General features: G+C 37.9%; 2 protein-coding genes across 2 annotated transcripts in view; one reads left to right on the forward strand and one right to left on the reverse strand.

The window, feature by feature from the left end:
- Window positions 1–25,680: 25,680 nt before the first annotated feature.
- Window positions 25,681–34,886, reverse strand: LOC132635763 (CRC domain-containing protein TSO1-like). The gene is made up of 12 exons (XM_060352274.1): window positions 34,542–34,886; window positions 32,661–32,815; window positions 31,987–32,551; window positions 31,747–31,899; window positions 29,549–30,345; window positions 29,396–29,470; window positions 29,136–29,322; window positions 28,956–29,054; window positions 28,804–28,870; window positions 27,034–27,196; window positions 26,189–26,901; window positions 25,681–26,077 (listed from the first exon to the last, which is right to left on the reverse strand). Exons 1-11 carry the CDS (start codon window positions 34,608–34,610, stop codon window positions 26,217–26,219), a joined length of 3,015 nt encoding a protein of 1,004 aa, XP_060208257.1. The 5' UTR covers window positions 34,611–34,886; the 3' UTR covers window positions 25,681–26,077; window positions 26,189–26,216.
- Window positions 34,887–71,077: 36,191 nt separating this feature from the next.
- Window positions 71,078–72,089, forward strand: part of LOC132634685 (uncharacterized) — a gene marked incomplete at its 5' end in the record, with an annotated part of 2,916 nt that continues 1,904 nt past the window's right edge. Inside the window, one exon of the mRNA XM_060350683.1 lies at window positions 71,078–72,089. This exon is cut by the window's right edge and continues 1,904 nt beyond it. Within this exon, the coding sequence (XP_060206666.1) occupies window positions 71,078–72,089 (1,012 nt within the window).

Consider the following 72,089-nt stretch of genomic DNA (forward strand, 5'->3'; position numbering starts at 1 on the left):
CGTTGAGGGAGTTAGAAGAAAAGATTTACCCTTTTCCAGACTCTGATGTCCCTTCGATTCTTGACAAGTTGCTGACCATTAAGGTCACTGAACTTCCTACATCAAAACGACCTCATGAAATGAATAAAGTTAATAATCCCAAGTACTGCAAATTTCATCGCATCGTGAGTTATCCAATTGAAAAATGTTTTGTCCTGAAAGAGAAGATCATGACATTGGTTAGGGATGAAAATATAATCATTGACGATCAAGACACAGTCGAGGCAAACTATGTGAGTGCATATCTTCACAATAAGAAGTGCCCGATGCCCGCAACTCGAAGATGTAGGCATTTTGTTGCGTCTTCGAAGATTGGACAAGGAAAAATCATGCTGCAATTTGGGAGCTCTGAACCAGTTGAAGTTTTCGCATAAAAGAAAACTCCAAACACTTTCAAGGCGGATGGCTACTCTAACAAAAAGGATTGTGAAACTTGGACATTGGTTTCTCACAAAAGACATAAGCATAAAAAATCTTTGAAGCGTCAAATCACAAAAGCAAAAGCAACCACAAATCATCTGCAAACATGGAGAAGCATAAAGTCCGACGTCAAGAGTTGGTGCAACAATACTTCATCACAAAGGGATCGGAATCCGGTTACACTATTAGAGTTCTTTCTCAAAATGCTCCTCGATGCACGAGCTTAAATTGCGCATCCAATGCTCCTCGGCGTACGAGCCTAAATTTTAAGTTGCAACTCTTCTTTTCGCACAAGCTTAAACTGCACGTTTCAACACTCCATGATGCACAAGTAGAAACTGCATACAAAAAAAAAACTCAAATAAAATACTCTTTCTGAACTACATAATGACTTGATCCTCTTCACCAAGATACGTAGGAAATTTTGAATTTTCTTCTAAATGCAGTCACATAAGAAGAAAAAAAAACTCATCCCTTCAATGCGGAGCCAAAGAAAAGTTGCTTGCACGAAGTTTCCCTTGCTGCTTTTCACACTCTTGGAGAATCTAAAGACAAGCTTCTACAGCTTTGGAGGATGGAGCAATTTTTCTTGACGATCTTCTTACATCAACTTCTTCGTAGTAGATAGATCTTAGTGCATCAATGAGTTTACTCACTCTGTCTGGGGGTGTATCTACTTAGTTTATGTACTTACTCATCATAGATGAAAAAATGAGGTACTTCAAGTGTCTCTTTCACCAAGCTGAAGAGGGAGATGCACCATCAACTTTCTCGCCAAGGTTAGAAAAGACTACTCCAAGTGTCAATCTCACTAAGCCGCAAGGAATGATGAAACACCAAGTGGTTCTTTGCTAAAGTAGAAAACCACAAAGGAAGGATGCGCCAAGAAGTTCCTCGACAGAGCTGGATAGAGTGATGCAACAAGTTTCACTGAAGTCGAACGGACAAACGCTCCAAGTAGTTCCGCGCCAATCAACAATGGATGAACTTTGAAGGCCGTTTTATCCTTGGGTATTTTGCTTGATCTTTACAGCTTTAGGGAATGGTTGTAAAGTTTTGTATATCTTCTCGGTCTGATATCGAGACCGTTCACACCCTCGTGCAAACTTACAAAGAAGAAAGAAAACGGAAAAAATAAAAGAGTCCTTGAATGCTATCCCAAGTGACGAAGTACCAGATTGTGTCAGCAACTTTGAAAATTTATTCCAGCCGATTCTGAAGGCGTTTTGGTTTGATTTTGGATATGTTGCAGCCATCGGTATCTTCTTTCTACAGGATCAAGCTACTCATCATTTGAACAACCAATCTCAAGATATCAAGTTTTTTTTGAGACTGCTCAGTTCTGGAAAAAAAAACGCAGATCTGTAGCTCAACTTCAAAAATTAATTATTGTCAATCCAGAAGGTGTTCAATGTTGATTTTTGGATATGTCGTATATCTACCAGTGCAGAATCTTCATAATCAAGCCTCTTATTATTTGAACGCTCCTACACCAAGATACATACGTTTTGGTGAGACTGCATGAAACTGTCAGAAGAAAATGCAGATCTAGAGCTCAACTTTAAAAATTGATTCCCGTCAATCCGGAAGGAGTTTTGCTTTTATTTTTGGATATGTCATAGCCTCTGAACTCTAGTTTCTACTGGTTCAAGTCACTCGCATTTCTGATACTCCAACATCAAAGGAAAATCCTCCTTGTTAGTGGATATCTATCGTCGTTGGCAACTTCATAGTCATCGATTTGGTTAGCATCCATCTCGAGCTTATCGTGACCAAGTCTGCGTCCGGGTGTCTAGTACACAACACGTGACTTCTTTATAATCATCGATGCGGCTAATGGATCGATCTTAGATGGGTATCCTGCTATGGTTAATCTGCAAAAAGAGGACAAAGAAAGAAAAAATAAGATTTGCATCTCCTTGTCGACCACCAGCGCCGCCGTGTCATCTTCGATGCCTTATTAAATTAGTTGTTCCTAGCGAAATCGATTTGCAGCATTTTGAAGCTTATCTTGATCATGCTCTCGTACTTCATCCGAAAATATTACTCCAAACCAGCAAGCATTCCAACTTTCAAACTCGAAAGTCGTTTTACATCGTTCTTGAATATCTCTAAAAGTTTGGTGCAGTAAATCATGTCCAATTTTATTCTTAAATAGATGTTAACCAAGCTTAAGTTGGAAGGAATTTCTTTTTTCTAAATTTAACTTTGAGTGATTAAAATCTTTTGGGAAAGAAAAGAGAAAAATGGATACTTGATCCATGATCATTGGTGGCAGATATTACATTGTCTATTTAGGAGATTTGAGATCTTTTAAAATCAGTTACTATGGAAACTTGGTGTTGTTGTATCAATGTGAAACCATTTTTATCCAACTAGAAAATAAATTTAAAAGGGCTTTGAAAGTTTACAGCTCAAAGAATAAAAGGAATGTCAATCCTTTTGAATTCATATGCATTAAATTAATTCCTTAGCAAGTTTATATTGGAATGATTATGCCTCTGCATGGAAACTATTGGAAGGATATCTTTACCATATGAAGTTATATTACAACTTTGATATTTGAATATTGATCAAGAAAAATTGATGCAATAAACTCATCCCCAAAATTTAAGGAAGAGAGTTGCGTATCTTTTTTATTGTTCACAAATTCTAGTAACAATAACTTTCAAGCACATTTCAAGGTAACATGTCGAGAACAAGTCTAGGGGAAAATTTGTACGAAGAAAAAACAATGGTCTCCATGGGTACTTCAAGTCTCGTCTAGACTATCAATAAGCCTACACCTCGACAAGTTTTGAAGTAAGGGGCATCTGTAGACATAGAAATTTTAATTTAATTAATCCATACAAAATTTGGATTAAATTCTAAGTTATTGACATGTTAACCAAGTCAATTTTTGTTTAATAAAGTCAGAATTACATGACTTGAATGAAATCCAAATTATATTTGTGTTAATCCATTAAATTAGGTCTCTTCAAAGACGAGCTCAACCCACGTCTTTCTAACCCAAGGTCTGTTAGAACTACTTGGAGAACAAAATACCCTCAAGCTATAGCTCACACCTATATAAAAAGGTCACACATCCCATCTTGAGATCTTGAAAGTGGCATAGCATCTTGACTAGAGGCAAAGGAAAGCAACGACATCCACATTAGTCTTCTCCAAAGGTCTTCAACAAGAAGGGGTGTTCGAGAGACGTCTTCCCTCAAGAACAATCCAAAGTGTTGCTCAAAGTTCCTGCAAGATTCAACTCATCAACAGAAGTTCATCTTTCATTTTGAGAAAGACGCTACATTAGCCCTCGAATCAAGGCAAACAACATGGAGATTAGAATCAAGGGATACATCCAGAGTTATACTCACAAAAATATCAATAAAATGATTTTTTCTCACATTTGTTTTATGATTTCAGTTATTTATTATCTGCTAGCAAAATTTATTGCAAAAAGATACGTGATGGCGGGGAGAGCTAGGCAAGGACTAGCGTTTTCTTTCTCCGGATGTACCAGTCTTCGTTGTTTATTCAGCTTGCTCGATCTCTCTTTTCTTCCCCTAGTACTTGCTTGCGAGACACCGAGGATTCGAATACCGTGTTTGATAATATCTGGTAGAGCTCTCTACAGGTTCTTTGATGTTCGGTCAGGTGCGACTCATTGGGATAAAACCTGGGCCAAGTAAAAGGGTGCAACATGTGTCTTCCATCCTCTGGCACTCAAAAGGGAGAGGGGTAGGCAGCTCCCTACAGGGTGATTCTTGTCGTGGAGAGGAAGCAAGTTAGGATAAAGTAAAGAATGTATATGTGTAATCATACCTGTTATCTTTATCAAAGGTAGTATCGCTTAAGATGCCTGACCAGCTATTCTTCAATTCTTTCCCATGCTCACCCCTTGTCACGACCCGACTAGGGCCGCGACGGGTACCCGGGGCTAACCACCGAGCACCGCTCGTTCTATTACTCGTCATACTCATTTACGCTCTTTCATCAATTATATTCAAATCATAGGAAAATCATTTTTTTTAGAACATATATACTTTTATATACATAAGCCTCTCGGCTATCAAAATGATAATATGCACGTCTATACACATATACAGTAGTGACCTTGTGAGACCATATAACCCACACATACGTATCTACGAGCCTCTACTAGAGTGCTAGACATATGGACGGGACAAGACCCCGTCGTGCCCAAAATACATATACATATATATATATACCCAAAAGTATAAACCCGATCAGCGCCTCCGGAATAATGGAGTGCTCCTGCAAATCTGCTGATAGCTCCTAAAGGTCTGCGCCGTCTCCCTGTCTACCTGTGGGCATGAACATAGCGTCCAAAGAAAACGGACGTCAGTACGAATATTGTATTGAGTATGTAAGGCATGAATAAAATAAACATGATAGAGAAATCCTAAGTCATAAGGTGAAGGCAAAACTTGCGCGACCTTTAAGGATGAATACATTTCTTACATATATTACATATACATAATCGTCGTACATAAATCGTCATAGCGTATACATCATCATGTCATATAATTCATCATCATGATACCGTATCTGCTCATACATATAAAACATTATCCGTATTCGGCCACGTAGGGCTCGACAATATCCGTATTCGGCCACACAGTGGCTCGAAAATATCACATGCACAATATCTGTATTCGGCCACGTAGTGGCTCAACAGTATCCATATTCGGCCACATAGTGGCTCGACCATATCACATACATCTTATAAGCGTATCGCAACCTTTCATTAATGCATACATTTAAATTTAAAGACAATCTATGAAAATCACATTATATTCGTAGCATGGACTTCGTATGAATATCGTAGGGTAGACTTCATAATCTCTAGGATTAAGCTCAACATTACCACTATCGTTTATAGAGCATATCTCTAACCTTTATCTCATATGAAATCCTCTATGAACATAGACTCGCAGCTTTGCAGAACGTTGGTCATAAGACGTGCATTAAGGCTCATGGTCAATCTATAACAATGTCGGGGTGACATAAGGTCGAGAACCCCCGAGTCCATTATGGAGCATTCATAAGCATTATGCCTCACCTTGAAGGAATTAGCATATAAGGTGAGTGTAGTCAATGAACAATATCAATGGATCGTAAGGTGGGTCATTAGCTTGTAGAACCATGATATTATAGGCCTTAGTATCTTTAGACTTAGACTCATCATCATCATTACTACATTCGTAACATACCTCTTATCTTATCCCATATGGCTATTCATGAACATAGACTCTTCGTTTTCCGGAAAGTAGGAAAGTCATGGAGAGGTAAGGAAAATACTATCATAGGAATCATATAAGGATCATTAACTTCGTAGGAATATCATATCGTGAGCTTTATGACTTCTAGACTTGGATTCATCATCAACATCGTCATGCTCGTAACGTGTCTCTTTTCTTTATCTTGTGATGCTCTTTATAATCGTAGACTCATAGTTTTGGATACATAGGAAAATCATGAAGAAGGAAGGAATATCACATCATAGGATTCATGCCTTAGAAAGAAGGGACTAGCCTTGCATACCTTTGTCGTTTAGCTATTCTATTGCTTGCTCGTTCTCCTTCAATGCTCACTGTTGACACCCAATTTTGTCCCGTCTCTCCGCCGAAATACCTATTTACGCTTCTAATATTTTGAAAAAAAAAATTAAAATATATGTTTATGTTTTACTATAATTATTAGCCTTTATTTATACAGACATTTCATTATCCCGTCATTATCTTTACTGCCGTCACCACCACTATTATTATCATTATTAATTATTATCATTATTATTATTATTATTATTATTAATTTATTATTATCATTATTATTATTAATTTATTATTATTATTAATAATTTATTATTATTATTATCATTATTACTATTATTATTTATTACCATTATTATTACTACTACTAATTATTATTATTAGCATTATTATCACCGCTATTCGTTACTTTCATTTTATTATTAGTATTATTATAATGTTTTTACGTTTCAGCATTTTTTTTACCAATTTCTGCATACGTATTGCATTTATTTCGCGCAATTAAATGACAGCGTTTATTTATTGTTAAAATGTTATTGCACGGCTATTATAGCATCATATAATTTTATTACCCGAGTCCTAGTAATTACACATTTTGTATTAGATAATATTTTGTCATACTCAGTATATTACTAATTAATATGGGTCTTTATTTCAAATTTTAGAAGCTGAACCATTTCTTGCACTCAGTCCGTATTTTTGATTTATCGGATTCCAAATCGAAGTCCAATCAACCCATAAATATTTTTGATCAGCCTATATTTTCGACCCAAATTTTTAGACCAGTTCAGGTTTTAATTTATTAGCCCATTCTTTAATACCCAGTCCAAAATGGACCCAGTCCAAAAAAGGACCGGGTCCGGCCCAATCTATTTCAAGATAAGGGAAACCCTAAAGGGTTTCCCCTTTATTTTTTCCTTCATCTCCTTCTTCTCCGCCGCGCACACCCCTCCCCCCTTTCCTCCTTCTTCTCCGCTTCCTCCACTACCCCCTGTTCTCCGCTTCCCCCACCATGCCCTGTTCCCCACCTAGCCTTGTCTTCCCCGCTCCTCTGTTCCCTTCATCACTCTTTCTTTTTCTCAACGAAAACCCTATAAAAGAGGGTTTTGATTAGTTGAAGAGGGGAGTTTTTTTGGGATCGAAAATCTGTTGGATTTTTTAATTCCCCAAGCATTGAGACCCTTTTGAAGGAGGAGAACCCCAAAATCGCCTCACTAAAACGGGTTCTTGAAACCCCAAGAATCTGTTCGGTTCTTTTTTTTGAATCGATGAAATTCCCTAAGAACTAGGTCTTTTTTTTTTTCAGTCGCTGAAAATTCCCAAAAATGTTTTAAACGCTCAGTAGTTGTTGCAGTTTCCGTGGATAAAAATTTGGAGCTCTTAGTGTTTCGAAAGAAATTTGAAGTGTTCGAGACTAGATCGAAACCTTCGCCTCACTTCGCTGCGCCCGAAGAAGGTGCGTTAATTCCCTTCTATTTATTTTCATCTTTCGCATTTTTAGCTTCTTAATTGTTATGTGTTAGCATTAGTTTATGGTTCGCATGATTTAGCATATTATTACGTTAGTTCAGTTTGGAATCTGTGAAGCATGTTGTATGCTGTGGTGACTGGATGAAAGGCCTATGCCCTGATTTTGCTTAGTAGTTAGACCTGTTTTAGTATGATAGGTCAGTTTTAGCATTGTATGTCTTACGTGTCATAGTCTGTTAGGTCGAATATGACCGGGTGCATTGGGTTTGCAGTCGAGTAATTTGAGAATAGCATGAAGATTACTGATTTTTTGGAAGCGAGATATGATGTTTTTTTTATGTCCTATGTTTAAGTTAAGAACTTGTTCAAGAGGTTTGCATGGTCGTCTGTGGCTTACATAATTTCTTGTATATGCTAAGAGGTTAATAATATAGAGACTGATGGATTGAAGAAACCAAGTAGGTTGTGCCAATGATGTTTGTTGTGTTTAACTTTGCGAACATGTAAAGGGATTAAATCAGTACAAAGAGGATAGATTACAATTTCTGGGCTTGCATAAAAAATAGATTATTGACCCTCCCTTGACTGGAACATGGACTAGTGTTGAATTTCTTGTTGAAATCTTAAGTCATGAAAACTAACTTTGTTTAGGTAATGTGATCCTGAGTCTTTTACAACTATCTGTAACTTTGAAAGAAAAAATGGTTTTCCTGCTCTACTTGCCTCGAACTGCCTCGACATACCCTGTTTTACCTGTTTTAATCACTATTGTCCCACTAAGTGTTATCAGAGATCCTATGCCCTCTGCAAACTTAATTTAAATGTTTGAAACTGCCTATGGTCTATTTTTGGACTGCTTAAGTGACAATATGCTTAGTTGCATGCTCTTATGTTGCCCTTTTGCTGAATCTGAGTCTATTCTCCATTCTTGCATATAGTCGTTACCCTTTAAAACCATCACATGAACCTGCCTAATGCATATTTTCTCCAGTATTGTCCTGTCCCTATGCCTATACATGTCTCTCTTTTCTCTCAAACACCTAGATGATGGTCCTAAATGCATTGTATGATACTGAAAGGATGTTATCCTCAGTGAAGGTTATTTAAGGCTTATAAACATGAAACTGGAATCGTTGGGTCTATCACCATTATAGTTAGAGTTATAGCATGCTTTCAATAACCCCAAGATCGCATGTTTGAATTCTTGGAATGGATGGACATGATGTACTAAATAGCTGGTTGTTCGTTGAGCCAAATCTTTGTTTCTTTTTTAGTTCAAAATCTGGTCAAAGAAGGTGTATTAAAATCCAGTTATACCATCTGAACTTCTTCATGAAGTTTGGATTTTAAATGAATTAGTTGCTGATCAAAGGATGGAAAGTTCAGAGAATAATATGTGCTCATTGTTTCGTTAGTAAAAGACGACTCGAATAGGTTTTTTTTTTTTTCTTTGGCCATTCTTTAACAAGATAAAAAATCAGAATAGAGAGCGGATGATATATTTCTCTTAAAGATTCAGCTTCAAATCTGTAATGTCATCTAAACTGGTGCCTGTCTATGTGTTTAAAGACAAAGTATGTCTTCCTTGATGATGATTCTTGATCCCTTTAGTGTACACTTTCAGTTGTCATTTTTTTCGTCGCCTCTTTGTCCGTTGTTGTTGACACTAGTGGTAGTGTCCTAGGGATCCCTTTGATGGAAAATGTTTTTCTTTACAATATGATAATGTTTTTCAGCAATAAAGTCTAGTTATGAATCAAGTTGACGGAGCTGCTGTGTGTTCATGTATATAACATGATGGTCTCTGACAAAGTCAATGAATTTAGTTATTGGAAGATTCCCCTCTTATATATTTTTTTTCTTGTCTGATCTAAGGATCTGTATACCATTGATGTACTAAAATCTTGTCATTGCTGCTCATTTTTTTTTTCTCTTTATTTTTAGTTGTTGTTGCCACATTTACTTCGACACTTTATTCGTATGGTTCTTCTACCTGATTATACGCAATAGGAATAGTTAAGTTTCCTTTATTTCTAGCTTGATGAATTATATTAAGTATTTAAGGTCCCGCTCTTTTCTGTTTTGAATGATCTGTGACCCCTTAGTATGTCTTTGAGAATTACTTTCGTTTCTCTTTCAAAGTGAGCATGATGACTTGTTGTTCAGCGGTAACATTTATCACATTCTTAAAGAAAGAAAAAGGTTAACCATAGGAATTAATTTGTACCCATTTCAGGATAGCTTTTTTTTTCATATTGTGCTAATACATTATATATGTTCAGCCTTATTTATTAATTACATACTAATCCTTTCCTTTCGTTTTTTTTTTACGCATGACTATCGCGTACGAGTCCAAGGGACGCGTCTTCTTCCGCATTCGGTGTTGGGCTAAAAGCCTAACGAAATCTTTTCGAGTCATTCCCTGTCAACCCTGTCCGCAGCAGAAAAAATAGAAAAACAGAATCTATTGGGCTGAAGCCCAATAGCAGGCAGATTTGCAGCAGTCTTTTAAAATGGGCTGAGCCCATTCCAACAGCAGCACGATCAGCAGTCCAAAATGGGCTGAGCCTATTTAATACCTTTTGCTCCCTTATTTTTATTTTTATTCATTTGATTTTTATTTGTGCAACTAATACTTTGCTTTGTTTGTCTCCTTATATAGTATGAACCTTAGCGAGATTAGTGGAGTTTAGTTTTAGTAATGGGTAGTCAACTTAAGGAAAACTAACTATTAATTCCGTAGGTTTTGTGCTTGTTTCTTTTATTTTATTCATCTTTACGTCAAAACTATTTTAATATTTATTTTTAGAATGATTGATTTTTTTTTAAGATAGTATGACTACATAATTTGAGTCGAATTATGCTTTATTTTACCATCTTAAAAAATCTCAAACATCACTAATACGTAAATATTAACCCAAGCATTTTATAAGCACTCTTTAGGTTGATCCGATTATGCATATGTTTTAGCCAAACATAGTTAAATAAAAGAGAAAGAAACTCACGCCCTTTGCATCACATTAAAATACGAGCCTAGGTTTTTTTCTATATCACCATATTCATAAACGTCGCATTTGCTAAGTTTTCTCTCAAGAAGACATTATTCATAGGCAAATTATTTATTTTTCTACAAATTTTTATTTTTTGAATAACATTACTTTTTTAGGCCTTAGTAATATCCTTAAATTCTATTTGGCATTTAAAATCTTCTTTTAGGCAAATTATTATATTTTTCTGTAAGTCTTATTTTATAATAGCAGCACTATTTTCATTCAAAGTTTTAACGGCATTTATAAGTCTCATTTTTAAAAGCATTTCTTTTATGCAAGTTATTATATTTTCCTATAAATTAGTTCAGATAGCATTATTATATTTTACAAGCTATTTTCTTAAAATTTAAACACCATGTATAATCTTAATTAATTGACCTAAGTTTGGCCGGATAACCGTAAGCTAACGGATTCGAAAGGATGCCTAACCCCTTCCCTTTAGGATAATATAGAACTCTTACCTAGAATCACACTGTTTAAACAGACCATTAACAGAGGTTTAGCTTTAGCTTTACCTTAGTTAATATCTAGGTGTCCTAATTCACCGTAAAATCAATTAGGTGGCGACTCCTTAAAACAAAGCAATATAGGAATCTCCAATATGTTGTACTCCGCTTCAACCTGGTTAAAATGGGGTATAACACTCATGTCTCTACCTTCAAGAGAATTCACATGAGCGTTAGCTAATCAAATACAAGAACGTGTTACTATTCCTAGGGTAAATTGAGAAGCACTTCCTTTGTTTATACTACTTTCTTCCCCGTTCTATTTCAACTCCTAAACATTTACAACAACACTCGTGATATTGCAAGCAACAATCCTCATTCGTATACTTTAAGCAAAATCCGTCATTTTTCTCCAATTTCTCCACATTTATGGTTATAGCCCGTTATCGCGTTTTCTCGTATATAATACTTAATTCAGGGTCTAAACATCATTTTCAACGTATTCATAATCATAGCACATCAACATTCATGATCCCATTCAATTACTATTCAATTATGACACTATTCACCCATGCAAGACTCATTTTCTATGTTCTTGTACACTTTAAGTATCTAAGCCTTCCAATACCTTGAATCACATGGTATAGTCATGAAACATACCTTAGATGATGGTTGAGAAAGCCTTGCATGAGAATACCTCTCTAGCACCAAAACCCTAATTCACCTCTTTTGGAATTTCTTGAAGAAAATGACCTCCAACTAGGTTTCATACACTTTGTTGCTTGGATTTGGTGTTGGTGATCTTAGTTTTTCCCTTGATTCTCTTGGATTCTTATGGATGAAGTATTGGGAATGTTCTAGAGGTCTCTTGAGGTGTATGGATGAAAAATGAAGTGGAATGAGGCTTAAGTCCCTTTTAATGATCACAAAATCTGATTTTTAATGAACATTCGTCGGGGTGAACAGTGGTCGTAAACCACAGTTTACGGGGCGTGTAGTGTGGTCGTATTTAAGCATGTCCAAAACAGAGAAGTTGGCTGAAGAACACGGCAGTTTACGATCGAGGTTTACGGGCCGTATACCATGTTGACACCCAATTTTGTCCCTCTTTTATTTAATTTACTCGGGTTTCTAAATTTTCTGACGAGCTAAATACTTTATTTTTCACAATATCCTATTGCCACTACTATTAATATCACTATTTTTTATTTTCAACATTATGAGCATTACTTTATCACAAATTGTAAACGGTTAGTCATCGTTTCATTTTCGGGTTTGGAATCGTTAAATTAATTACAAGACAACACTTTGTAAAAATATTTATCTTTCTACATATTAATTATTTATTGTCCTTACATAGTATATGTTGTATTAGTTATTAAATTAGAAGCCCAAAAATAATTAAATAAAGGAGGAAGGATCAACAATTTTCAGCCAAATCAATGGCCCAAAATACAAATGCAATATTATTTCCCTACCCAAATAAACAACCCACATTTAATACCCAACCCACATTTTTAACCCAACCAAAATACAAAACGGACCAGCCCATTAATTCCTACCCGACCAGCCCATACCCGTCTTTGACCCGGCCCAACCCCTACACTTCAACTTCTAGACCTAATCCCTCACTTCTTCTTCATTCCCTTCTTCTTTCTCCCTCTTACCCGCCGCCTCCCTCGTCTCTCTCTACCCTACCCCCCTTTCTTCACTCTCCTCCCACGCTCCCTCCCACTCACCACTGTCCCATACCTTCTCCCTGCCATCTCCACCTTTCCTTGTTCCCCACGCCCTGTCCCCCACTAGCTACACCCCGCTCCTCTTCCATTTAAAAAAACCCAATCGCAATCCTATAAAAAGGGGGACGACCGAAGACTTTGGGGGATTCAACATTCTTTCGGTATCCCTACTGCTATTCTAAATCGAAGATGTGTTAAAATTCCATTCTGTTTTCGGAATCATTTTCAGACGCCTGAATCCTTTCTAAAATATTCACATTATTTACTATCCCTGGAAATACTCTGAAGGATTAAGTGGATTATTCCTTCTGTTGTTACTTTAAAATTTGAGCGTAGATTCGAGACGTCGACACCCACTTCACTGCGCACGAAAAAGGTAAACTTCGACACGTTCATCGCTTATCGTCTTTAATTTTTGCTCGTTTTAAGAATTTAAGTTATTATGTCGTCTTGAGTAGTTATATATTTTCTTTGTTGTTGTATCGCTTGTTCAATGTTTGGGAGCTGTTAGGATAGGATGTTAATCGCTAAAAGATGAAATTTGAAAGATGTCTGTTGTAGTTGGGGTGATTAGATGGAATTTACAGGACTTAGAACTTATTTAAAGGTCGAATATACATAGGATATACAGTGGGTTATCAAGGTAAGAAGAACGTATACATTCGATATACATCTGATATACACGCTATGGTGTGTATATCTTAGGTATATTATGTATATAATTAAAGCAGATCGGCATTATTCCTCTTTGCTCTATTTGTTGTAAATAACGTATTCGGTCGTGAATGTAATTTATTTGGTTTGAGATTGGACGAAATGATTATACGACATGTCGATATTGGTTGTTGATTTTTCTACAAAGTCGTGGTTGTTTTGTTTAAGCTGATAAGATTAATGTGGAATGGTTAGTTTGAGACTTAGGTTAGCTTACCACGTCATTACTGCATGGTTTAAGTCGAATTCGATTAATGCTAGATGATAGTCGCCTGTCTGTTTAGTTGTGGTTTCCCCAGCTTGCATTATCATGATTGTGTTTGCTAAAAGATAGAATCTGGTTGATGTTAAGAGATAATGATGTGCTTTTATCTGTTCAAATGAGTTGGTGTGATTTTTTTTTTCTTTTTTTTCAGATTATATGGTTTGGCCTTCAAAGGCATAAGTGTTTGGTGTTAATTTAAAACTTGATTGTCGTAGTTATTTGGGTTAACTGTCTGGACACATACTAACTGTTGCATGAATCATTTCAAAGTTCTGTGTGTGAAAAGGACTTATTTAAATGCTACTCTACTCTCAACATGTTTAATCAGTGTGTTTTAAAAAAAAAAACATGTAAACCTTCCATGTTTAAACCAGCCTGCTTGTTTAGTTGGTTTACCCCTCTATCCATGCTTGTCACACTCTGCGATGTGTTAATTTACTTTACTTGATTAGTCTATGCTACCATTGCTTAATTTTAGCCTCTGGTTGCAATGAATTCGTGACCAATGTATGGTTACTAAGGTCCCTACCTATCATTCTTATAGTTATTATGCATAATATGTGAGCCTGGCAGTCTGAATTTTGCATAATAAAGCTATTTGTTTTAGTTTGTGTTGACTGATGCTTGACTGTTTAGTGTGAACCTACCTGGGAGTTTGTTTGCTGCCAAGATTTAAGTATTGATAGGATGCCCTTGTCTTGAACTTATCATAGCCGCAATTTCTGAGTTTGCTTCTTGTTTGTCACTTGTTTTTTTTAGCTCCACTGTGGCCTGCTAAGTGTCTAAGTCCAAGCATGATATTCATGTCCTATTTTTATAGATAATACTACTTGCTTGCTTGCTGTTAATCCTGAGCTTATTTGCTTCTTGAACTTGCCTACACTCTATGCAAAGGTTAAATAACTGCCTTATATTGTCCCCTGCTTGCATGGACCAGATATTGATCTTATGTTGTACATTGTATGTTGTCTCAGTCATGAAATTTGAACTCTTGGGAATATACCTTCTTCTTCTTCTTCTTCTTCTTCTTCTTCTGTTTCACCTCATCTGAACCATTGGAAAGTGCCCCGATTCTATCGCTATGGATTTTTTCTATCGAGTGCCATGTTCGACGTATCTCCAATGACATTGGGCTGCTGTGTTCCATCTGTGATTCAATGCTTGTTTCCTTTTTATACGTTCATGATAAAATGAAAACTGATTGTAAAAAAATGGAACTAAGAGGTGTTGATATTTTAATTCTGGCATTGTAAGACACTGGCAGTGATAATATTTTCCTATAGATCTTAGTGTTATGCCTTGTCAATATGAAGAACGTGGATTAAAAAATGGACCTGAGTACTATGATATCTCTCTTGAACCTAATAGGTGTTCTGTATGTCTCAAATCTGCCATGCTTAGACTCGGGTATGTACTATGTTTGACATTTGAAGAACATGTTACGTCCAAGTCATTCTTGATAATCAGTTTTCCCCTTTAGCACACTGAGATTCGTTATTTATTTTTTCATTAAAAATGCTTAGTTTGGACTTCCAGCATGTTTGTTTTGCTTGTCCAGTATTTTGTTATCTAGCTTTTTGTTGATTTGCCTGAATGAATACTAATTTTTTTCGTTCGTTTTAATGCATGACTATCGAGTAGTCCGCATCCGGTGTTGGGATAAAGGCCCAACGTAACATTCCTCGAGTGAGCCCCATATAGTAGCAGCCAATTCGCAGCCAAACAAGGGAAATAAAATCTGGGCCGAAGCCCAATAAGCGTGACAACAGCAGTAACAAATAAAATTTTTTACTGGGCCGAAGCCCAGCTGCAAACGGATCATAGCAATCCAAATGGGCCGAGCCCATTTATAATATATCTATCTCTCTATTTTCCAGTTTCTGTGTGCATTTAACATGTATTGTATGACTAACATTTATGCTTGTTAATTAAAATAAACTTTAGTAACATTAAGGGTTCTAGTTTAGTTATGGGTAGTTAATTCCACAAAATTACATTCACTTCTATTTTATGTTCTAAACTACTTATATAGTATTTATAACATTTATTTGAGTAATTGATTTTCAAAATAGCATGATTACATCTTTTGGCTTAGGGAATAATAATCTATGCTTACTATTTTAGAAACTTAAAACATCGCAAATCTTACACTAATATTAGCTTACTCTAAGGAACAAAAGGTAACTAATTCAACGAACAACCCTTTCGCTTTTAGTTCTTTTTCAACACTCAGAAATACACATTGAAATACATATTTATCTATAATAATTTTTAAAACTTTATTAAATAACTCTTTTAAATTTTAGTCATTTCCTCCACATATAAACATTACATGTTCCGCTTTCTTTTAGTTTATTTTTAACTAAACTCTTTTATGCAATTGCTATTTTCTACAAGTATTATTTTAAACAACGCTATTATTACTTTCGTCTCAAAACCTTAACAACATTTATAAGTATTTCAAAATAGCATTGAAAGTACCCTTTTATACAAATCATTATTTTCTACAAGTTCTATTTTAAGTAGCATTCTTACATATCTATCTATAACTTTAAGCATACTTACAAAGCTACTTTCTTTTTTCTATAATACTATATTTACACTTAGCCTAATTAATTATAAGTCCGGTCGGTTAACCATTGTTAATGGGTCTTAAAGGATGCCTAATACCTTCTCTTTAGACTAATTGAACCCTTACCTAGAATCTTAAGTTTCGCGGATCTTAAACAGAGTTAACTTTAAACATAACTTTAATGAACTTTAGGTGTCCTAATTCACCATAAATAATTAGGTGGCGACTCCTTAACACAAACAAAGAACAGGAATCTCCAATATGTCGTACTTCTAATTTAACCCGGGTTAAAATGGGGTGTGACATACCAAGTCGTATTTAACCATGTCCACACTTAACAGAAAGTTGAGATTTTTGGCAAGCTGGAGGACGATGGCAGTATACGGTCCGTAAATCACTTTACGCGCCATATACTGATTTTCGAACACTGGCTGTGCTGAAATTCTACAACCTTATTGTTTCCAAAAATTCATGAATCAACACTCCCGGCTTAGTAAAACATTGCACACTCATATCCTTCATTGGTCTATTCGTCGTAGGCTCGCGAAAAATTTCCGAGGTGTAACATCCCTGATCCGGTAAGATCCCTTGCCTGTGATTCCCACGATTTGGTATGACCCTTCTCAATTAGGCCCGAGCTTACCTACATTGACTTCCTGTGTTGCGAGGGTGACCTTACGGAGGACGTAGTCCCCAATTTTGAAATGTCTCAAGTTTGTCTTTCTGTTGAAATATCTTTCATCCTTCTGCTTCTGCGCTACCATTCGTGCAAAAGCCATTTCTCTCCGTTCCTCGAGCAGCTCCAAACCATTGCCTCATTGTTAGATTCTTCCGTAGTTTGGGTGTATTGGATGTTTAGTTTCTCGATCTCCACAGGTATCAGGTCCTCGGCCCCGTATACCAGGGAAAATGGGGTTTCGCCCGTGCTGGTCTTAAGAGTAGTTCTATAAGCCCATAGCACCCCCGGTAACTCCTCCGACCATCTTCCCTTGGCATCTTGCAATTTTTTTTTATATTCTGAATTAGGATATTTTTTAGGACCGTTGTCGCATGCGATTTGTCTTGGCACGCCAAACCTGCATATGATGTGATCCAGATGAAGTTGATCACTTCCTTCTCTCGAATTTTTGCGAAAGCCTTTGCCTCTACCCATTTTGTGAAATAATCTATCAACACCAGTAAGAATCTTACGTTTCCCCCGACCCCTGGTAACGGGCCTACAATGTCCATCCTTCATTTTAAGAAAGGTTATGTGGCCACAACCGAATGAAGCAGTTTTGCGGGTTGATGAATCATTGGAGAATGCCGCTGGTATCTGTCGCATTTTTGAACGAAGGCTTTGGCATCTTTCTCTATCCGGGACCAGTAATATCCGACCCTTATTATTTTTCTGACCAGTGACTCTTAACCAGCATGGCTCTCACAATTACCTTCATGTATTTCTCTTATCACGCACTCTGTCTCTGTGGGCCCAAGGAATTTAGCCTGGGGTCGCAGGTATGACCTGCAATACAAGTCCCCTTCCTACATGCAATATCGTGCAGCTTTAACTCTTAGAGCTCATACAGCTTTACTGTCTTCCGGGAGAGTCCCATTCTGCTGATTATTCATTATTTCGCTCCATCAGTCCCACGTTAGGCTTGTGGCATTTACCTCATACATGGTGGGATTAAGGACGGAGTATAAGAGATGCACTACAAAGTTCGATTTCTCTCCCGTTACGCTGTTCGAGGAGCCGAGGTTTGCCACCGCATCAGCTTCAGTATTCATTTCCACCGTTGGAAATGCGCCAGCAACGTTTTGACCTTGCCCAAGTACTCTCCCATTCGTTCGTTCTTGGCCTCGTATTTCCTAAGGATTTGATTTTTGATCAGTTGGGAATCACTCTTTAGCTTAACCGCTGCAGCTCCGAGTCCCCAAACAAGTTCTAAACCTACAATTGCGGCCTCATACTCGTCCTCATTGTTAGTCAAAGGCAAACATTCTATGGCCTGTCTGATCATGACCTCTAATGGGGTCATCAGGACGATTCCCAATCCCGTACATTTTACGTTGGATGCCCCATCTATATACAAGACCTACTATCCGGAAGCGGCCTCGAATTCTCGGGCCGCCTCCTTCTGAGCACAGGACATCAAACCCGGACTGTAATATTCTAGGAAGTCTGCTAAGGCCTGTGACTTAACAACAATCCGAGGTCGATAAGTGATGTCATAGCTACATATCTCGATTGACCAGCTCGCAAGCCTGTCCGGAAGCTCGGGCTTACACAATATACTTCTTAAAGGAAACGTTGTTACCACGCAAATGGGATGGCATTGAAAATAAGGTTTCAGTTTTCGGGCCGTGACTACGAGAGCTAGAGCCAATTTTTCAAAATACAGGTAACGAACTTCAATCTCAATCAAGGCTTTGCTAATATAATAGACTGGTGATTGCGTACCTTTCATTTCGCGGATCAACACAGCACTTACCGCTGTGTCAGAGACAGCCGAGTAGACCAGCAAGGGCTCACCTTTTTTCGGGTTTACAAGCAATTGTGGGTGCGACAGGTATTTTTTCAGGTCCTTCAACGCCTGCTGACATTCTGGAGTCCATTTAAAATCTTTCTTCTTTATTAACACGCCAAATAACTTCAGGCATCGCTCAGAAGATTGAGATATGAACCTTTCTAATGTTGTTACTCTTCCGACCAGCTATTGCACTTCTTGGGTATTAGTGAGCGAATCGGGGATCTCCTCAATCGCTCAGATATGACTCCGATTAACTTCTATCCCTCTGCTGGTCACGTTGAATCCTAGGAATTTTCCAGAGTTTACTCCGAAAGCACATTTCTTCGGGTTAAATTTCAAATTGTTCTTACGCATAATGTCAAATATTTCCTGCAAATGCTTTATATGTTCCTTTATTCCTAGGGATTTAACGATTATGTCATCTAAATAGACCTGCACACTTTGACCTAGCTGGCGTTCAAACATCCGGCTAGACAATTGATGGAAGGTGGTGCCTGCGTTCTTTAATCCAAATGGCATGACAGTATAACAATAGGTACCGTGCTCCGTTATGAACGAAGTCTTTTCTTAGTCCGCCAGGTCCAACCGGATTTAGTCTAACCCTAAGAAAACATCCAAGAAACTAAGCAATTCATACCTGGACACCGAGTTGAACACTTTGTCAAGACGGGGCATGGAGTACGAGCTTCTAACGCATGCCTTATTCAGGTCTTTTAAATCTAAATACATTGGAAAATTATTAGGAATTTTAGGAAGTACCACCACGTTGGCCAGCCACTCGGGGTATTTCACTTCATGGATTGCCCCCATCTTAATGAGTCGAGCCACCTCCTCCTTGACGAACTGGCTACGCTCTGTCGATACCGGGCGCCTCTTTTGCTTGACGGGCTGACTGTCGGAGTGCATGATCAGTTTGTGAATGGCTAACTCCATCGGGACACCAGCAACATTCACCCTCGACCAAGTGAAGCCACATGAATTACTCGCCAAGAAGTTAAGTATCTCCCCCCAGGACCCAGGATTCAAGCCCGAGCCCAGGTATACCTGTTCCTCGGGGATGTTTAGTTGGCAAGCAATTAGCTCTACTTCCTCTGCCATGGATCTCCCTGTATCTATTTCTTCTGGTGCTACGAACCCTTTTAGTATTCGATCCATTGGATTCTCTGGGGGGATGATGTTTGTCTGTGGCTTACTGAGACTAATCGAGAGTAGGACTCCGAGGTCAGGGTTTTGTAATTACTAGTGACCGCTACCTCCGAGTTCCCCTTCGATGGTGGTCAAGGTCATGTCTCATTGATTGAGCTCTGATTCTCCCTAAACTTCTGCAATCTCCAACGGGGTGGGAAACTTCAGAACCTGATGGTAAGTCGAAGGGACCGCCCTCATGGCATGTAGCCAGGGCCTTCCCAGGACCAAATTGTAAGGCATCCCTCTTTCAACGATGTTGAACAGAGCATTAGATGGGATTTCTCCTACACGAGTGACAAGCTTGATCTTCCCTCGAGTGGTCTCGCTCGACAGGTTGAATTCGGTTAAAAAATTTATTACCGGGATTACCTGATCTGCCGCCTGAATCTCTTTGAGCACTCGAAGCCCGCAGGAGCATTATATTCACGGAGCTACATGGTTCGATAAGCACACATTTAACATTAAAACTCAGAATTTGCAATGATATCTTCTGGGTGATTCCCCCTCCGTTTTCGAGTGGGAGATGAGTCCCATTGTTGCGACTCTTGAGATACCGCTACAACCATTTTTCCTTTAAAGATCACGTTGATCCTTTCCTGGGGTGCTGGCCTATTGTTGGAAGTCCCAGCCCCATTTTTCGTGTCACGCTTGTTCTAGTTGTCTAAGAACTCCTTCAGATGCCCCCCTTCGAAGCAAGTCTGTGCCCTCACAACGGAGATATTTTCAATCCTCAGTTGAATGTTCTGGATAGCGTGATACTCACACCACAAAATTATGTCCCGTCGGTGGGGATCGGATCTTAAAACAGTTGGGAATTTGGCCTCCGTCATGTCTTTCATTCCCATGACCAACTCTCCGACTTCTACGTTGAAATTATAGGAAGCCACCTGAGTCTTTCGACGGTCCATAACGTGGTGCGTCTCTGTTACTTCTGGGCTGGCCCTGATCATACTGTGACCTGTTATTTCTAGCCTCGTTCCTCGAAAGGGGACGAGCTACATACGAATCATACCAATCTCTCGGGTCCCGCTGCTTAAATAGAATAGCAGTTTTAGGTTTTTCCTAGGGCCTTCCTCTTATTTCGATTCGGGATCCCGTTCTGAGATCATTCTCAATCCTCATCTTAGCGGTGTACCGGTTGTTAACTTCATTCCAAGACTTAGTCGGGAATTCCTTCAAGCGCTTCTTTAGTTTTTTCAATGTGTCTGAACCATCGGTGTTTAAGCCATCAGCGAATGCCGCGGCCGCCCAATCCTCGGGAATAGGAGGAAAAGTCGTCCTCTCTGGTTGGAACCTCTCTACGTAACTACGGGGTGATTCATCATTCCTTTTCTTGATAGTGAAGACGTCTTTTTTGTGTATTTCAACTTTTCGTGCCCCCGTATGAGCTTTTACAAAGGCATCTGCAAGAGCAGCAAAAGAATCAATAGAAGTTTTGGGCAAAAAGGTATACTACGAAAGTGCTCCTTTTATGAGCATTTGATTAATTTTTTCAGCATGATTGATTCGATCTCGTGTCAGTTGAGGTCGTGCCCCGCGATCGCTACTTCAAAGGTCGTGATGGGCTTTTTAGGATCCGTGGTCCCATCGTACCTGGGTCTTTTCGATATTTTGAACTTCCTAAGGATGGGCGCAGGGGCCGCGCTTGATTTGTAAGCTAACTTTCCATATTGTCTCGCCCCTACTCCTTTCTAGATAGGGGGAGCCCTCGGTATTTGACTTATCCGATCATGAAGCTCTTTTTATAGCCTGGAAAGCCTTGTCAGGTCGGCATTTTGTTCAGCAAACCCTGACCCTGCTTGCTCCATGCCTTCTGTAGAGGTTTCCGGCGCCTTAGTGTTCACTGGATCGTTCGACAGGTCTCTCCTGGCATTGTGCTAGTCAAAGAGTTTAACATCTTTTCCATACGCTCCATTCTTGCACCGTTGGCCGCCAGGATCATGGTCAGGGCGGCATTAGAGAGGGGTTCCCCTTCTCCATACATCCCTTCTACCACAGGATGAAGGCGTCTCTTCTTTTTGCTGGAATAACGCCCCCTAGGAAGTATCTCCCTGCTTTTTACTGAGTGGTAGGGATGGTCTTCCCATGACAGGGGCTTTACCGTGGTCTTTTAACAAAGGTGGTCTTATTTCCTCTCTTTCTTCCTATTCGTGCGACGTTAGGTCATGCTCCTTCGGCCGTGAGCCCTGCGGGTCTCTTCTTTCGTCTGGCAGGTTGCTTTTTAATGAGCTACTCCCTGAATCAGTCAGGACTGATCATAACGTTATTGTTTAGAGGTTTTGGAATGAGCGTGAGCTTCTTCTTTTTAGAGTTTCTGTTGTAAATCAGGACAACTCTACAACTATTTATCCCCACAGATGGCGCCAAACTGTTTTCCGGTGAAAACGGATAATCAGTTAGAGAATTGTAATTTATGGGTTTAAAGACAAGTAGATCATATCCAATCCCGAAAACTCTCCTTTTCGGGGTCAATGTTTCAGATTATCAAAGTTATATTGAAAGAGTCGAGCTTAATAAACAAAAAAATAATGCAAGACGAACAGATATTTTAAGATCCAATGATATGTCCGGATGTCTATTGCTTAGGAATAGAAATGAGAGATAGGTTACAAGAGTGGAAGTGAACGTGTCCCTAGCTTACATGATAAGCTATCTATATAGAAATCAAACGAGACTTTTCAACCCCAACGATCGATTGATGTGACCCTACTGCACTCCCACGTGCTTCCCTGACTCGGCGCTCTGATCAAGACCTGCTGATGTGACCCGAGTTGGTGGGAGTGGATGCCAGCTACGAGAGCCCTCCCGGCCTATCCGAGCTTTTAACTACGGAGAATAGCCCGGGTGTGGATTTAGCCCAATACAATGTGATACTATTATATATGGTCATATGCTTGGCTAAATTTCTTATTTCTAAGGTTATGTGATCTTGACATGAAGTTGAAATTTGGTATGATTGGGGCGAATTAATTTATCATTCTCAGTTACTCATTCAATATTTGAGAATCAATGATTGCTTTATCACCAATTGAACTTTATTCGTGAGTCTTACTTTGCACTTGAAAAGAGATTCTTGACTGAAATAAGATTGAATAGGGCAAATTCTGGTCCTAGGCATTGAGAAATTTATTTGTCATTAAGGATAGATTCTATTTGTCTTGCTTATCCCATCTCTAATCCGAAAAATAGGATTTAAATTATATAGGTTAGTTGAAATTAAAAGATATTAATGAGTAAAATTAATCTTGTATATTAATAACTCCGATAAATTAAGAATTTGAATAATCTGGACTTTTAACAAGATTGTCAAGTGCATACCATAACTCTACAATCATTTATTCATCATATTTATCATGTTTTCGAGTGTTCAAAAATAGAATTGCTTGTGATTAGATTAACTTATTTATTATTGTTTGTTGCGGTTTTAAGCAATTCAAGAAAGTTGATCTCATTCTTGACTAGATAATTGAAAATAGTTTAATTTAGTGAAAACTTAATTGAAACTCCTTGTGGAAATGGTATTCAACTCATTATTATAATACTTGTCGACTACGTATCCTTGTATGTGTATTGGACCGCATCAATAATTATCATATTGGAGAGTTATTAATATGTTTCAATAGCAAACACTGCAAAATAATTGTTTTTTTTTTCAAATGAAAGATATGAAAAGTTGGTGGAGAAAATGCAACATCAAGGTTATATAGACTCATAATTTATATTATTTTGAATTGTTTGAGGGAAGTATATTGTTTTGTTTTTCTAGTTTTATGTCGATCATATATGATCATTATTCGAAAAAAAAAATGTTTTAAGAAAAGAGCTCTATAAAAACTTTTTCATCGTTGAGAAAAAGTGTCTGACTAGAAATATTATTCTCTAAAAGTTCAAATTTATTTAATTAATCTATTTAAACTTTAATACTATAACGTTCTTTCTATTAACTATAAGAAGTACTATGACTTAAAAGATGGTTAGTTGGCACATTCCTTGTTTTGGTACCCGGACATCAAAAATATTTTTAAACCAAAACAAGATAAAATAACCAACTTATGGCTTAATTTTAAATTATTATCCCGGCTAATTTTACTAGTCCCAAAATATCCCTCCCTCACTAAACCCAAACCTTCTAGTAAAATTACGCTAAAATAGTAACAATGTTAAAGAATGAAAATAATAGAAATAGAGAGATAAGAGAGGAGAACATTTCTTATTTCTTTCAAGTATCAAGTGTGTTTCATATCACATTTCATGTCTCTATTTATACAATTATATAGAGGTAGAATTACAAAAGGGATGTCTTAAAAGACATTAATCATTGACATAATGGGGAAAGATCATGGTTGAAGTTGTGGAGGTGTGGGAGGTTATGGCATTAAAGATTTGAGAACATAGAGGTGGAATATAATGGTGAAAAGAAGAGGGGAACTAGGACATCCACATTAATATATTTCATAACAAACCTTACTCTTTTTTTTTTTTTTAGATCTCTAGTTGCTACTTCCTCTCCGCCATAGTACCCTCTTCGCCATCGGAAGTAATTTTTCCGTCTCTTTGTAATTCTCAATATTATCGTCTATTACGTTAATATTGATAAAGAGCTTATCAGCACTTAAAATGTTGCATCTTAGTCATTTTAAAAGCAAGAAAAAAAGCACTTTTTTTCCAAATATATCAACTCCTTATTTTCGATTTTAACACGTCAATCCAAACATGTAACAATTTATTTATAAATTCAACTCCAACACTTAAAAAGTATTTTTCAAACACTTGATGTTTAAAAGCTACTTACTTAAATTTGACTAATCATAACGGGTTCTAAGTCCAACTATATTTTAATATGTTCTTTCACTACTTGTAGGATCAACAATTAATGAAATAGAACAAGATCCCAATGACCATTATGCTTGTTCATTTTACTGACCCCAGAGGAATGACGTAATTCATGCTTATAATCTGAAGATCAATCCTCCATAACAAGTTAGCCACACAAAAAACAATTTGTGCTTTTTGTAACATTAAAATATAGAAATTATTGTTCCTGTATGTCTACTTATCTATATACTTGAAAAAGGGCAAACTTTCTAAGGTTCATCTTCTTCCTTCTGGAACAACACAATTTGGCCGCTTAGAGTGACCACATCATCCACTTAAAAGAAGATAAAGCCTAAGTAACCTTCTTGTTGAGGAGTAGAGAGAGAACCAAGTTGAGATGCTATTTTGGTTTTGACATATATATGAATGCCTAGGGACATTTTTGGTTTGTAGACTATTAGTAATATTTTATCACAGCAGAGACCAAACCAAGAAAAAGTGAACCAAAGAAAAGATTTGACGGCACAAGAGTGAAAACAAATACAGTAGATTATGTCTTTTATAAAAAGGATAGACAAAAATATTAAAATTACGATTGAGAATTTAGTTCACTAGAGAAATCATTGCATCAAAATCCTAAATTATATTTAGCTAACAGAAATTTCAATTCTTGAAACTTAAAAAAAAATGTAAAAGTACTACTAAAAGGACGGATGGTCATAAAACAATTTAAAAGATCTCCAAAATAACAAAGTTGTCATGTAAACTAGGGGAAGAGCTTTTGATTAACGTTAGCTACCAATGGAGGCCATTGACAAGAGAAGGAAAAGCACGACTACAGAAACTAGTAAAGAGGGGTATGCTGCACATTTGTGAATAAGGGACTTGGCTTTGTAATATTCTTCTTTCATATGAAGTACAATCATCCTAATGCCATCAACTACAACATGAGCCAAGTAAAATAGCAATTATTGTACTTGGCAGAAAATAGGCCAAGCAAAGAATCTGAAATCTAGTACAAAGTAATGCAAGAATCCTTACATGATAAGACGCGGTGAAGAAACTAAAATTTTGTTCATTTTTATCTAAAATATAAAAGAGTTCTCATATGAAAGCAAAGGAACCTACGGATTTCTCTCCCATCTTCGCTGTGTGGACAAATGAAACCAAGCTGCTGCACGCCTTTCCTCTGAAACGACATTATTCATGCAAGGATGTTCATAACTTAAAAAGCTTCTTTTGTTCTTTACCAAACAGACCTAGTTCTCTGTGACGCCTTCAGCTGAGAATTAGGCACAAGTTTCAGTAGGAAACAGAGAAATAACTAACACAGCTCATTAGCTGTCAGGTTCGGTATTGTGCCAAAGTGAGAGAGAAAAGCAACATTTGTCACCTCTTGTAGTGTTAGCTATTTGCTGCTGCTATCCTTTTTCATCGGTACTATGAGCTGCAACATCTTTGGATTCAACACATGGGGTAAGTGGTGGGAAAGAAGGAACAGCTCGCAATATGAATTTACGGCCAGTTTTTAAGCCTCCTCCAGATGAGCTAGAACCAAGCTCATTCCAATGACGATGAGGTGGAGAAATACGCTTCTTATTTGGGGAGTTTACTTTCACACCATTTTGGGGTATAGAAGAGTCCTTTAGTATTTCCGGTGTGTCATCTTCCGTCACATATGGCTTCTTACCAGAGTCTAGTAATTCCTGAGCATTCATTCCACTCCCATCAAACTGGGTCATAGGGGTCATCGGTGAGTTACGCCAGCATAGCGGCCGCGTGTCCTGGAAATGGACAGTTTGAGGAATCAGTTGACCACCTGAATTACTTGCCCAATCTTGTGACTTTGGCAGCGCCAAAAGATCATCCATATTGCCAGTCACATGAAACCCAGGTGAGATTTCATTTGCTAACTTTGCATTGCCATAATTAAAATCCTGACCAAAGGTATCAAGATCCAGAAGAATATCACTAGTAGTTTCCTGGTTTATGTCATGATTCTTAGAACAGGACAGTCCATAAGCTGCTGTATTAGCTTGGCCAGATTCAGGTGAAGAAAGGTATTTTCCAGATTTGAACCAAGATTTTGATGCATTCTTCCCGCGGCTAGAGTTGCATAAAGGTACCAATAGTAAGCGGGAAAATAAGAAAATCGTTTTTCAGAAGTAGAAATGAGAAAATCATATGAAGTACTCATGATAGAAACTGATGGAACAACAGAAATCACAGGGATCTTACTCTGAGCACTGGAATGAAGGTGTCAAGGGAGTTAAGTTGGATTGATTTCTTGGATCACTTTGCAATAACCCACTTGTAGCTGTCACCATTTCCACATTTTCCTCAACTGACCTTTCCAGTCTCTCAGTGATGCAATGTTTGTTCACCAAATCTTTTCCGTATTCTAAACACGAAAAGAAAAAGAAAAAAGAAAAAAAAAAGTTAGAGAACAGAAAGAAAAATAATGGACAGCATAATGCCTAAGAAAAGAAAATGTAAGACAGCTCAAGAGCTAATACTTGATCAAATCACCGAGATATGAAATATTGCCACCATGGAGAATTATGAGGTACTAACACTATTTCAGAAGTACAAGAATTCTTTTTCTCTTGCTTAGTCTGAACAAGGAAAATGTTAGCCCCACACTTTTGAATGCTTAACTACTCATTTTTGGAGTGAAAAGAATAGAAAATTCCCAAAGAATTCTATAGGAGCCCAGCAAGGTAGACCCCTCAATCTTGAGAACCAGGAATATAGAGCAAAAAGTACATGAATGTCTATAACTAATTAGATTGTATGGGAAGAGCCAGCATGTTTTTTCTATAAGCACAGCTCTAAAACAGGATAATGGTTCAGTATTATGTACAAATACATAGCCGGAAACAATAGAAAGAGAAATGAAGAGTGTTGAAGACATAATTCAGAAAACAAAAGTGTGTTATTTACTTCTCTCTAATAGCTTAAGCTTTTAGATGAGTTGGTCACGCAACTTCAACATGATAACAAAGTAGGCAGAGGTCGTTGTTCGAATCTGACCACCACCCATTATCAAAAAGAACTATCACATGCTTGGCCCATGAAAAAGAATCAGGCCAGTACGTGAGAGGGCGTGTTGAGGACACAATTAAGGAAATAAAAGTGTGTTCTCTCTGACAACTTAAACTTTTAGATTAGATAGACACACAACTTAACATAGAGTAATAAAATTCTCTTGTTTAGTTTGAGTAGATTGAGAAGCTATTCTCTCTCCTTGTAGAGGTGAAGAGAAGAGGGGCAGCCTTGCCCCCATCATCCAAATTGGCTCTCAACACTTGTTTTACATGAATATTTTCCTCTTGTTTAGTTAGCATGCTATTCTCACCCTTTTCAAGCCAGGCTCGATACGAAAGGCTAATAAAGCATGTTCATGGTTAGAAAGGATAGATAGAAAAAGATTCTGCCCTTATATAAGTTCTAGTAACAAATAGACCACTGCAGTACCTATCCGTTAATTTTTATTCTATTTTATTTTATGACAAGGGAACCCGCAGCGACTACCCTTGGGGTGCACGCAAGGTAAACCCTGCTCCCTTGCAATAGCCCACAACCTATCTGTTAATTTTTTTTATAATCGCAAAATCCCCGAGGGCCAGTGTCATACGATTCGAAACTTGGTGGATAGTGGCCCGCTACTCCACCCTTCACCACTTAAATACCAGGCTTTTGTCCGCGGCAAGATTTAAAGCTGTGACGTACGTCTAACTCACACATTACATGCTGCACTCTTTACCACTAGCCCAGGAGGCATTACCTATTTTCTACTATTATCCCGAGAAGTATCTCAAAAACAGTCATTTTCATGTACTTAATGGGAAACCCTACACACTGCAATACATACAAAAAACCATCAACAAAAGTATCAGTAGCGAAAGGCAAAAGCATAAGCAAAATAACATTCTGCTTAAGATGGTAGGCTGTTATTTTTTAGTAAAAAAGACATTTAGCTCTGGAAATACAGAAAATTGCTAATACCTTCCTTCCGGCCATAGACATTTTTACATCCTTCACAGCGGCATCCACTGGAACATCCAACATTAGCCTATTAAGACATGAAAAGGACTTACTTAGATAATTCATAAAAATCAGAGAGTATTTACAACGCATGGTATCCGAGAGAAATGTACCTGATAGCACTCACAGTACTTTTTCAAACACATTGACTTCTTGCAGTTGCACCCTCTTTTGTGCCTTGCAGAGGAAGGCGTAGAACTTGATCCATCCTCCTGTAATATTGCAAGTGGCTATGTCAGTTATCAGGTAATTGAGCTTCCTGAATAAAAGAAACTCTCAGAAGAGTTGAATACCCCAAAAATATTTGCAGGGGAACCAGTGGAATGCTGCACAATTTTTGGGGCAAATGCAAGGGGATTCCGAGACTGGATTTGCTGTCGCACATCAAGAACAGTGTCTTCATATTCAGGTCTGTTGAAGCAACCTTGGCAAGAGCAAGAGTCCACACAATATACTCCAGCGGCAAAGCAATCACAATAACTGAATATAAACAAAAAATCAGTAGATATGTAACAAATGTGGAAGACCAATCGTGCAAATATTTCAAACTTACAGTTTCAAGCACTTAGTCTTCTTACAATTGCAGCGTTTGCACCCATCGCCATCATTGCCATCTGAGGGTTTCTTCCTGAATTACACAAACATGCAATTTTTTAAGAAGTATGTAGACAATCCATTTCGAGAGATAAAAAAAAAACACGCTTGCCTTTTCTTTTTGGGGCTTGATTGATTGTAATCCATAGGGCTGTCGGTATGTTCGGAGTTAAACTTCCTTTTGTTACTTGGAGTATGCTCCGTTGGCTTCAAGAGCACAGTCTCATATAAAGGTTTTGCATGCTCCGTTGGCTTCAAGAGCACAGTCTCATATAAAGGTTTTCGTTGCTCTGTTGGCTTCAAGAGCACAGTCTCATATAAAGGTTTTCGTTGCTCCGTTGGCTTCAAGAGCACAGCCTCATAGAAAGGTTTTGCATTATTAAGAGACAAAGAAGCAGCAACACTTTCTGCATTTGACACATGACTTTCATGTTTACTGTCATTGTCACCACTTGTCAAATTGCTTCCAACCACATTTGAAGATATCAAGCAACTCTCCACATTCTCAGAAGAGTGACAGCACATCATGGACAACTTCTTCCCGCGTATGCTCAGGTTACCCCTCTCAGTTGATTTCACGCTTACAGTTGCACCAGAACCAGCTTCCATACCATTAACTATACTATTTAAGTGCAAGCCAATACCAGATGGCTTTGGGACTTTCACAGTAAAGCTTTCAGAATTAACAGAGGAAGATGCCAGTTGGTTCATTGGCCTACTGCTTGCACTTGATGATCTATTTGACGAAACTGGTTCCACGACCTCTAAGATAGCAGAACTGACTGGTGATATTGAGCAGCTCACAATACCTGAAGCATTCTGTGAACCCGAGCTAGCTGGCACTATCTTCTGTTGAGCATCTTCAAATTGGAGACAACGCCTACGTATTCCGCTTTGATGCTGACCAGCCTACATTTTTTTCTAATCATTTAGGCCAGAACTATATGGTGTTCATTTATCGTGATAAAATGCAATAGTGTAATCAAGATTGTTAATTCCTTATACTACTTTTTCCAAAAGTAACTATGATTTTCTGTGCTGGCCTTTTACATATAGTCACCGACTTAAGAAAATTAAACATGGACATTGGCAGCATTTTCAGAAACCTATTGCGTGGGTTCAAACACGTGCTTACGGACAATGAAATGAGGATGCATGTGTTTTTCCTTGTTAGCAGCAAAAACAGTCAAAATTATTCTGTCATGTTGATGGATTATAAACCAACTGAATGGCAGATAAGAAAGGAGAAAATGGAGGCATAAAGGCCCCCATGGCTTTGGTCTAATAAAAGAGTGCAGCGTGTGATGTGTGGGTTAAGCACGCGTCACGAGTTCAAACCATGTCGTCGACAAAAGCCAGGCATTTAAATGGAGAAGAACAAAGAGGCAGGCCCATTATGCACCAAGTAAGAAACCTTGCGCCACTAGCCCTCGGGAGACTTGGCATGAGGTAGCCTTGAGGAACAAAAAGGGAAGGTTTTTCACCAATCTCTTAGCCCAGACATCATACTCATTGTAAATTACTAGTCAACGTTAGGAATCTTGCAAGAATAAAGGCACAAGGATAGATATCAGATTCAGCAATACCAAAATGTTTTAGTTATAGCATGTCGGCATAACTATCGCTTTATGGAGTCAAAACATTCCAGATGGAAGGCCAAAAGTAAGTGTTTCCTCCATTCTCGATCATCTATCGAATTAGAGGGCAAGGGAGAGCTGAAGCTTTACTTCATTTAAATGGAAGTGCATCCAAAGTAGATATAACGAGCCACTAGGAATTTAATTCAGTGGGTAGGGTGCAAGTCACGAGTTCAAATCTTGCCGCTAACTGACGCCTAGTATTTACATGGGAGCAAGGAAAAAGGTGGGCCCATACCCTCTCAAATTTAACGTGTGGACCAACTGAAGTTGGATAAGCTAACTCATGAGGGATTTTCTCGATTATAAAAAATATTAACTTCTTCATGATTTTAAACTCCAAATCATTAGTATAAAAGGCATGTCTTATTTCATCTTCTAAAACAATGATAATAAGCTTATCGAAGTCAAGATTACTCGTAGTGAAATAGACTGAATTGCAAAGCTCAAATAAACAGACCATAAGTTAAAAAGACAAGTTATGCACTGAGGATTTTGGTATGGGCCAATGACCATTAAAAACGTTACACAAGCATGTTGACAGAAGGACATGAGAACATAGTGAGTTGCAAGAGGAAGTATATTACTCATTTTCCTATATCTCACTAAATTTGCAGAATTACCAATTTTGGTTCAATATTGGGCTATAGCTCAAGATATGAACATCGCACACCTTGGTTTGAGAATCATGCTGCACAATGCTTTCATCTGGAATTGACATTTTGTTAATATTATCACTATCACTTCTGCAGTCATGTGCAGTCTCCAATAATTTGATCTGTGTATTAGAAGCCTCGTCCAACATAGTGTGGTCAGCCCTTGAAAGCTGCAATTCCAAAAAAATTGAAATGACATAGATAGCTCATATAACATGAGCTCCTACCAAAATCAAATAGAAAAAGACGGTATTTACCTGAGCCATTCTACGGTCACCATAATGATGATGCAATGACCTATGAGTAGGCAAGTCAGCAACAATCTTTGTGCCTAAATCGGGGGATGGCAGATCAGAATCAGTATTGGTACTGTAAACCCCTATATCTTTCTGATTGGATGAGGACTTTCCCTTATTGTCCTCTTCAGCTTGCTCTACAACAACACTGGCTGCATCTTCTGGAATCTCATCTTTTCTAGCATCTTTACTTGCAATGTTAGCAACAGATTCCTTCAAATCTCCTGCACTATTAGGAGATTGAGGAATAGCATCAGCTACTTTTGGGCTGGTGTTAGTTGAATTTGATGGATTACCAGACTCTGAGTTCGAAACATCAACTAAGAATTCATCCACACATCTTATGGGACTCCCGCTTTGCTCGTGCACAGAGATATTATTATCAGATAATTTCTGAACAGAAGGGCTTAGTTCACTTCTCGATTGAGAAACAGATACTCCAGTGCCATCTGAATCTGTGATAGCATTGTTATAATCCTCATTCTTCCCAGAAAACGCTTCACCGGATAGTTGAGGAAACTTGCTCCTGATATGTTTAAGGTTCTGACATAGTTAGATTTTGCCTGATGGGAATGAATAGCATATTTTTATCAGCACTATAAGTACTAAGACTCTTAAAGACAATTTTATAACACCTTTTCAGGAAGCTCGATCGACTGTGTGCACTAATTCGAGGTGAGGTAAACAGAAGAGGAGGAGAATTCAGCCCTGAGTAACCTTGCACAACTGGAGCGCCCTTGACAGGTTGTATGGGAGAGAGGTTGCTAATATAATTGAAGACAGGTGAGTCCTGAGACCAAAATAAAAAAGTAAGAGAAATACATTGAAGAAGGAAAAAACTCATTCCTTGGAGCAGTCAGCATACACCCTTAATCCAGAAACTGGTTCAAGTTGACAAACATTCAGGGTCCAATGAAGAGCCTCAAAGAAATTGCAAATTAAATCAATGCAAAATTTGGGTGGTTGTAACAAGGGTATGAAAAGTAACTAATAATATACTAATATCAAACCATTGCCTGAAGCAGAAATAGGAAAACGTGAATAGCCAGCAAGATCAAAAATGAATAGAAAAATATCTTTCATTTCCACTAACAGAAGGCTGGGACCAAGCAAAACATCAAACTACAATTTCCAGCTAAATCTCTTAAAGCAGAAGCACATGCAAAAAAAGATGCTCACATGTTCCGTCCTCAATTGAACCATAGACAAACTATGCCTAAAAAAAATCCTGCTACAATGTTATAGCTTCTCATTTAGTTTTTTAGCCAACCCAAAAGATCAGAAAATCACCCTTAAAGGAAAGCAGTAATCAAACCACAGACACCACAATGAATCAAAACTCTAATCATTAGGATTAACCATTCAAGACCCAGACTGTAAATTCAACAAAATTGGACAAAACACACCGTACAAGAACTCAACCTTATGAAATCCTGTTAAACAAGATAATCCAAGAAACCGAAGAATGGTCATTGATCCAAACTTAATAATCAATCAAATCCAATATCCAGACCGTAATCTCTAGCATATACAATCTTTGATTCCTCCACACGACCTAGAACTCAAATACTCAACCCAAGAAAAAACACTGGCCACTTAAAAGTAGTTAGCATCCTACTTCAACTGAACAAAATCTCATCAAACCCTAAACCCCAAAACCTCAGAATTCAACAACTTCTGCAAAAGGCTTCAACCCACTTGAAGGGCAGCCCACTGCACGAAGCATCCCAAGTTAGCAGGCTCTGGGGAAGGGCCACACCCCAAGGGGTGTGATGTAGACAGCTTACTCTAATGCAAACATTAGTGGGCTGCTTCCACAGCTCAAACCAGTGCCCTATAGGTCACACAGAGACAGCTTCACCGTTGCTCCAAGGCTCGAAATAAATTTTCGTTGCCGGGCCTTGGACCTGGGTCTCTTGGGTGAGAGCCGAGTATCGTAACCACATAGACTACAACGGATTTACTTGAAAGTAAACCAAAAAGCAGACAACAATTCAATAAAATTCAGGAAAAACCCCTACAGCTCCGACATTAATTCAACAAATTTCAGTCGAATACCTCAACCCACTTGAAAGTAACTTGCACTTCATCTCAACTTAACAAAAATCCTTAAAACCAAATTATTCTTTAAAAAAAAGTCAATCAGAAAAAAGGCACAAACAAATTGAAACTAAATTGCACCTTAACGAAGACCTATTACACTTGAAAAATAAACGGCGCAATTTATGTGATACAGTTTGGATTTCGAGAGTCAAACTTCTTTATTTTGACTGTGAATTCAGAATTTTTCGAAAATGCCTCAACGCACTTGAAAGTAACTTGCACTTAATCTCAACTTAACAAAAACCCATAAAACCAAACTACCCCTAAACAAATTACAAGTCAACAAAATTTCAGAAAAATCCCCAAACCAATTGAAACTAAATTGCACCCGTTAACTAAATCCAATGAAACAGAAAAAATGTAAAATGTAACACATGCATGCATATATCCGGTTTCAGATATGTGAATTTTACTTGGACATGTGCAGTTTCTGAAGATAAAGTTGTGTTGCTAATGGTTGATATCTTTTCAGGGGAATCCATTATGAACTAGTGTAACCCTAGTTCTCAAGTAGCACCAATAATACTCTTTCTGCATTTCTCTTTCCCCTTGATCTCCTCTAAATTTTGGATTATTATGTGCATATATGAATGATGATAAACAATGTGACCGATTTTTACGGAAAATAGTAGAAATGGTGGCTTGGGCGGGAAAACCATTTTTTAGGGTGAAAACAAAAATATTACGTACTAGCAGGCTGAGTATGTTTAAAGCCCAACAGCAACTTCGGCCCCTCCATACCCACTTTCACAAAATTAATCCTCCATTGGAACAATTCATTTCAACATAAGATATCATTCGTATAAACTAATATTTTAATTGATTGTATAATGAAACATAACACCACACACACCCAGCATAAATATATAGTCTGGTTGGAGGTATAAAATAGTATACGTATTGACTTTGTATTTGTGAAAATGTGATAAAAAAGAGAGTTAAGTAATGCGGACTATGAGTTACCCTCGATTGATCGAGTCACGGTACGAGGGAGCGCGGATTGTTGATAACCAGTGCCGGCTAGACTATGAAGCCACTCAAGCAATGGCTTGGGGCTCCAATTTTTTCTTAAAGATGTATTATATGTATTATTAAAAAATAAAGTTTGTTTTGTTAAATTTGAAGAGAAATTTTTGAGGAGAAAATAAAATATTTTTTTATTTTTAATATGGGGATCATTGTAATAATTAGGGAATGAAATAATTTTTAGGAAATTGTTTCCTTATGTAGGTAATTGGGTACCTACTTTTTTTTTTTTTTTAACTGGTAATTTTGAAATTAGGTACCTACTTTATTGCCTCATTTATATCTTAACAACTAAAATGGACCCACATTATTATTTCTACATTTACCTTTTTCATTCACCGTTTCACTATTTTTATTCTCAATATTCTGAATTCTCAAACGGCTGCAAAATTACTACTGCTTACAAGCTACAAGAGATCAAAATTTGCTTGTTGATGTCTTCTTCAAAAGTTTGAGCATTGCAACAAGCAATCGTTATATTGAAGAAGTGTAACACCATTTCGATATCATTATATCAACTTATCAATTTTTTGAGTCGTCATATTCTATTATTCTAACTTTATTTATATGTTCATTAAAAAATTGTCGTTGTTGATATTCTTACTCCATAAATATTTCAATCTTTCCTTTTTTTAAAAGAAATTCTTTTAGGGCCTCTCTCCGAAGTTTGGCTTTAGGCTCCTAATTTTATTAAGATGGCCCTATTAATAACGTTGAAACACCGAGATTTAAAGGATCGTATTCTACCTATCAAGAGTCCACAATCTCTACGCCAATGGCGGTTAAGCCGTGCATAGAGTTAGGGAAATTGGTTCGCAAAGTCAATCATATATTTAACCCATTATTCCCCATTATTCGTTAATTGTATCTCATCTACTTTTTTACTTAAATACAAAATTACTCTCTATTGTTCTTTGCAAACACCTGATTGTTCATGCGTTCATTCACAATCAAATAATTCTCATTATTGTTCCTAAAGATCGAATAAGAATTTTCCTCCCTTTTATTGTTCAATACTTTAACTATTATCAATTGTTTCGCCCGGTATTTCGATGATTATTTACTCTCTCAATCACTTAATCAAAGGTTTGCTACCATATGGGTTAATTGCATTGCTAAAGGTACCTTTCAAACAAATTCAACTGTTTCCTAATATCAGAATATTTGGGCTAAGCAGTTGGGCTCCCACCACAGGGCCTTAACAATACTAATTATCCAAGTTATTTTAATTCTTTGTTGATTTTGTGTTTGCGAGCAAAGCAATGACTAACAAACAACATTTTGATTGTTCTTCAAGTTGCTGCTAAGGCACGTGACACTAATGAACTCTCAAATCATGATGAACCCCTAAGAGCATGTTTGGAAAGTTACCATGTAATTGAATTTGAGTGTAATTGAGTATAGTTATACAATTTGGCATGTTCGTCTGAGCAAGTAACTATTGGGTGTAGTTGAGGGAATGTAATTCCACTTTTCAATTCTCATGTGAGAGGTAAAAATTGCTGGTAATTACATGGTGTAATTACATGATTACTTTTAAAGTTCTTTTCTTTTTGTTTTTTCTTTTGTTTTTTTATTTCTTTCCTAAAACAATTATTTTCTATTTTTATTATTTTAATTTCTTTTTACCTTTAAATTGTTTTTTATTTTAAAGCTATATTTTAATTTTCATATTATTTAACTCTCATTTTCTTTCTTCTCATTTCCCAACCTTTACTTCTTGCGATTAAAGGTTGGGAATATTTTTACTTCTTATATTTTATTTTTCTTCATTTAGTGTAATTGCGTTATTGTTCTAGTTTTTGAAACTACACTTCCTAATATTAGAAAAAATGAGTCATTAACAAACTTGACATATAATGAATGATGTCATTAAAGTAGAATTTCGTTGTTGAATGAGGTTATAGACTTATGTTATTATTTTCTTTTGAATTATATTTACTTAAGTTTTGTTGGAACTTATTTTATGTTATGTTGGAATTTGACATAAGAGTATTTTTAGATTTTAAATTTATATTATATTTTTTGTTGCGATTTATTTGCTTTAGTAATATTGACTTGTTATTTCACATTGCATATTGTTCATTTTTCAGTTAGAACTCATAGATTATGTTGTCAAATATTTGAATAATATTATGGTATTACATTTGTAAATATTAATCTTTTTGTCAAAAGTCAAATATGCAGTCCATGATGTTTTTACAAAATAGTATGCTTTTAATTTTTATAACTAAATAAATTAACATATTATTAATTTAAAAATATACATCAATTATTTTTTTCAATATTAGTTATAAATATATGATTATAAATTGATATATTTTCAAGAAACAACATGTATCTTAAATACTCTAATTTAATATTACTTATAAGGCCACATGTCTGTCAAACATTAACTTTTAATATTTGATAATTAACTATTGCTTTTAAAATTTAATCAAACTGTGTAATTACATTTGTGCAACCAAGTAGTACGCTTGTAATTACAGTGAAATTACATTATAACAAACAAATAGGTCGTTGTAATTTCTATATTGTGTAATTCCTAGAATTACTACCCTAGTAATTGCACCAATTTCAATTACCACGTGGCTTTCCAAACAGACCCTAAATGAAGATGGCCTTGTTGATGTAGACAAAGACTCCGACGATAATAGGGAACAACAAAAGGGGCGAAGACCAGAGCCAATCTGAGCCTCTTGGTAACCGCACTCTCGTCACAGAGCAATTCATTAGGGACTATTCACTGTCAAGCCGTGCTAGTAAAGTTAAAGGAATAGCACAAACCATGACGGAGGAATTTATGGCATGGTACACGCCATAAACGTGAAACTCGACAATGTGTTGTCCTCTTTGGCCGCCTATGCGAACATAGGGTCGCTCGCACAAATAAGGGCAACTTCACTCAGAGGCACGCCAATCCCTCCACCTAGAATTTTTGGTGTAGCGGATACTCTAGATAATTCAAGAGCTGTAGGAATATAGCACAAACCACGATGGAGGAATTTATGGCATGGGGCACCATAAATGCGAAACTCGACAGTGTGTTGTCCTCTTTGGCCGCCTATGCGAACACAGGGTCGCTCGCGCAAATAAGGACAACTTCACTCAGAGGCACGCCAAACGCTGCACCTGGAAGTATTAACTTAAGTATTAAGAAATTCAAGATTGTGTAAAAATCTACAATCTTGAATTTCTTATATATATATATATATATATATATATATATATATATATATATATATATATATATATATCTTTTTGACTTATTATAGAGTCTATTTCTAGTTCGTCATCACTATTTTGCATGTCTTCTAATATTTTATCAAAATCGTCTTCCATCCATTTGCATTGCTGCAACTGGTTTTTCTAGGGTTTTTATTAAATTAGGTGGAACTATTTTGAATGGAGGTGTGGAGCAGATGTACACAGAGATGGCTTCACGTCACAGGGTGCGCCATCACTGCATCCAGATCATTAGTAATAAAAATGAAGAAAAGATATATATATACATACACACACACACTAACAACTTATGAGTATTATAAAATTCAAGATTGTTTTTTTCTAAGTATATAACTTTCTATTTTATAACTTATGTATATGTATATTATAAGTATGTTCTAAGTATATTGTAGGTATATATGTTTAAGTTATATGTATTACTTAAATTTTATATTTACTAATAACTCATGAGTATTATAAAATTCAAGATTGTATATTTATAAATATATAGTTATAACTTTCTATTTTTTAATTTAAATAGCTGTATATTATAAGTATATTCTAAGTATATTGTAGGTATTTTCCTAACTTAATATAAGTAAGAATATGAACACAAGTAAATAGAAGAAAGCTCAGTGAGCCATAATTTTTATTCATTAATGGATAACATTTATTGCAAGTTGTAATTTTTTTTAACTTGCAAATAATACATGAGTTGCAACTAAGTAGTACAAGAATAAAATAACATTGTAAGCACCATTTTCGCTAATTTCATCTATATTTTATTCATCTATTGGGATATCTTCCATGTCTTCAAATTGGTCTCCTTCACTTGCAATTAAAAGTTCAATCTCTTCCTCTTTGCCTTGCCTCGCCTCTAGCCTTTGGTTTCGCCACTCCGATAGAATCCAATCGCGAATGCAAACTAGTAATTGCAAGCTAAATCTGGATAAGGAGTATCTATGGTCTCTAATTTGTTCTCTTCCTTAGCTAAATGCACTTTCCAAGGCCACGGTTGATATTTGAACATTAAGGATATCCTGAGCCAATCTTGCAAGTACAGGATAATTCACCTTGAATTTCTTCCACAGTCCTAAGACGTCCACTTCGGGCACGATCATTTTCACCAATGGTTGCGACAAATAAAAGTGAAGTTCATCAAAGTTTGCAGTAGTATGAGTAGTAGAAGAAGACATTCTCCGAAAAACACCTAAACTCGACACGTTTTTCCTTTATTTTGAGAAGTAGAAGTACTAGGTGGTGGGGCAACGGGAGTAACACTTTCTTCCAACTTGAATAATATTCAAAAAAAAATTTAAGCTCAATTTCTATGGCTCTCTCGGCCTCAAATAAAGATGGTTGCTCAGTGATTATATTTAAATATTCATAAATTTGTCTAACCAACTGAATGGTATAAGAAGTTTTAAGACAAGGATTTAAAATAGAACCCATTATGAATACATTTGGTACGGGAAAATAATACTTCTTAACTTTTTTCCTCATAAAATGAACAGCCGCTTCATAACCCAGTTTTGCCTTATACTCAAATAAAACTCTAGCTATTTCGGCCAAATATGCTAAAATTCTGGTAACCGCGGGATAAAATTGTCTAGAAAAAGGAAGAGTAGCATTATAAAATTGTTCTAAAAGTTCTTTACATTCCAAAACATCTTCCCAATCGCTATCAAATAACCACTCCACAACCTCTTTATTGTGATTGTTGTGAGTATTTTGTATGGCAACCCTATATTCATATGCTTGTTACATTCCTTGGTCTAAGACCAATATTCTCACATTGATTATTAAAATCTCTCATTTTAGCCTTACTTGAATTACAAAAAAGAAAAACAACCGCATCTCTAGTCTTTTGAATAGGGTCATCAAACTATGAAAGATCATCTTTAACAATCAAGTTTAAATGTGATAACTACATCTTACATGAAAAATATCTGCGAGTAGAGGTTTTAATTCCTTTTTTATAAGGCCAACCGCGCTTGTGTTGTTAGTAGCATTATCTAAAGTAATACAAAGTATTTTTTTTGTAAATTTGAAAAAAAATCATAATAGTTGTTATTCCGTTCGCTAAAAATTTACCGTCATGACGACCCTTCCCTTCATCATATCTAAGCTATAATTCTTTTTTGTATGACCCAATTATCATCTACCTAATGACATGTAATAGCAAAAATTTCTAACTTATTAACACTAAGACCAATATCGGCGGTAAGAAAAACATTACAATTTAAAGAATTAAGTACTTGGCGCAAATAAAATCTATATTTTTTTTTATATAAATAGCTCTACAAGTACTTCTAGCAATACCCTCAAACATCGGATTATAATTACGTTAAATATAAGTAGCAAAACCCTGCCCCGAAGGAAAGGAAAATGGTAAACAATCATAAGCTACCATTTAGCTATCTCTACCCGGTCTTTTTTTTTGTTGCAACTAAATTTTTTTTCGGTATGTAGGTCTATTGTTCGTTGAGTACCCCCTACGGAACCCGTTCCCTCTATCCAAACATCCTTATGTTGACCCAATAAATGAGTCCTTAGTGAGTCTGTTCCCCCATCCTTATTGTTCCTACACTTGATTGAAATACTTTTCGACATATATTACATGTGACTATTTCTTTCTCTCTATCTCTAGTCATAAATTTCCAAACTTTAGAGGTTGGCATAGGATTTCTTGTCGGTTTTTGTTGTGTTTGTGATTGTTCTGCTTGTTGTTTTTGTTGTGTATCTCCTATCGGATTTTTCGGTGATGATGTTTCGTCATCATCATCAACAACTTCATTATAGGTTGGGCAAAATCGGTGTTCTAATGCTTCATGATCTAAAAGTGGATTATTTTGATTAATGTCAACTTGATAACACTGTAACGACTAATCTTTCATTCCTGAAAATAATAATCAAGACAATAAAAATAGCGACAAAGAATAATATTTGATTTCAAGAATTTGTGTTGGGGTTACAATCTTTATGAAATCTTAAATAAAAAGATGTAGTCCTCTGATTCTTCTCCTCATGATACAACCGTCAATCAAGGGCTTTGCTTGTTCTTGAATGGACGGATTACTTGTTGTTGAGATTTCACTACGACTGCGGAGCCGAGCTTTAATCACAAACGTAAAGGTATGGAAACTTGTGGCTCACCACTAGGAGTGAAGACTTCTTAGTATGCGGAAGACTTGAGGATGAGAGCTTCTCTATGTATTTTTCTTTTTCTTTTTTGGCTTTGTGAAGACCCCTATTTATAGTTGCAGGGGAGAGCTAGGGTTTGTATATGATTGGTTGAACCATGTCATTTGAACACTTGGCGACATTTGATTGGTTCTTCTATTGACTTGACATGTTGTGTTACTTATGCACGTGACACGATTTTATTGGTTCTCAACTTGATTTGGCGTGCCACGTCACTTGATACATAGCATGGACCTTGGGCTAATAGAATAGGCTCATCATGTGAAGTCCGACACGATCGACTAGCCCAATTGAATTAGTCTTTCAATTAAATCCATAACAATTTGACTTAATCAATTAATCTGATTATATTAGCCCATAATATTTGTTTGGACCAATACATCTCGAATTTAGAATATGATCCAAATTAATTTGTGGATTTAAATCTGACTAAATTTTAGTGCCTACTAATTCCCCCTGCTTCAAGGCTTATTGATGTGTATGACTTGTCAGGCCTTTTAGAGACGAGACTTGAAGCATTCATGAAGCGAACGTTTTTTTTTTTGATATGTGGCATGGACAAAATATTTGAAACTTGACAATAATTACGTTCAAGTTCTTTGATGGCGCTGCAATTTGATCATCGTCAAGTTTTTTTTATGTGGTGGCATTCTCTAATTTGCAAGAGGTCCACCCGACTTTCGAACATTTGCCAACTCATTTCCCACTTTGAGGTGTTTTCAGCTGACAGGAAATATCGTATGGTATTCCTTTGTCATTTGATAGTTGAGGAAATCAAGTCCTTTATCAGGGAATGTTATCAAGACTTTAGAAGTATCATAATTTTGTTTTGGGTCATAAACTACAAAACGGTATTAAAATAAATCCCTGTAGCTTTCTTTCTTTTGTTTCTACCTTTGCTAGTTTAGCCTAGCTCAAGTTATGATTTCATTTCAAATAGCCCATTTTTTTCAGCAGCCCACACGTCCATATTTTCATGCTTCCCATATTTTCCATACTTTCCAAACTTTCCATATTTGTATGGTATTTTTTGTTATTTTATTAGGAGAACATATGAACTTTCCATGTATAAGCCTAAACTTTCCCTAATTTGGTTCCAACTAGAACAAGGATTTCTCTGTGTTGGACACCTATAAATACCTCATCTTCTCATGGTTATTGAGCATCAATTTGTAACACCGTCGAGCTAGTTTGAACCCATCTCTATCAGGTAATTTTCTTTCAATATGAATTTTCGTCACTTTCTTCACAGTTCTACACGTCTGTGGTAGAAAATTCATAGCTTGATGTGGGAACGCTGAAATCATAATCCGTTTGATGTTTCAGAAACTAGACTCGTAGAGCTACATCATACGCAGAAACCGCGACCAAATTTCTCAGATATTAATCGAGAATCAGACTTTGAATTCTAGTTCGCTAGTTTATCAGTTTTGTGCATCCTGATGAAAAATTAATATCTTGACTTAGGAATATCAGAATCACAAACGGTTCATGGCGCCAGGAAGCAGAATCGTAGGGCTACGTCATATATGAAAAACACATTCAAATTGCTTCCATATTATCTAAGGTATTTTTTTTAATCGGTCGCAGAATCTGAATTTGCTTGCTGGGCTTTGGCCATGCTCTACGAACCTTACCTATCATTTTTAATTTCTTTTGTAGGCTGTCGGGCGCATCTATAAGGCTTCAATTTCCAGCAAATATGATGCACTTTCGTGACCGCAATATGTTGAAGGACTCCTTGAGACCTCATCTGTTTTGTCTGCATGTACACTTCTATGTTATGGAGATGTTGATGTGCACATAGCATGTTTCGACTTTCTACGAACCATTGGAGCAGCTATAAATCATGAAATCATTCCTACTGAGAGATTGATTCAATTGATTACGGCCATATTACACGGAGATGAGGATGGGCTTCCAGTTTTCAGGTAGCGTTACTTAACTTTTGATTTTGGAGTTCTGACGCTGCAGGTGAAAAAGGGCGAACCTCCTCTAAATTTTGAGTAACATTGTCATTCATCTCCTCTGCATTTGGCTCACTGAATATGGACACCAGCAAAATGTAGTAGGCGTCCGCATCCTCATCTATAGATATTGAGCGACTAATGAAATCCGAACGCAAGAGTTCTTGCCTTGGGGGTTCAATCTCCGATGATCGGCGTCTTCTCAGTTGGTAGAGAGCTATCTGTCGAATCATTTCATCTGTAGGTTCCGATCGCCACTGCATCATTTACTCTGTGTTTCACAAGCATCTGAAGTAATGGAGATTGATGTTCAAGATCGAACTTGGCCGCAAGTCAAAGTTTCGTGTTATGCTTGCTTCTCCTGGTGTCCGTCATGCAAAACTGAAGCTTCGTACCACTGGTGTTGATTCGTATAAAACCAAAAATACGCTGTGCAGTTAGCACCGTGGGCGTCGATCCGTATAGAACCAGGAAGCTCTGTGCAATTAGCACCGCACGCGTTGATCCATTTAGAACTAAGAAACTTCGTTCCGTTGGCCCCACGACAACCACATTCCATAATTTGGCGACACAATGATTGTACTCCCTCATTAGCGACACAACAACCGTATTCCATCATTAGCTCTAAGCAACCGTATTCCATCATTGGCGATGTCGACACATCAACCATATTCCATCCTTTGCGAGTGAGCAAATGGCGCATCTCCGCAAAAATATTTGTTTCTTGATGTAAGAGCGATGAAATAACAAGGTTCTTGTTTCTAGAAAGTCAGATCTCGAAGGCAGTCTCGCACGTTGCCCCCACAACTTCCTGTAGTCTTGACGAAAAATGCATATCCTGAGCTTAGAGCTTCCGAATTGCAAGTCGTTTGCTCCATTGGAAACTAAACTCAGAGATCTGTAAATTTTATAAATTTCATGGCAAAAATCCTTCCAAATTTTCCACAGTAATTTCTTAAATGTGGTTCATATGTCTGCCATGTTTGCGTTTCAGTTTTGCGCACTCTCGCTGAAAAGTTCATATCCAGAACTAAGAGTGTTCGATTGTATACAGCTCGATGGAACAGAATCAGAACTCAATGATTTGCAATATGTCAAAATTTCGGATCGAAATTCCTTCCATACTGATCAGAATTAACTTCTGAAATCAATTTCTAAATTTGACACGTCTTCTTCATAGTTTTGTGCGTATGTAGTATAAAAAATCATAACTCGGAGTGGAAGCAGCAGGATCAAGAGTTCTTGTTCCATTGAAAAGAGACCTCACAAAACTATATCCTATAAAAAAAATCACGACCAAAAGATTTCTGGATTTGTACAAATAATTTTCTGAATTTAGCTCACGTTCTGCTATGCCTGATTCTTTAGCTTTGTGCCTCGGTGGTACAAAATTCATAACTCGGAGTAGGAGCGCCGAAATGATGAGATCCTGTTCCATTGGAAAGAGAACTCCTAAATCTATAATCTATATAAAAATTAAGGCCAAAATCTTTATGGATTTGTAAATATAATATTTGAAATTTATCTCGAATTCTGCCTTGCTCAATTCTTCAGCTTTGCGCCTTCGTAGTAGAAAATTCATAACTCAGAGTAGGAGTGCCGAAATGACGAGATTTCTTGTTCCTTTAGAAAGAAAACTCCCAAATCTATAATCTGTATAAAAATCACAGGCAAAAGCTTTATAGATTTGTACAGATAATATTTAAAAGTTAGCTCAAATTCTGCCATGCTCAACTCTTCAGCTTTGCGCATTTGTGGCAAAAAATTCATAACTTGACATAGGAGCATCGAAATTACGAGATGTCTGAGCGGTTCGATAGAAAACTCATGGAACCACAACTTTTACGAAAATCAAAGCCAAAATCATTCCGATTTTGTACAGATAAATTTTTGAAGTTATCTGGTTTTGGCGACAAACCGTACTTGATGCCTTTCCACTTGCCAATTTTTTTGTTTGGTGATGAAGCACATGAAGCATCCTCCCCTTTGTCTTGACGAAGACTACACGTGCAAAATTCCAACCTTGAGGAGGGAAGCACATGGAACATCCTCTTCTCGTAGTTTGGAGGGCAAGTATGGGGTGCATATTATATTTGCGGCTTGGCGAGTTTGGCTTGGAGTAGTTCTTCGACGAGAAAATACTTGACGCATCTCCATAAAATATTTGTTTCTTCATCCAGCCACGCTTGCTACGAAAAACAAATTCATAACTTTAGCTAGGAGCTATTGAATCATGCATCACTTGGTCCTCCATAACTCAAATTACTAGTGCTAGAACGACGTAGAAGATGGAGACCTAATTCACGCAGGATTCAACTTCACAAACTTTTGCAGTGGCGTCATCTTTTGAAGAAATAACACCAACTTGACAGAGGCATTTAAGACGAGTTGCAATCATCTTCGACTTCAAATGCCATCATGAATAGCTTGGATTCTTCGAGTAGGATGATGTATAGATATTTTCATCATTTCCTTTAAATCATTGATATATCAAATCCTTTCGAGAACGAACCAATAAAATACTGTTTATACTTGTTGCGAATTGTTTTCTTCTTTTCAGCTATGTATGGCTCCTTGCTGAAAGAATTCAAGTGTTGATCACATAATGCCGTGCTATTTGTTTTTCTAACTCATGTGACTGAACTTGAAATAATACTCTAAGTGCCTACGTACCTCGGTGAAGAGGATCAAGTCGTTTCGTAGTTCAGAAAATATTTTTTTTTCACGTGACTGAAGTCAGAATAAAACTCTAAGCGCCTACGTACCTCGGTGAGGAGGATCAAGTCGTTTCGTAGTTCATAAAAATAAGTTTTTTTTTTGTGTCCTAACTTTTGCCTAGGCCGCCCCTTTCGAGGTTTCCAACCTAGCGTACTTTTTTTGTTTGTCCTAACTTTTTCCTAGGCTGTCCCTTTTGAGGTTTTCAACCTAGCGGACTTTTTTTAGGGTCGTACACAGTTTAAACTCATGCGGGCTAGGAGTAACATGTAGTTTATTTTCATCTGTCAAGGAGTGTTCAACTTGAAGATTTAGCTCATTTTCATGGAACTTTGTAACTTCAAGACTCTGCTTGATTTTGAAGAGCTTCACAACTTGAAGATTTATCTCGTATTCGAAGAACTTCACAACTTGAAGATTTGGCTCGAATTTGAGGAACTTTGCAACTTGAAGATTTATCTCGAGTTTTAGGAGTTTCATAACTTGAATATTCGGCTAGTATTTGAAGATATTCGTAACTTGAAGATTTATCTCGAATTTGAGGAGCTTCACAACTTGAAGATTTGGCTAGTATTTGAAGAGCTTTGAAACTTGAATATTTTGCTTGAATTTGAGGAGCGTCAAAACTTATAGATTTGGCTCGAATTTGATGAGCTTTACGACTTGAGAATTTAGCCTAGATTTGAAAATCTCGTGACATACAGTTTAGACTCGTGTGTCAAGGAGCATTTGAACTTATAGTTTAGGCTCATGCGTCAAGGAGCGCTTCAACTTGCAGTTTAGACTCATGCGTCGAGGAGCGTTTTAACATACATGGACTCGTCAATTTCATCTTCATATCTAAACTTTCCCCTACTATGGAGTTCTTCTATATCTACATCTTCGTGGGGCTCATAGACAGGAAACCATTGATCTCCACTTGTACCCATGCTTAATTCCATATCATGCGCATGGGTTGCTAACTCTCCAAATGTATTGGGCTTTATTCCTTGCAATATGTAACGAAGGCCCCAATGTATACCTTGAATGCACATCTCTATTCCCGAAGCTTCGCTAAGTCTATCTTTGCAGTTTAGACTTACATGACTCAGTCGGTTGATGAAGTCATTAACTAGTTCTTCCTTCCGCAGGCGAGTGTTTGTAAGTTCCACCAAGCTTACGGTGCGTCTTGTGCTATAGAAGTGGTTGAGAAACTTTTGCTCCATTTGCTCCCAACTATCAATGGAACCAGACTCATGGTCGGTGTACCAATCAAAAGCATAACTTTTAAGGGAACGAACAAACTGTTTGGCAAGGTAATCACCATATGTTCCAGCGTTGCATGTTTCAATGAACTGTGCCACATGTTGCTTCGGATTTCCCTTACCATCAAACTGTTGAAATTTTGGGGGTTGATAACTGGAAGGCATCTTCAAGCTATCAATCGTTGCAGTGTATGGCTTCGTGTATGTAAGGGATGATTTTGCGAAAACATCATATTTATCCTTGATGGTCCCCATGATGAACTCCTTTATCTGATTGATTGGAATCATCCCTTCAAAGGAAACTTGGATTTCTGAAGCATGTTACACTTGTTTTGTAAGAGAATAAATCCTCTCTTGTGCTTGCGGACATTTTCCGGGGGCGTGACTCGAATCCCCCTCCATCACACTATTAAACTTGTCTTTCAACTTGACAATTCTATTATCTTGATCTTGCACATATTTTGTCAAGTCTCCAATTTCCTTCGTCAAGCTCGAGAGTTGTTCTACAACAGTTGTAGGATTGGTCATCATCGCATGCGTCACCATCATAGATGAAGAACGACAACACGGATTTTCGCGAACATAAGATGCGGACATATTATGCGGAGTAGATCCAGTGCTCAAGACATCATCGTCAGCTTGCTTGAAGGATTTCTTGGACTTAGATAAACTAAGTTGGACAAGAACCCTCTCGACTATTTTAGCGACATTCTCCCCTTTTTCTGCGGTATTTACGGAAGATCTCACGCCTTTTGAAGATGAACCAAAGACGACGGCAGATTCAGCTTGTACTTGCGGAGCTCGTTGCCCTAGGAATTTGGCTTGGTTCCTTATGACAGGTCCGGTGCTCCCCTTAGTAACATCTATGATGTTTTCAACAACAACAAAGAATTTGGATCTAATAGTTTTTGCGGATGCGGATTTCGAGTTGACCTTCTCAGAAGCCATCTTAGTGTTTTTGAAGTTCGATGAGAGAAGAGATGAGAGGTAAAGATTGTCCCACTGGGCGTGCCAAATTTGTAACGATTAATTTTCATTCATGAAAATAATAATCAAGACAAGAAAAATAGCGACAAGGAATAATATTTGATTTCAATAATTTGTGCGGGGGTTACAATCTTCATGAAATCTTAAATAAAAGTATGTAATCCTCTAATTCTTGTCCTCACGATACAGCCGTCAATCCAGGGCTTTGCTTGTTCTTGAATGGACTGATTACTTTGTTACACCCCATATCTTAGAACTAAGGTTAGACTCATGTCATTAGAGCTTTAGTGGAAAAACTGAAGGTTTGAACGTTTTGCGAAAATGGTTGATAGGCCTACTTCGGGCAGCCATAACTCCTTGATTAGTTGGGAATTTGGGAAAGTACCCTTAATGAAAGTTGTAGTATGTAGAAATAACTTTCTAACGATATAAGGACCAGGACAATTAGAGATCGGAGCAAGGAGATATGATCGTCTCAATATGGCTAATAGTAAGGCACTTAAAATTCTATAGAATCGGCTAAGTTTTCAATACGTCTGCCTTCCAGTCAAATTTCGTGAAAATCCGTTGGGAATTTGAGGAAACTTAAAATATGAACGTTGTAGCCCTTTGAAATATCTTTCCAACGGTATATTGTGCAGCCCAAATAGAGCTCTGTACAAGAAGTTATGTTCATTTTACCGAACACTATGCAGAACCGACACAGGTTCATTGTGAGGGCGCGTGCGGGCGCGTGCACTGGCCACCCGTCGCGCACCGATCACACAAAACCCTCTCTCTGAATATTGACCTGCAGGGGTACATGAACTGCATGTACGTCGCGGGTCCATCGCATAACATGCCGGGTTTTGGGTCAAAATTCGGGATTTCGCGTTTTAAGTTATATTTAAGCTTGGGGTTTATTTCTCTAACACCCCTAGTCACAAAAAATCACCCTAAAGTCAGAGGGAACAATTCCCAAGCCTCAGGAACCCTCCAAGGTAAGTTTTATCATGATTCTAGGTTGAATTCAAGTCCCTAATATCTTTCTAACTTGAGTAAACCCTTCTAATCAATAGAGTAGTGAGTGGAACATTATTGTTGGGCGTGGAAACCCTAGAACTGGAATTCAAGAGGATTGAACGTCAAAAAGGTAATGCTTCTACACTCTAATCATTCATGATAGTGAATTGATGAGTTCTTGGGAGAATAGTAAATGGGTTTAGTAAAGAGAATTACACGAACTATAGTAGGGTTTTGGATTGTTGACTTGAGATTGTTATAATGATATGGGTGATGGAGAATGATGTTAATTACACCTAATTGAGATTGTAGAATCACCTAGAAGTAATAGAATGGGAATTGGGTGAAGAATCACCATTAATGGAGATTGTAGAGCTTTATGCCCACTAAGTGTTTGATAAAATGCTTAGATGACCAAAGCATGAATATTATTGCTAATATAGAATCCCTTTGACTTGTATTGATATAGATCAAAGTTGAAAGGGTTGACGAACATTGTATTACACTCAAAGACTGGAATTAAGGTATGTGAGGGTAACTATCTACGTTAGGGAATGATCATGTTCTTCCTATGCCTCATTCTTCATACTTGTTAGTAATTTGACTCAGAATACAGTTTAGCCCTAGTTTTATGATATATTGTAGAACTGCTATCTTCTAGGGTTTCAGTTACAGAATTCGTTCATGTTATCAATTTGAATATCATGAACTCAACACGTTATCTTTATAGACTTATGTATTGTTATCACATGAGTCTCAGTCTAGAAATTCAGTATGCTCAGAAACAGTCAGTGTTTTCAATTCAGTCCAGCATGTCTATTTCAGTTCAGCATTGTTCATTGTTGTTATGGTCTCAGTCCTTATTAATTAACTATAATTAAACATATGTGATTTTGCCCAAGGGCACAGCACAGTCTTGTGTATACGTATACATGGCCGAGGCTATTGACTGACGCACTACTAGGCCGAGGCTATAGCGTGCATTTATTATTGGGCTGAGGCCCCACATATACAAACACAGATAATACAGATGATTCAGATACATAACAGGGAGTATTCATATCTCTACTTCCTTGCTATTACAGTTATAGTTATCAGTTTCAGTTTCAATTTCAGTATTTTATTGCTTCAGTTTCTTTACATACCAGTACAATTCAAATGTGCTGATGTCCCTTTTTATTGCTTGGGAGCCTGCATCTCGCGATGCAGGCAACGATATATAGGTTGACGACTCAGCTATTTAGAAGTGCACGTATCAGCTATTGGTGAGCCCCAAATTCCTTCGGGGCGTTGTCAGCTATCCAGTTATTTCAGTTTATAGACCGCCTATTATTCAGTACTCTTAGAGGCTTCATGGACACAGTTCAGACAGTCAGATATTTGTTATGTTAGTCTTGTTGACAGTTATACTCAGTTGTTCAGTTGTTTTGGTTTAGCCATGTTGGCTACTTTCAGATATTTTCAGATTGTCTAAGTATTTCCGCATTATGATATTTCAGTCAGACTTTTAGTTAATCAACATGTGTTAGTTTTATTTTATAAGTCAGTTATATTTTGGTATCACATGTTGATTCAGCCAGCCAGTTGGTTCGCTCGGTCACATGCAGTCAGGCATCGGGTACCGTGTTACGTCTAGGCCTGGGTTCGGGGCGTGGCGAAGCTTGGTATCAGAGCCCTAGGTTCAAGTGTCTTAGAGAGTCTATGAAGCCGTGTCCAGTGGGGTCTCTTTTATATATGTGAGGGCCCCACACATATAAACAGTTGACTACCAAGACATTCAGGATTTGTCTCATTTCTTTCTACTCTAGATCGTGCCATGAAGTTTAGAGCAATAAGTAACTTCTCTTCCTATCGAATTACGTACGTTTCGAATGCGCAGGAGATGAACAAGTAATTCAAGGCCCAACTGAGGTTGATTATCCATAGGGGTACAATTGTGAAGTACTTGCTGGTAACAAATGAGACTTGAGGTGTTATTGAAAGATGAATAAAGTGTAAGTTGCCCGCGAAAGGGTGTTGTATAATGAATGGGAAGTTGAATAATAATGATGTTCTTGAGAAAGGAGAATGGGATACAACAGGGAGAGAATATCAGAGCAATTAGAAAAGGAGCTAAGTCTGCAGGAAACGTAAATCATGGAGGATCTCAAGGGGGTGGGGGCAGACAGTTTTCTACCGGAAGCTATCAGGACCCACTCCATCTGCAGCTAGTACACTAGTGTCGAGGTCTAGATACTATCAAAAAGGTCAGTTCAGCTAGAAACAGAGTTTAAGAGCACCAGCCTCTCAGCGACATACCAGTGTGAGCCATAGAAGTTTTCAGAATCTTATGTGCAACAAGTGTTATAGGAGAAACCAAGGGGTGTATCGTTTGGGGCCTTGATATATATTTCAGTGGCTCCTTTTAATTCTCAAGCCCGGTCAGGATATAATACAGCTAAGCCTGGTATTTCAGTTCTCAATGAAGACTGCTAGGAAGCTTCAGCAGGTCGTTAGGATAAAAAGGCATCCCTAGTTATCACCACAGATGAAATTTTCGTACGAACTATGCCTGTTAATAAAAAAGGTATGTATGAAATAATAACCATGAGCAGACGATATTAAATTTTCAGGAATGATTTTAGTTTGTTTAAGTTAGTCAGATCAGAGTTAGAGAGTACGATGGTTGTAAGTTCTTATAAGAAGTAATTATTAATATGAGATAAGGAGATGTGACAGTTCCCGCTTAAGCTATGTGAGTAAGTGTTTATCCCAGATGTGTATAGTCTGATACGATTTTGAAGTGTATAGAAAGCTTGGGTTTAGTTGTTCCAATCTTTCGTATAAGATAGATAAAAGTTTCTTAAGTGTGATCCATAGTTCAGAAAAGATAGTATACGACCATAGAATAACGTCAGATGATGAGGGAGAGTTAGAAATAATTTAGGTTATTTAGAGAAAAATAAGAAAATATGAAGCTAGCAGGTGATTAACAGAAAAATAGTAAGTAAGTTTTGAGTAGATACAATGCATTAGCAATTTCAGCAGAACTATTAGAAATATGATTTTATTTCCTTATTCAGATGAACACCTTAAGTGGGTGACAGTTCGGATACATCAGAATATGTGTTAGAAACCAAGGGCTTAAGTTAAGTTCAGAGTAAAGTGATTAGTGGAAGAAGAAATCAGCTAAGCCGTAAGAGAGCAACCTACAGAAGAATAGCCTTTAAGAGTTGTCAAAAGGGGTTGTCCTAAGATTTACAATGTGAGCAGAGTTAAGTCGTTAAGATGGAGTATGCCAGTTATGAATACAGTAGCAACCCATTCATGTAAGTAAATTTAGTTTTTCCTCATGAGAAATTGCTCAGATGTGAGTCGGAAAAAAAAAGAGTCATCAGTGTTGTAGTGTACAAAGGAACAGAAGATAAGGAACGTTAATTGGATCCCATCAAAAGAGAAGAATTTGTAAGTATAAGATTTTAGCCTTGGTCTAAGGGGGAGATGCATAAATCGCCAGTAAGTCCAGTGAGATAATTTGAAGACCCGAAGGGTTAGTATGAGATATGAAGAACCTCAGTTCAGTTAAGTTGGCATAATGAGATAGTTTCCATAAGGAATATGCCTCATCTTAGAGGAAACCCAAAGTGAGTAGAATGATCGTCGAACGAATCGTGTCAAGTTCAATTACAATAGATTAGGCGATCACAGAAAAGCTATAAGATCATGCTCAGTTATGTGTCACAAGGGTAGTGCCATTGCATGAGACTCTAATCTTTAGGGTGCTAGTCATAGACTTAGCGCACAACAGTACTATGAGTATTTTAGGAAGTATCTTAGAAAAAATGAAATCAAGTATGGGAAGTACAGCTCATGATTTAGGCACACAAGAGAACTATGGTGAAAGAAGTTCACCGTTTATCCAAGCTAGGAATTCGACTTTCGAACTCCGAAGTGGGTGGAGTTGTTGCCCAAACATGGCTTATTCCTCCTTAGTCATCGAAGTTAGAGAGAAGCAGTTTGGTGATTCCTACTTGCTGCAGATGAAAGAGGGGATTCACGAACAGAAAGCCTTAGCTTTTGAACAAGAGGGAGATAATGGTACCTTGAGATACCGAGACAGATTATGCATTCCAGATGTAGATGGACTCAGAGAGCTAACTATGTCAGAAGCTCACCATTCTAGGTCTACCTCGTTCATCTAGGAGGCATGATTTAATTTGGGTGATTGTGGACAGACTTATGAAGTCAGCGCACTTCTTGCCAGTTAAGACCACAGATCGAACAGAAGATTATGCCAAGTCATATGTTAATGAAATTGCCAGATTGTATGGGACCCTAGTGTCTATTATTTAAGATTATGGTGCTTAGTACACAACGAACTTCTGAAAATCCTTTCAGAATGGATTGGGTACCAAGGTGAACCTTAGCACAGCTTTTCATCCTCAGACAAATGGTCAGACAGATACGCTATTCAGATCTCATGTTATAATATTCATGTTAGTCCAATACTTAGATATTTATGTCTGCTTAGTACTCAGATATCAGTCCAGTACTCACGTATTCATGCCAGTCCAGTATTCAGTCAGCTCAGTATTAAGTTAATCCAGTATTCAGTTAGCTCAGTATTCAGTCAGCCCAGTCTTCAGTCAGTTCAATAGACATTCAGTTTAATATCTCAACAGTTTAGTAATATTGTATTGATTCAGTTCAGTAAGCTTGTGTCCTTGATTTCAAGGTAATTGGGATGGCACCGTTTGAACCCTTTTTGAACGAAGGTGTAGATCACCGATTGATTAGTTTAAAGTTGGGGAAGCAGAGTTGTTAGGACCAGATTTGGTCTATCAGGCTATGGAGAAAATCAAGTTAATTCAAGAGCGTTTGAAGACGACTCAGAGTCGCCAAAAGTCCTATTCGGACATGCGGCTTAGAGACTTAGAGTTCCAAGTTGATGATTGGGTGTCTCTGAAAGTTTCTCCTATGAAAGGCGTTATGAAATTTGGGAAGAAGGGGAAGCTTAGTCCTTGATATATTGGGCCATATAGAATCCTGCAAAGGATCGGGCAAGTGGCTTATGAGTTAGAATTACCACAACATTTGGCTACCGTACACCCAGTATTTCATGTATCTATGCTGAAGAAGTTCATGGGAGACCCGTCTCTAGTTGTTCCTACATAAATCATAGGGGTTAAAGATAGCCTGTCCTATGGAGAGATCCCAGTGGCTATTCTTGATCGTCAAATCCGTAAGTTGAGAACTAAAGAGATTACTTCAGTGAAAGTACTATGGAGAAATCTGAAATTTGAAGAGGCTACGTGTGAGGCTGAAGAGGAAATGAAGTCCAGATATCCCCATCTCTTTGAAGAGCAAGCAGAAAATGTTGAAGGTAACTAACCTTTTCATTTAGATCCTTATAGTATAATCACCATGTTTTTAGTATTCAGACAGTTCAGTAGATGTTCAGTTCAGTAATCATGTATTCATTCAGTCAGTTCAGTGATCACGTGGCTCAGTCAGTTAGTTTTAGGTATCTTAGTTACAGAATAAACGCTGCCAAACTTCCATAGAGTCTCAGAATTAGCCGCGATTATAACAAGACCATCATTCGAGGACGAATGATCCCAAGGGGGAGATAATGTTACAGCCCGTATCTTATAACTAAAGTTGGACTCATGTCATTAGAGATTTAGTGGCAAAACTGAAGGATTGAACGTTTTGCGAAAATGGTTGATAGGCCTACTTCGGGCAGCCATAACTCCTTGATTGGTTGGGAATTTGGGAAAGTACCCTTAATGAATGTTGTAGTATGTAGAAATACCTTTCTAACGATATAAGGACCAGTCCAATCAAATAACGGAGCAAGTGTTGACACCCAATTTTGTCCCGCCTCTCCCCCGAAATACCTATTAATACTTCTGGTATTTTGAGAAATTGAAAAATATGCATTTAAATTTTACTATAATTATTAGTCTTTTATTAACACCCACGTTTATTATCCTACTGCAATTATTATTATTATTCTTATTTTTATCATTATTATTATCACTATTATTAATTATTGTTACTATTCTTAAATTATTATTATTACTAATTTGTCATTAATTATTATTATTCGGGTTATTCCCAATTACCATCATTATCATTATTATTATTAATTAGTATTATCAGTGTTATGTTGTTATCAATTATTAATCATCATTATCATCGTTGTTTCATTATGATCGTTGTTTTCATCGACAATTGTTATTTATTATTATTATTTTATTAGCATTATTATCATTATCATATCGTTTTATTACTGTCATTATTATTATTATTAATTATCACTTTTGTTATCATCAATAACTGTTATTCTTTTATTATTATTATTATTATCATTAATTTATTACCATTTACTGTTATTTTTATTATCAATAATTGTTGTTTATTATTATTATCATTATTTTTTTTATTTATTATTATTAATTACCATCTTTAGTATTATTATTAATTATTATCATCATTATTATTGCTACTTTGTTATTAATCATCAATATTTGTTATCCATTATTGTTGTTGTTATTATTATTATTATTATTATTACTACTATTAGTATTATTATTGTTATTATTATTATTATTATTATTATCATTATTATTATTATTATTATTATTATTATTATTATTATTATTATTATTATTATTACCACCACAATCATTATTAGGGGGGCATCAGTATTATCATCATCATTTATCGTTATCATTGTTATTGATTATTGATACTATTATTATTATTACTATTATTATTATCATTATTTGCAGCGTTATCACCGCTAGTTATTCGTTACGGTGTTTAGTATCATTGAAACTGGCATTTCTCGGCATTTTATCAACTCCCGCATGCACATCGCATTTATTTTCGCGCATTTAAAATGATAGCTTTATTTATCGTTAACATTTTTATCACACGGTCATTGCAACAGCATAAATTTTATTATCCGGGTCTTTTCTCAATCACACATTTTTTCTTTTCGTACCAGGTAATATTCTGGCACCCTTAGTACATCGTTGATCAAAATCGGTCTCTTATTCAAATTTAGGAGTCAAACTATTTCTTGCACTCGGTCCGCATTTTGACTTACCGGACTCCAAATTAAAGCCCGATTGACTCTTGATAATTTTGGACTAGTCCATATCCCTTATCTCAATTTTTAGAATAATCCATGTTTAATTTACTAGTCCGTTCTTTTAATACCCAGTCTAAAATTTGACCCGGTCCACAAATGGACCGGGTCCAATTCATTTTTTAGCCAAATAAGGAAACCCTTTTAGGGTTTTCCCCATCATTTTCCTCTATACCACCGCCGCACCCTCCATCGTCTCCCTCCCCTTTTCCCCGTCGTCATCCTCATCACTCGCCACCTCCGCACCACCACCTCCACCTCCCACACCATCGCACCCTCACCGCCACCCACCTCCGCCGTCTCCACCCATCTCTCCGTCATCACCCCTCTCGCTGTCACCTACCGCCTCCACCAACCACCATCGTCGCGTGAATTCCACCGCTTCATCCGACATCTCTGACACTCCACCCCACGCCTCTGACACCTCTATTTTCTCGTGTTCCCCCATCGCCTCTCTCCTCTCCCACGTTACACCCACGTCTCCACTGCTCTGACACCACCACGTTGCCACTGCTACACCCACGTGACCGCTGCCACCTCCATCATCCCCCATTCCTCTGTTCCCCACGCGTATCACCTTTTATTTCGACACAATGCAAAGCAAAATGGGGATAAATAGGGGTGGCGAATCGGCATCTCAAAGGGGAAGAAGGAGGAAGAAAGGGACGCAATCTAAAAACCCCCTAAGAATCGAAGTGCTTGAATCGCCAAAATTTCCCTTAAAAATACGAGTCTTTGATTGTTCCAGTTCTTCTTTTAAAACATCGATTTTTAATTTTCTCGATATCGGCACAAGAATATCAAATCTGGTTCTGTTCTTGCTTTGAGTGCTCGTTCAAATTTGAGCACCCACGATTTCGAATTTCGAAGTGTTTCGAGGTATATCGGAAGCTCGAGTTCCATTTCGCTGCACCCGGAGAAGGTGCGTCAATTCCTTTGTGTTTATTTTTTATCTTGTTGCATTTTTTTAGCTTCATAGTTGTTGCGTGTTAGCATTAGATATTGTCTTTATGATTTAGCGATTATTATGTTTGATTCAGTGAGTGGTTGGTGAAGTATGTTATATGCTGATGGATTAAACAAATGCCTATGTCTTAATCGTGCTTAGTAGTCGACAGTGTCTATGTGTTTATCTCGGAATCGTGCTGTTTAGTCTCTATATGGTTGGTATATGTCATGTTTTGGGTATGATAAGGTTATATTAGGTCTATAATGCTTTTATTGATATAAATTTGATTATGTGAGTTGATTAATGGTGGTGTTACTCATATTAAGTGTGCATAAATGGAGTGTTTAGTCCTGTCTAGATTATGTGTCCTCAATCAATGAATTTAAATCATGTTTAAGGGTATCCAAATTCTTGTGCTCATATGGTATTACTGGTTTGAGCCTTCAAAATAGTTATTCCTGAAACTGTTCGGTGTCCTTTCGTTTTGTCTTTTATCGAAGTACAGTCACAGCTCGATATAAGTGGGAATAAAAATAGGTATACAGTTATGTCCATGTAATTATCCATTTCCGCCAAGCGTTGAAGTTTGAGTTCTAACAAATGGATATAGGCTTGCTTATTTGTGACTCTTGGCTGAAAATCTTTTAAAAAGATCTGTTGTAGTTTGGTGTGAAGGACAAGGAGTCCAATGCTTAGTTTGGTGTTGTGGATTGAACGATTACCTATATGGGAAGCCCTAAAAAAGCAATCAATCTTGACGTGAGTTTGAAACATCTCTAGAAGCTTGAAGGTTCTAAATCTGTCAAGCCTTTGCGCTAAGTTAGGTTTGGATCTGTTTTCACATTCTCCTGTCCTTTGTTTGTCCAAATGATTGCATAAAAAAAACGAATTAAAATATGTATGCTATCATGCTTATATGATGGAAGAACCAGAATACTTTGCCCTCTAGCTCAATATGAAACATAACTTCATTTAGCATTTTCTTTCACTTTTCATGCTTGTCCTCTCCCTATTCCCTTCTGATTTTTCAAATAGGCTTAAGGTACATAATTAACCAGTACATGTACACTTATCTGATTTCCTTTTGTGGTTTGTGATACATCATTGATAGTCTAGGGTCACTGGTTGTTCCCATTTCAGAGCAATGTAAATGCTGATGGTTGAGTTTGGAACTGAAATTACTCATCTCTGGTATAGAATGTTGATATGAACCAACGTAGACTAATTCTGTTTGAAAAGGATTGAGGAAAAGGATTTCAACTCTGAACCATGTATTGAACTGTTTTTTCTATCTATATGACTATAAATTACTTTATGTTAAGAAGTAATGGTTCGACATCTGTTAGAATTCTGCGTTTATGCTGTAACTCGCCAGTTCTCTTTCACCTCGGCTGTTGTTTTCTTTGTTGTTCCATGATATATTAAATCTTGTGTTCAAATAATACATTACGTTGACTAAATTTGGAATTGGTACCACTGGACGGAAAACCTGTTTTTTTAGAGATGAACCGTGAGCGGTTGGCAGGGGTGATATTTGATGTAGTCATTAGTGTTTTCTTGATAATATAAAAATGTGGACTAGAATGTGTCCGAATACCGTGAATATCCCTCCTGAATTCAATAGATGTTCGTATATCACAAACCTGTCGTTCAGATTCCCACTTTCTTTTAAATTATGCATGTGCTATGTATGCAAAATGTCTTGATTTAAAATTCTTCAAAAAACATGTCTGAATATTATTAATACGCTCAGTCTGATGATATGCATTTTGCGCAAATAAACATGTATTAGCAAGTCCCGGGTATCATTGGGGTTGTTTAAATTATGTGCGTTGTTGCAAGTATATTTCAGTTGGTTATGTATATTTACGTATATTACTGGTAGACCTTTATTTAAAATAGCTATAAACGCGTATACCTGAAGTATACCTAAATAAACATAGCATATACACAATCTGCTAATTTGCTTTGAGTTTATATTTCATATGTTTAACCTTATTTATTGATCGTATACTAATTCTTTCCTTTCATTTTATGCATGACCATCGCATACGAGTCCAAGGGATTCGTTCTTCTTCCGCATTCGGCGTTGGGCCAAGGCCCAAAGAAACGTCATTCCTCTCTGTCCAGCCTCTTGTCCACATCCAATATATGCAAAAAATATGTGGGCTGAGCCCATTTCCAGCAGCAGATTTGCAACAGTGGCCCTAGAAATGGGCCAATCCATTTTCTCTACCTCATTGTATTGTTGTGTATTTTTGATTTGCCATGTATGACTAACCTTTATCTTATTTTTATTTGTTTTGTTCTTACTTAGCTTAGATAAATTATAAGGGGATTAGCATGGAACTTAGTTTAGCATAATGGGTAGTAAATTTAAGAGAAAAACTAACAATTAATCCCATGAGTTTCATTTTTCATATTAAAGTTATTTAAAGTGTCTATAATATTTACTTCTAGAATAATTGATAGCATAAATTCATATTTTCAAGTTAAAGGAATCATATTTCATTCTTATTATCTCAATTTCAAAACACCACTAACATGCAAATGCAAATTCCAGTATATTTTATAAATCACTCTCCAAATTTTGAATCAATCACACGTATTTTAGCTAAGTTAATAAGAGTCAATAAAAAGAGAAGGGAAATTCACTCCTTTTGCCATATTCATATCACATGATTTTATTCAAAATTTAAATGTGCTAAGTCCTTTCTTAAAAGTTATCACTTATATTGCACAATATTGCATCTCCTGCAAGCATCATTTTAAAATAGCATTTTTTTTATTTAAAACCTTAGCAACATTTATAGTTTATTTTAAATAGCATTTGAGGTCTTTTTTGTGCAATTTATTCTCCAAGTCTTTTCTTTTAAGTAGCATTTTATTTTAAAGCCTTAGCAATTTTTTTATAAGTTTTATTTTAAATGGCATCTAAAAATCTTTTTTATGCAAATTATTATATTTTTTTTTCTAAATTCTATCTTGAGCAATATTCTTATATTTTTCTTAAAAATCTTAGCAACATTTCTTATCCCCTTTTCTTAAAATTTCAAGCATCTTATTTAGCATCAATTAATTAATCTAAGTTTGGCCGGATAACCGTAGTTAACGGATTCTAAAGGATGCCTAACCCCTTCCCTTTAGGATAACATAGAACCCTTACCTAGAATCACACTGATTAAGCAGACTATTAACGGCGGTTTAGTTAGCTTTACCTTAGTTAAAATCAGGTGCCCTAATTCACCTTAAAATCAATTAGGTGGCGACTCCTTAAAACAAAACAATTTGGGAATCTCCAATATGTTGTACTCCGCTTCAACCCGGTTAAAATGGGGTATAACAGCAAGGAGATATGATCGTCTCAATATGGCTAATAGTAAGGCACTTAAAATTCTATAAAATCGGCTAAGTTTTTGATACGTCTGCCTTCCAGTAAAATTCGTTGGGAATTTGAGGAAACATAAAATATGAAATTATAGCCCTTTGAAATATATTTCCAACGGTATATTGTGGAGCCAAAACAGAGCTCTGTACAAGACGTTATGTTTATTTTACCGAACACTGTGCAGAACCGATACAGGTCCATTGTGAGGGCGCGTACGTTGGCCCGCCGTCGTGCACCGAACGCAAAAAAAACCGCTCTATGAATATTGACCTGCAGGGGGTCATAGGATGCATGTGCGTCGCAGGCCCATCGCATAACAGGCCGGGTTTCGGGTCAAAATTCGGGATTTCACGTTTTAAGTTATATTTAAGCTTGGGGTTTATTTCCCTAACACCCCTAGTCACAAAAAATCACCCTAAAGTCAGAGGGAAAAATTCCCAAGCCTCAGGAACCCTCCAAGGTAAGTTTTATCACGATTCTAGGTTGAATTCAAGTCCCTAATCTCTTTCTAACTTGAGTAAACCCTTCTAATCAATAGAGTTGTGAGTGGAACATTATTGTTGGGCGTGGAAACCCTAGAACTCGAATTCAAGAGGATTTAACGTCAAAAATGTAATGCTTCTACACTCTAATCATTCATGATAGTGAATTGATGAGTTCTTGGGAGAATAGTAAATGGGTTTAGTAAAGAGAATTACACGAACTATAGTAGGGTTTTGGATTGTTGACTTGAGATTGTTATAATAATATGGGTGATGGAGAATGATGTTAATTACACCTAATTGAGATTGTAGAATCACCTAGAAGTAATAGAATGTGAATTGGGTGAAGAATCACCATTAATGGAGATTGTGGAGCTTTATGCCCACTAAGTGTTTGATAAAATGCTTAGATGACCAAAACATGAATATTATTGCTAATATAGAATCCCTTTGACTTGTATTGATATAGATCAAAGTTGAAAGGGTTGACGAACATTGTATTACGCTCAAAGGCTGGAATTTAGGTATGTGAGGCTAACTATCTACGTTAGGGAATGTTCATGATTCTCCCTACGCCCCATTCTTCATACTTGTCAGTAATTTGACTCAAAATACAGTTTAGCCCTAGTTTTATGATATGTTGTAGAACTGCTATCTTCTAGGGTTGCAGTTACAGAATTCGTTCATGGTTATCAATTTGAATATCATGAACTCAACACGTAATCTTTATAGACTTATGTATTGTTATCACATGAGTCTCAGTCTAGAAATTCAGTATGCTCAGAAACAGTCAGTGTTTTCAATTCAGTCCAGCATGCCTATATCAGTTCAGCATTGTTCATTATTGTTATGGTCTCAGTCCTTATTAATTAACTATAATTAAACATATGTGATTTTGACCAAGGGCACATCACAGTCTTGTGTATACGTATACATGGCCGAGGCCATTGACTGACGCACTACTAGGCCGAGGCCATAGCGTGCATTTATTATTGGGCCGCGGACCCACATATACAAACACAGATAATACAGATGATTCAGATACACAGCAGGGAGTATTCATATCTCTACTTCCTTGCTATTACAGTTACAGTTATCAGTTTCAGTTTTAGTTTTAGTATTTTATTGCTTCAGTTGCTTTACATACCAGTACAATTCAAATGTGCTGATGTCCCTTTTTATTGCTTGGGAGCCTGCATCTCGCGATGCAGGCAACGATATACAGGTTGACGACTCAGCTATTTAGAAGTGCACGTATCAGCTACTGGTGAGCCCCAAATTCCTTCGGGGCGTTGTCAGCTATCCAGTTATTTCAGTTTATAGACCGCCTATTATTCAGTACTCTTAGAGGCTTCATGGACACAGTTCAGACAGTTAGATAGTTGTTTTGTTAGTCTTGTTGACAATTATACTCAGTTGTTCAGTTGTTTTGGTTTAGCCATGTTGGTTACTTTCAGATATTTTCAGATTGTCTAAGTATTTCCGCATTATGATATTTCAGTCAGACTTTTAGTTAATCAACATGTGTTAGTTTTATTTTATAAGTCAGTTATGTTTTGGTATCACATGTTGATTCAACCAGCCAGTTGGTTCGCTCGGTCACATGCAGTCAGGCACCGGGTGCCGTGTTACATCCAGGCCCAGGTTCGGGGCGTGACATACTTGTTATTGAGATTTCACTATGAATGCGGAGCCGAGCTTTAATCATAAACGTAGAGGTATGAAAACTTGCGGCTCACCACTAGGAGCGAAGACTTCTCAGTATGCGGAAGACTTGCGGATGAAAGCTTCTCTATGTATTTTTCTTTTTCTTTTTGGCTTTGTGAAGACCTCTATTTATAATTGCAGGGGAGAGCTAGGATTTGTATATGATTGGTTGAACCATGTCATTTGAACGCTTGACGACATTTGATTGGTTCTTCTATTGACTTGACATGTTGTGTCACTTATGCACGTGACACGATTTTATTGGTCCTCGACTTGACTTGGCGTGCCACATCACTTGATACGTGGCATGGACCTTGGGCTAATAAAGTGGGCTCTTCATGTGAAGTCCGACAAGATCGACTAGCCCAATTGAATTAGTCTTTCAATTAAATCCATAACAATTGACTTAATCAATTAATTCGATTATATTAGCCCATAATATATGTTTGGACCAATACATCTCGAATTTAGAATATGATCCAAATTAATTTATGGATTTAAATCCGACTAAATTTCAGTGCACTACAAGAAAAAGGCTTATCAGCGATCAACATTTAGTGACGAGTTAAAAATCTCGTCCCTAAAAGCATACTTGTAAGGACCAGAATTTTTGCTAGTCCTCAACTCTCGAACTTTTAACGAAGGAAGTGAAAATGTTCCCTAATATGATCAATAACTGGTCCCTAGTGCCAAAAAACCAAGCGGGACTAAGCGCCAACATAAAATTTGGCTCCTAAAAAGAATTAATAAATAAATAAATAATGGGTTCTTTAGTTTTAAAACACAACTCCATCTCCCAAAATCCCTTAACCTAAAATTCCTAAACCTAACTTCATCAAGAAAACTATTACGCCAAAGAACAATTACGCATCGCATATCTGAACTTCGATTTCCTAGAACCCTTACCTAGAATCACACTGATTAAGCAGACTATTAACGGCGGTTTAGTTAGCTTTACCTTAGTTAAAATCAGGTGCCCTAATTCACCTTAAAATCAATTAGGTGGCGACTCCTTAAAACAAAACAATTTGGGAATCTCCAATATGTTGTACTCCGCTTCAACCCGGTTAAAATGAGGTATAACAGCTTGGCGACTCCGCTGGGGATTATTCTAGGTTCTAACCATAATAAACTTAGGTTAATATTTAAATTGTTGGATATTTTGTTGTTTTCTTTGTGCTTGCTTTTGCCTTGTTTGCTTATTTTATGTTCTTTCAAGTATTTTGTTTTACTATGTGAAATTTTCTATGTAATAATGTGTTACTGCTTTCCTTAGATTGGCATTCCGTTCATATTTCCTCCACTTTTGGAAAACTCACACTATCACACGTACACGCGAGGTGTGTTTTGCGCACCCGCAAATTTTCTTCGTAGAATCCAAATTTTAGGAGAGTTGGCGTATGCGCGGGGTGCCCGAGTAACGGGGACCGCGTAGCCTTCTCACTCGAGTAGTCCGCTCGGGAACCTTGTGTCATAGTAAGCCAAATCTCAGAAAACCTTAAGATAGAGCTTTGCCACCAATGTGCTTAAGTCATGCATGCATAAGCCTTAGGTGGGTCGGTCCTTGGTATCGACTCCACAGTTAGGAAACCTACCAAAGTGTTGACGGGTTTTCATAACCCAACAACCATCAGCATATTATGTGTAACGTGATAATGATAGAACGGTCCAAACCTAAACATGACTTTTCGAGTTTGGAGAAAGTCTTTACCTTTTCTTCTTTTTGTAGGATGGATGTCACCCCGCAGATCCCTAAAATCAAGATGGTTAGTGGCGTCCCAAACAAGTTGAAAGTATGGTGGGAAGATTTAGATTTGGGCAGTAGGCTGGCAGTCACAAGGATGATAAAGTTCCTCCCTTTGTTGTTTCAGATCACTCCAGACAAGCATATAATTAGGGCCTTACTCCAATTTTGGGATCCTGACCGAGTGGTGTTCAGATTTAAAGACTTCGAGCTAACGCCCACACTAGAAGAGATAAGCTACTTTACAAACTTAAAATACCAAGGGAGGGGTCAGATTATCCCGCACAGTCAATCGGGAAAGAAATTTCTCCGCTATCTGGGTTTGAACCACACAAAGGAACTTCGGTGTTTCGAAAGTAATTGGGTATCTTGGGATTATTTGTATGAGAGGTATGGGCGCCAAGATGGGTATAAATTGTTCAAAAAAGAATTTTCCTGTACTCCTTCTCATTGGCAAGTTAGACGACCCGTCGTGTTCGCTGTAGCCTTACTTGGGATTTTGGTATTCCCACGTGAATACGGCCAGATCAGCACCTGTATTTGCTCTGTAGCTCGAGCACTTTTTGAAGGGGTTGATGGTGCGCAACTCGCTTTAGTTCCAATGATTTTGGCAGAAATATTTCGGGCTTTAGCGAAATGTAGACGAGGGAAATCGAGTTTCTTTGAGGGTTGCAATATTCTCCTTCAGATGTGGGCAATGGAACACTTTTATCAGCGTCCGAATATGGCAGATATATGCTTAGGTGAGTCAAACATGATTACTAGTTTTTATGAAAGGATGAAAGCGTTCGTATCTCCAGTTGGCACTCGCGATTGGTATGGGTTCTTAGCTTCCCGCACGTGCAATCAAATTCAATGGAAGTATCCTTTGTTATCCCGTACCACGGCTTACGTAAGAGGAAAGAAAAATTATTACATTAAGCTTATTGGACTGAAGGGCCTCCAGCCATACGCCCCGGTGCGCGTACTTCGACAGTTTGGTATAGATCAAGTAATCCCTCTCCAAGCTGACATGAGCGGCTCTGAAATATCTTTTGGGCAGGATTTTAGAGTCCCTAAAGCTGGCTTAATCCTAGATGAATGGGTTAACATTAATCCCACAAACATTGGGGCTGGACCGGCAGAAAGTAGTCCGGAATATCGCGCATGGCTGCAAGAAGATTATGGTAGCATAGAGCCTAGCCCAGCAGGCGAATCGGGTTTTGAAGATAGACTAAAAACGATCTGGATAAAACATGCTCGCTTGGGTACCCTTGTCGTCACTCCTGAGATGTGGGATCAAATGACGAACATCATGCAATATTTCGGAAATACAGGAGCACGGTCTAACGTTGGTGGAGCGTCATCTTCAGCTCAGCCGCCAGCATGATCAATTTAGGCCTAGTTTATGATTTGTCGTTGTATTTTGTTGTCTTTTGATGTATCCTTGTTTATTTTGGGTGTACTCGCTTTTATTTTGTTTAATCGCATTCGACCTTTTATCTCCAAACTCGCATGGTTATAATCAAATGGCTTGGATCACTCTATCATAATCCCGAAACCCGCGCTAGGCCCACCTTGGCACAAAAGGTCCCTTGCATAATAGGACGCATTGATTTCCTCCCGATACATTTTGTTCGCAATATGTTTTGTTTGCTATTTCATGTTACGTAATATGTGCTACGCAATATGTGCTTCTTTCAACATTGTTTGCTAAATTTTCACATTAATTTCACAGCAAGCATTTGCCCTATACTAACGCAGTTTTCTTCATTTTTGAAGGTTTATTTTCTTTTGTTTACCCCCCAGAGGTTGATTCGTGTTGACTGCGAACTGGCAGACCATCCATATTTCACGAGATCGAAAGCACGAACATCCTGCAATATGAATGATTCAGGGGCATCCGAACAGACTGGCTTGGGACTCGTCACCCTTCCAAGAGACGAATCTGAGGCCTCAGGAGGGGGAAATGATGAACTCATTGCCCAATTACTGCAGCAAATGGCTAATATGCAAACCGAAATTGAGCGACTGCGAAATCTCACCAACCTGTCCATCACCTTGAACGCTCCTCACCCTGAACAAGGAACAAACACAACAATTCCACCATCCTTTTCGCCTGTCGATTCGCCCGCTCCACAGCCCTCTCCCTCAAACCCCCCGCTTTACACAATCCATCCAAATACTACCAACCCCCAACAAACTAACCAACAACAATCCATCTCACAACAATCGAATCCACAACAAGCCATTCCACCCCAGATCCACTCGCAACCCACCATCCCGCAACCAACTGTCCAACAGCAAACCATCCCGCAGCACACCAACATACAACAAACTACTTCACAACCAAATGACCAGCAACAAGCCAACCTCCAGCAAATTAACTTCCAACAAACCAATTCACAACCTTTCGCTACTCCTTACATTCCTCAACCTGCAGTTACCCAAATTAACCCACATACCCAAAACTACCAAGCAGTTCACCATACACCCTTGGCGCATATTGCCAGCCATAACACACAGTATGCAGCAGAAGCTCATCCTTTCACTACCCAGATACAGGCCTTGCAACGTCCAGAAGTTGCCCCCTATGAAGAGTTGGAAAGGGAAGCTAGGGCAAGAGCGGACGAAGATGTGGCAAAAGAGCTTCGCAGTCTGAGGGAAGCAGTCAGGAACATCCAAACCAACAGGGGATGTGAAGGACTTGAATATGAAGATCTGTGCATTCACCCGGACATTGAGTTACCTGCTGGATATAAGGTGCCGAAGTTTGACATGTTCGACGGGAAGGGAAACCCTCGGGCTCATTTGAGATCATATTGCGATAAGCTTGTCGGAGTAGGTAAAGATCAAGCTATCAGAATGAAACTGTTTATATGGAGCTTAACGGGAGAGGCACTCGATTGGTACACATACCAAGACCCGCAGAGGTGGCACAGTTGGGGAGATATGGCCCAGGAATTCATGGACAGATTCAGGTTCAACACTGAGACTATCCCGGACCGATTTTATTTGATGAAGCTGGAGAGAAAATCAACAGAAACTTTCCGGGAATACGCTATGCGCTGGAGAGCAGAAGCTGCAAAAGTCCAGCCCCCAATGGCAGAGAGTGAAATGACGATGCTTTTCGTACAATCTCTAAAGGACCCCACATATTATGAGAGAATGTTAAGTGTCGTTGGGCAGAAGTTTGCTGAAGTCATCAGGATGGGGGACTTCATAGAAGAAGGGATAAAAACAGGGAGAGTTACAAATCTTGCGGCCTTGCAGGCCACAAGTAAGGCCATTCAAGCGGACCCTGCTAAGAAGAAGAGAGACGGAGTATCCCCGGTCATGGCCATCCAAGATCAAAGACCCACCCCAAAACCAACCCGCCAATATTCTTCACCCCAGCCCTCGCACTACAGCCAGTACACCCAAACACCTCAGCCTTATTACCAACCCCCACCTACCCCCCTTCCGGTTTATCATACTCAACCAACATACTACTCACCCCGGACCCCCTCCTACCAAAACCCACCACAACACCGTCCAACCTACGTAACGCAACCCCAGTACCAATCACCAAACCGCCCACAAAACACCCCTAGACCACGCCCAAATGTCGAAAGAAGACCAACCAAAACTTACACACCATTAGCCGAACCTTTAGCCCAACTGTACGAGAGGCTGAAAATGGCAGGGATACTCCAACCGATTCAAGGAAGAACTCCTGATCCCATCCCGGGATGGTATGACGGGACTAAACATTGTGCATATCATTCGGGAATTGCAGGGCATGATACCGGAAGCTGCTTTGCTCTCAAGGATAGAGTTGAGACGTTAATCAAGGAAGGGGTCATACAGCTTAAGGAAGCTCCCCCGAACATAAACAACAATCCGCTGCCGAATCACGGCGATGCAAATGTGCACATGATCACCCTTGATGAAGATTGCAATCTGGAGGGGACTATCGTGCCAGTTAAAGAAAGGGAGGAGGTTGAATCGTCGGCTTGTGTTGCTCCAATAATCACGGTTCAAAAGAGGGCCCCATTCGAAGTGCTCACTCTAAGGCCCAGGATCACAACTTTCGTTGCCCCAGCACCTTCTCGCAACACCAAAGCGGTCCCCTGGGACTATCAATTCGGTGAAAGGGACAAAAGGAAAGGAAGAGTGGTCGTGGAAACCGCTGCCACCGGAATGACTAGGTCTGGACGGTGCTATGCCCCTGAAGAGATAGCACGAGGGGCGCCAAGCAAGGAGAATGGTCCGAAGAAGGCTGTTACAGAAGCTGAAGTCGAAGAATTCTGGAGAAAAATGCCGACGAAAGAATACTCTGTTGTAGAACAATTGAAGAAAACGCCAGCTCAGATTTCCTTATTCGCATTATTGATGAGTTCTGAAGCTCATAGGAGTGCTCTAGTGAAAATACTGAACGAAGCCTATGTTCCGGCCGAGACTTCCAGTGAGAAATTGTCAGCTATGGTAGGGGAACTCCTTGAGGCCCACCAGGTCTCTTTTCATAACGACGAGTTGCCACTTGAAGGTTTGGGGCATAACAAAGCATTGAACATCACCATCAAATGCAGGGATAAGTTCATCTCCAAAGTACTGATTGACGGAGGCTCAGCTTTGAATATATGCCCTGTTGCCACTCTACGAGCCTTAGGGATCGATGTCGGGAAACTCCGCGGCAGTCAAGTCAGTGTCAAAGGTTTTGACGGAGCCCAAAGAGATGTTGTTGGAGAGATCGACTTGTTTCTGGAGATTGGGCCTGTGGAGTTCATAGTGAAGTTCCAAGTGATGGACATATCTACCAGTTACAACTTGCTGATCGGGAGACCATGGATCCACATGGCTGGCGCGGTTCCTTCCACTTTGCATCAAAGCCTAAAGTTTGTGTGGAATCATCAAGAAGTAGTGATCCATGGAGAAGGCAATAATTCTCTCTACCCGGAATGTTCAATCCCTCCTATTGGAAGTGTGGAAAGGCTAGACGGATCTGTTTTCCATATCAAGGAGAATGTGTGCGCTGCTCAAGCGAGAAAAATGGAATTGCCACAGGTACTTATGATGGTGGCGTGGGAGATGCTAAAGAATGGTTTCCAACCCGGTCAAGGCCTTCGTCTGAACTCGGATGGGATTGTGGAACCAATTCAACTGCCCGGGCACAAGCATACTTTCGGTCTCGGATATGAGCCCACCCCCGAAGAGATTGCTTCGGCTAGTCTCAAAAGAAGAAGTGACGTTCCCTTGCCAAAGCCTGTTCCTTGCCTGAATCAGTCATTTCTCAAGGCTTCCGCTGCCCAAGCATCAGAGGGAATATCTGAAGATAGCCTCCTGGAAAGTTTTAAAAACTTATTCGTCACCGAAGAAGAAACTGAATGCAGCATGGTTTCGAATGGGTATTCTGAGGATCTGACTATCCGGGATGCAGAGCCAGGATGTCGTTTGAACAATTGGACTTGTAACCCGCCCCCGTTTCTCCGGGAGTCTTGGTAGACTAATTGTATTCAGTATTTGATGAAACAGACACGATTTGAAATTGAGGCTTGAATCGTGCCTATGCTTTTGTTATTTTGCCTCCAAACTTTGAAGTTCAAATGCAATTTTCAAGCCATGCTTTTACTTATATTTTCCGTCTTTGTTTAATTAATTTTCTTTTATTTTTTCAGCAATCAAATTAATAAATTTGCCGATACTGTGAATGTGACACATAATGAAACAAGCGGGCCCGTAGGAAATGCCGAGCAAGATTCTGAAGAATATGAAGGAAATATGCAACCCGAAAGATTAACTAAGGATTTTGAGTATTTTGAAAATAAGCCGAAACCAAATTTGGATGAAACGGAAGTTATAAATTTGAGTAATTCAAAAGTCATGATGGAAGTGAGAATCAGTGTCCATTTGACCCCGTCGCAGAGAGAAAAATTGATCAAACTCCTGAAAGAATATATAGATGTGTTCGCATGGTCTTACGATGATATGCCCGGATTAAGCACTGACATTGTTTCGCATAAGTTGTCTCTTGATCCATCCTGCCCTCCGATAAAGCAAAAGAAGAGAAACATTAAATCGGATTTGAGCTTAAAAATCAAGGAGGAGATCTCCAAACAGTTTGATGCGAAGGTCATTCGAACTACGATGTACCCCACTTGGCTAGCTAATATTGTTCCCGTGCCAAAGAAGGATGGCAAAGTTAGGGTATGCGTGGATTATCGGGATCTCAACAAGGCTAGTCCAAAAGATGATTTTCCCCTCCCGAATATACACATGCTCATTGATAATTGTGCGAAGCATGAGATGCAGTCTTTCGTAGATTGCTATGCGGGATATCACCAGATTCTAATGGACGAGGAAGACGCAGAGAAAACAGCCTTCATCACACCTTGGGGGGTGTACTACTATCGGGTAATGCCTTTTGGGCTCAAGAACGCGGGTGCCACCTACATGAGAGCCATGACTACCATTTTCCATGATATGATCCATAAAGAGATTGAAGTCTATGTGGATGATATCATCATCAAGTCGCGGAAAAGCTCAGACCATTTGGCAGATTTGAGGAAATTCTTCGACAGGTTAAGGCGATACAATCTGAAGTTGAACCCCGCAAAATGTGCATTCGGTGTTCCTGCAGGGAAACTGTTGGGTTTTATTGTGAGCAGAAGAGGCATAGAGTTGGACCCCTCGAAGATAAAGGCCATTCAGGAATTACCTGCCCCAAAGAGTCGGAAGGATGTGATGAGTTTCCTCGGGCGTCTCAACTACATCAGTCGATTTATAGCACAATCAACGGTGATATGCGAACCAATAATCAAGTTATTGAGGAAGGATGCTCCTACAAAATGGACTGAAGATTGCCAAAGAGCCTTTGACAAAATCAAAGAATATTTGTCTAGCCCGCCCGTTTTGGTACCTCCGGAAGTTGGAAGACCTTTGCTGCTATATTTGTCCGTATCGGAGAATGCGTTTGGATGTGTATTAGGACAACATGACGAAACAGGAAGGAAAGAGCGAGCAATATACTACTTGAGCAAAAAGTTCACACCTTACGAGGCACGGTATACGTTATTGGAACGCACATGTTGCGCGTTGACTTGGGTTGCGCAGAAATTGAGACATTATTTGTCTGCGTATACTACTTACCTCATCTCAAGGATGGACCCCCTCAAGTATATTTTTCAGAAGCCTATGCCTACTGGGAAGCTAGCCAAGTGGCAGA

This window comes from Lycium barbarum, chromosome 4 (genome assembly GCF_019175385.1).
Source record: "Lycium barbarum isolate Lr01 chromosome 4, ASM1917538v2, whole genome shotgun sequence".
Taxonomy (NCBI): Eukaryota; Viridiplantae; Streptophyta; class Magnoliopsida; order Solanales; family Solanaceae; genus Lycium; species Lycium barbarum.

Bases quoted from the DNA above. Each gene is read 5' to 3' on its own strand.
- LOC132635763 (XM_060352274.1), bottom strand. From the start codon at position 34,610: ATGGATTCCCCTGAAAAGATATCAACCATTAGCAACACAACTTTATCT. The intron at 30,346-31,746 runs GTGTGCGATGTT...AAAAAAATGTAG, and splicing joins AGCATGATTCTCAAACCAAG to GCTGGTCAGCATCAAAGCGG. The intron at 29,055-29,135 runs GTATTCAACTCT...GCAATATTACAG, and splicing joins CCCCTGCAAATATTTTTGGG to GAGGATGGATCAAGTTCTAC.